The sequence below is a fragment of the Mauremys reevesii genome, linkage group 21 (genome assembly GCF_016161935.1).
Source record: "Mauremys reevesii isolate NIE-2019 linkage group 21, ASM1616193v1, whole genome shotgun sequence".
Classification (NCBI taxonomy): Eukaryota; Metazoa; Chordata; order Testudines; family Geoemydidae; genus Mauremys; species Mauremys reevesii.
In genome coordinates, this window is record NC_052643.1 from 537,569 (window position 1) to 598,516 (window position 60,948).

Sequence of the window (60,948 nt, forward strand, 5' to 3'; positions counted from 1 at the left end):
GGACCGAGACTCCAGTCCCCGGACACAGCTTGAGGATTGGCTATGGAAGGAGGGATGCACTGTTGTTGCTGTGGCCAATACCACTAATTCATGTAACAGCAAGGTGGGCTCTGGCTGGTGCCTGTGTTGTTGTCTCTCCCCCAAGCTCTGCAAGCATTCGCTCCTTGTTGGCTATGAGTGGGTCCTGTTCAGCGGATGTCTCCTGGACCCCTAGCCTGGCCACATTCATATCCCAGACTTGGACAAACCCACGCAGCTCCCCTGTGGTTGTGCTGCATGGCTTTCCTTTGCTGGCCGGCAGGGGCACTGGAACAATTGTTATAGTGGGGGTGCTGAGAGCCATTGAACCAAACTGTAAACCCTGGATATAATGGAAACCACTTCCAGCCAGGGGGTGCGGCAGCATCCCCAGCACCCCGAGTTCCAGCCCCTGTGCCAGCCGTTCCCAAGGGCGGGGAATGAGCACAGCACCTCCTGCTGCTGAGTCCTCCAGCGAGATCAATCCCGGGCAGAGGAATTGAACCCAGGTGAGCTCAGTGGCTGTGGTTGCTTTGTGGGGCTCGGAGACTGACAGCTGGGAGTGGGAAGGGGGAGGGACATGAGCATACTGGGCTTAGGGAAGGGTCTGGCCATGGCTGCAACTTCCCACTGCTGGGAAACAGGGACGTCAGTGTCACATCTGGTACATCCCCTCCTGCCGCTCTATCCCTGCCCCCTGGAGAGTGCCAGGTCCCCGCTCAGCCCCAGGGGAGGCAGACACCTGAGGGGGGGCAGGCCCCACAGGCTGAGGGATCTGTGGAATAAAGACACAACAGACAGTGACCCTGGGCCACACTGACCATGGGAGGCAGCCGCTCAGGAAGCAGCACTGGAGGGCTTTGGGGGTCAAACCCTGCAGAACCCAGCTCAGGCCCAAAGGAGAAGCCCGTGTCTGAGGGCCTGATTTGTCAGCCAGGCTGACAGAGGAGCCATCGGGCAGGAGTTAACATTCCCCCAGGCTCTGTATGGGCATAGACAGCTGAGAGGTTGGGGGGGGGTTAGCCCCCCCAAAGTGTAGGAATTGCATTGATATATAAGGAAACAGCGTTTGGAGCAGAAGCTTGTTTTTCTCATTTTAATAAAAATGGACACATTTAATCGTGGTGCAAAACTCCTGATTGAAGTGACACCACCAACTGTTTGTTTATTATTTCACTCTCGTCCCCCGAACACGCTGTCTACACCCCTGTTGTGGGGAATGCCTCAGTGCAGGGGGCCTCTGCACCGCCTCCACAACAGCTCGTGGCACAGAAGACACCTCAGAACAAAGGTGGGGGGGCAGGGCCTGGGTCCTTCCCCAGTACTTACACAACTAGGTTAAACTGGGAAGGAACCAGCATGGAGACCCTGGGGATTAGAAGGTTCCTGCCAACACAGATGCCCCTCCATGGCCTTCCTCACAAAACCACCTAGGCACTTGGGAGCCATCTCTGCTGGGTGCTTCCTCAGCAGCTGGAACAGGCGTCCTCCCAGCAGGCCACGCCGGGAAGGGGTCTTGTACCAGGGCTGTATTTCAAGGCCATCTGGGAAACAGCCAGTGAAAGATCAACCATGTTCCCCACGACAGCGACTGCAGTGAGCTGGAGAAGTCATCAGGTGACGGGTTCCGTCCAGCACCAGGCTCCTGCTGGCCTTTCAGCCAGACACAGGTCATTTGACTTGCAGTTCAGGCAATGTTTCCCGGCAGAATCTGTTTGTCCCTGGGAATGGCTGTTCTGTGCCGCAGGGAAGGAGCGGAAGCAATTGTGCCGCTGAGGGGCAGACACAGCAAAAGAGGCGGCAGGAAAAGAGGAGCTTCCAGAAGAAAACCAAATAGCCTGGTGGGCTTTGGGCCGACTTGATCCCTGAGCAAGGAGGGGAGAGCCCATCCATGCAGCACCTCCCCCATGGCCCGCATGCCCCCCCCCCCCACCGCTGTTGGGTGTGAGGTCTCCCTGCATGGCTCCTGGGGCTGGAAATGTTTAACTCTCCTGCGAACTCTCATTAGCAATCTGCTCACACCTGCATTCCTGAGCACGCCAGAGGGCATTGCGCTCACCTGCACTTCTCCCGGGAGGCCACCGCCCGAGGGGGTAAAACGTTCAATGGACTGAAAAGCAGAGCTCCAGCCCCTCACCTTGAGATCTCCCTGCTCCAAGAGCCCAACCGTCTCCTCACACATCTCCCCGGCAGTGACCCTCAGCTCCCCTGGCTCATTGTCTCAGCTTCACACCATCCCGAATGGCCAGGGTCCTCTGCAGCTCGCTCTGCTCCCCACCCACAGCCTCTCAGCTCGGAGCAGGGGGTGGGACTAGACACAGCCTGAGGTCCCTTCCAACCCTGAGATTCTATGATTCATCTGTAATTCCCCAACCCCAGCCTCAGCCCCATCTTGAGGTCTGCTCTGCATCTTGGTTCTGCTGTCCCCCTTCCCCTTCCCCCAGCACCTCTGCAGGGATGGTTTTTGCTGGGGAAAGTGATTTGATTTCATGCCCAGGAAGTGATCTCTGACCTGAGGCCTTTGCAACAGAAAAGTAAGAGAGCGAGCCAGAGGCTGACAGCCCGGTGGCCAGGGCACTTGGCTGGGATGCAGGAGGCCTGTTGTCAGATCCCCACTGTCTGATCTGGAGTAGGGACTTGAAACGCCTGGCAAGTGCTCTAAGCGCCAGGCTTAGCCGGGGGCAGGACTTTCTCAATCTCGCCTGCCAAAGCTGCTCCACTTTGTATAAATAATTACATCTATTTGGGGAAAAGGAGGAATTGACTCTCTAGGGGGGTGGCTAGTGCACTCAGTGGAGGGGTCAGAGACTCCAGTTCCTGCTCCCATGACTATTTCTAGCAGGAGAGATTGAGACACCCCAGAATGCCTCAGCGCCTGGTGGCCAGGGTGTGCACCTGAGAGGGGGAGACCATGGTTCAAATCCCTTCTCTACATCAAGCAGGGGGCTGCACTGAGCTAAGGGAGATTGGCTCCACCTGCCCACAGCTGTTTTGTGTGGAGTTAGGCATGTGCCGCTGCCCTGCAAGGAAGAGCTGATGCCCGAGTCCAGGAGAGAATTCCCAGCTGGCTGTGAATCCCAGACAGAGGTGGACAGTGAACCCTCTCCTCAGCAGCCCGTTGGCTGGCTTAGGCGGCTCCCTGCCCAGCATGCTGGCACCTGTGGATCTCATTCACAGTGCCCACCTTCCCCTGCATTGTATAGGAAGCCCAGGCTCCTGACTCAGGGTTTGTGAATTCCACCAGGTGGCTGCAGGACGCCTAGAAGTTAGGCACTGCAATGCTGAATCTAGCCCCCGGGGTCGGGAATCCTGCACCCTCTGACACCAGTCTTGTGACCAAAGGGTGTTTCCGTGACACTCCAGCTTCTCCCCTAACAGCCCAATCCTAAAGCCAGCAAAGGAGGAGAAAACCTCAGAGCCCCGCCCCTTCATCAACTCCTATCTGCCTGAAGCCCCCAGCCGCTGGAGCCAGGGAAGGGTGAAGCTTTGCCCCGGCCCTACTCTGCCTCCTTGTTAGGATATAGATATTCAGGCCTGTGTGCAAAGGCTTATACTTTAAGAATGTAGGTGTATTCTTATCACTTAGCTAGTTATAGAGGTATAAAAGAAAGAATCAAAATCACTGTTTGTGTAATGGCCTTTTCTCACTGTGACAGACTGAGGCCCTGTTCTTAGGCTGAGGACTTCAGCTAAGCAGCAGGAGCAGCCATAAGCTGGGAAGTGAATGGTCACATCCTCACGTCCCAAACCAGTCACATTGAAATAAGGTGCTACTGGGCTGTTAGGAATACAACCCTGTCCTGATATTCCTGTCACCTCCAGAGAAAGGGAAGAGCCTAGAAGATGTGAAAGGAAACTTAGTTTGATAGCAAGAACTCACTTAGCAATAGCTGGGATGTGAAATCCTGTGATTGTTTCTGTCTGCTGTATAATTAATTTTGTTGGGTGTAAACCAATTAAGGTGGTGGGATATAATTGGTTAAATAACCATGTTACAATATGTTAGGATTGGTTAGTTAAATTTCAGTAAAATGATTGGTTAAGGTATAGCTAAGCAAAACTCAAGTTTTACTATATAGTCTGCAGTCAATCAGGAAGTAAGGGGTGGGGCGGAATGGGAACAGGGACTGGGGGTGGGGGAATGGGAACAGGAACAGGGACACAGGCGAGGCTCTGTGGTGTCAGAGCTGGGAAGGGGGACACTGAGGAAGGAAACTAGAATCATTGCATGCTGAAAGTTCACCCCAATAAACATCAAATTGTTTGCACCTTTGGACTTTAGATATTGTTGCTCTATGTTCATGCAAAAAGGATCAGGGAAGTAAGAGGGTGAAGGAATAAGCCCCCTAACACTCCTGATCCACCTTGCCCAAACTCCCATCATCTCCTGCCCACCATGGCCTTTTGCTCAAACCTGCCCTGGGCCTGGGATGGCTGTAACACCCTGGGAGCACACCAGGGCATTCAGCCCAAGCAAGGAGTGACCATTCTCATTTCAATGAAGAATGTACTGAATAGCCAGTAGGGGCCATGAGATCATCTAGTCCCACCTCCTGCATGACGCAGGTCAGAGACCCTCCCCCGGTGACTCCCGCAGGGAGGGAATCAGTCCCTATTATGTGAGGCCATTGAGCCCAGGAACTTGTGGTTGCATGAGAGTGCATCTCCCAGAAACAGCCAGTGTCAATGCAAAGATTGTGTGTGGCGAAGAATCCAGCACTCCCCCACCCTGTCCCGTCAGAGCTCAGGAACACACCTCAGGTGCGGTGCTCATGGATGGGAGGCTGGAGGCTAAATCCTTCCCTTGCCTTTCTCCATCCAAGAGCTCTTGCTTTCATTTTATCCTCTGTTAAAGGGCTGGATCCACCCTCCATCTCCCAGCAGCATCTCTGGCCCTTGGAGCACCTGACCTATCAGCCAGTCCAGTGCTCAGTGCCCCACCCAGAGGTGACCAGGCAGTCGCGTGGGTGTCAGAGAGACAGCACCAGCACTCAGCCACAGAAACACGGGCACGCTGGGGCCTGCTGTCAGGAAATGGTCATGAGAAGCTGAACTAATCATGACGTCCTGCTCTCGGGCTCTGGGTGTCTGGGTTCAGGTTCTCCCCCAGCTCTCCCAGTTGGGGTGATTTGTGACAAGCAGGGTTGTTTATTAAACTATTTCTTCTGTCTTTCTAAATATTATTTATCTGCCCAGTTGGGCATTTTTATGCAGATCTGTCTGTACTCACATTCTCCGGATGGTTATGCTAATGGCCGGAGCTGCCGGACTCCAGCAGGGAACAATCCTTGCCCCTGTTCAGGCGCATGGCTGAGAATGTTCCTCTTGTTCCTGCGGGGTGGCAGTGCCCAGCTCAGAGCTGTGGGTGCAGAGGTGGCAGAGCATAGGCCTGGGCTGCCCTCACCCTGCTAACACACACATGCTGAGCACTCCTCACAACAAGCATCTCCAGCGACTGTCCATCCCACTCAGACTGCAGCACCCAGGGCCAGCCTGAGGGAACTTTGGGTCCCTTTCAGCCTCCTGCTAGAGCAGTGGGGCCCGGCCTTGGGGACTTTTCAGCAAAAGGGGTTGATTTGGACTGGTTACGTTTTCAAGTCTCTGAGCATGGAAAAGGGCTGGACATTTCGGGTACATCTACAGAAACACCCTGCACCAGCCAGTGTCAGCACCAGGGCTCCAGACCTGGGCTCACACTGTGGCACTAATAGAGCCACTTAGAGGTTCCCGCTTGGGCCGATATACCACCCTCCTCTCTGGCTTTCAGAGCCCGGGCTCCAGCCAGAGCAGAAATGTCTACACAGGTATTTTTAGTGCCATAGCACGAGCCCAGGTTGGTAGCTCCGGGCTCTGAGACTCGCTCCCGTGGGGTTGGGTTTGTTCTGCAGTGCGAACATATCCTTTAGCCTAGTTCCTCAAAGGTATTTAGGCAGCTAACTCCCATGGTGTTCAATGGCCTTGCTCTTTTCCCAGGCATGTTTAGACTCTTGATCCATTTCAAGCCGCCTCAAGCCAGGGGACTTTGCAGGGCCCAGAGCGGCTCTGCTCACTGGGGAGCTGCTTGCTAGGGAACCAACACGCTAAGCAGTGAGAACAGCCTGCCCTCCATGCAGCAAGCCTGGGAAGTTTTACTGATGAGCAGGACTAGACCAAGCACTGGTTTCTGCTCAGCAAACCAGAAGTGTGTCTAATGCAAATCCATACACCCCCTCGGTCCAACGAGATTCGGGCAGATGTTTGAGGTGACCTAATCAAAAGCCAAGAGCTTATTGCAGGTCACTGGCTTTGAAATGATACCAACCACCTCAGAGGAATGTTAGAGTCTTTTGCTGGAGATTCATTCATTTGACAAACTTGGGAACTGCATAACAACATACAGGATATTCCCCTTTATCCCAGACCCTATTATCTGAACCTCCACAGTATCCAGATCCCTTCCTTGTCCCTGTCCCCAGCACAACTGCCGGCCAGTTAGCCACCCCGCCCAGCTGCTGGCATACACATCCCTGCCCCATCCCATGCCTCTGGGTGGAGTTGCTCTTCCTCTGGTCTGTGTCATAGCTCTAGCCCCGGCTGCTGCAGCACTGCGGCACTCACTCTTCAGTGCAGCCTCCATGCTGCTCCCTGGCTGGCCCACAGGAGCTGTGCTGCTGGGGATCACGTGCACCCCAAGCTGAGCAGCTGCAGGAATCTGGCTGCTAGGGAATCTGCTGCACATGTGTAGTGACAGCAGCAAAGTCTAACCATTGTTCACCATTCTCTGGCTGCAAGGGAGAGCGCTGGGGTGAGAGGCTACCCTCTCAATTATCCAAAGTGTTGGTTATCTGAACAAAATCCACATCCCCCATGCAATCTGCTCCACATTTATACAGGGCCCAGTTCCGCTCCCCTGAGCAAGTCCCTTGTTTCACTAGTAGTCCCACTGAAATCAGATTTGATGGTGAGCTAAGGGTGGCAGAAGTGGACACTATTATACTGTGATCATAACCAGGGCTGACATTAGGGAAAATGGTGCCCTGGGAAAATTTGTACTTTGGTGCCCCTGGCCCCCGCTGCCTCCCTGGGCTCTTCCCTGAACCCCACATCTCCACTGCCTCTCCCCCTCACACACACATTGTTGCGGAAGTTTGGGACTGTGGAAGGAATCTCCTCATCCTACCTCAGCATCCAGCCTTCCTCAGCTCCCGTCCCCCTCAGCCAGTGTCCCTTGTTCTCCTGCACCCTCCCCCTTCAGGAACCCCAGGGAATGTGCAGGGAGGAAGGGTGGGAAGGAGGGGAGAGGGGGAGGTGGTTGGATGATGGGAGGAGGCAGGAGAGCCGAGAAAGAGAGCGCTCTGCCAGTGGCGCCTGGCCTTTTATGGCTTTCCCTTGTGGGAGCGGGACTCTGAGGAGAGCGTAAAGGCATCATTCCCATGCATGCCGTGCAGTTGGCTAGTGGAGGTCGTGCTGTGAAGGGGCCGGGCTTGGGGAAAGTCGTGCCCCACCCCATGGTGGTCCTGCTTGGCATCCCGGCCTGGCCTGTGTTGTGGGGCCTCTGGTGTCGTCCAGCTGAAGCACAGTAAGGGGTGGGGCTGGGTCTGCATCCTGCTCCTTGCCCCCTGACCACGGCGCCCTGGGCGGTCACCCACATCCCCCACCCCTAAGGTCAGCCCCGATGAGAACAATCTGCCAGAACCTGTCTGTAGAGCTCATCCCTGTGGAAGGCAAAGAGGCCTGAGGTTTTCAGTGAGAAATACCTTGGCTTTGCTCACAGGGGGCGAGGACCCTTGCACACTCATGGCCACCTTGTGCAAGTGAGTGTCTCTTTCCCGAAGGTTATTTGCCAAGGACCCCCCACTGGCTGGCAGAGGAGTGGAGTGAGCAGGGATACATCAAGCAGCTCTCCACACCTATCTGTCAGGGTAGCGCTTGAGTGAAGTACCAAGATTTTTCTGGGGGAGGGAGATGCTTCCCAATGTCACAGCAGCCTCCTCCCACAGAGACGGACTGGATTACCTGCCATTTTAGGGACAATTGTTATTTGCACTGTGGAAGTACTTTTGGGTTCAGGGCTCCAGCATGCCAGGCTGTCTCAAACCCCAGAAAGACTCTCTCTGCCCCATACGGTCTAATCTGCCTTTTGCTCCAGCTGGATGGGGAAAGGAAGCTCTTTGTTGGCCTAACCCATCGGTTAGGTTAGTATATACACCACATTATATGAAGGCCTGGCAGTTATAAGAGCTAAATTGATCTATGTTTTTCCCAGAGTTCTGTTCACTCACACTAAGCTACGTCCCACAATTAGTCCCACCCAGCATTTGGAATAAACAAATGGGAACTTGTCAAAATCAAGACACACTCGTTATATGTTTTATTACAAGCTAGGGAGGTGCCTTCATAGACCAGTACCTGAACTGCTAGTATTCAAAACAAAGATAAAAGAAAGGTACAGAACAAATTAAGGAACTAGGGCAAACTGGTTGATTGGATTTTAGTGACGTGTAAAAGGGTTTGGTAACTTGTACGTTCAGCCTGTAAGTACTCCTAGCTGAAATGTGTCACTTGGGGAGCACACCTACCGTGGAAGGTAAAATTAACAACTTTGCCTGGAGACTGGTATTGTATTGAATCTTTCTTCCTGTATTACACGATTACTGACATTTAGCAACGAACCTGACCAACCCTGGTTGTTTGGTCTCTTGTATATATTTCACACTGAACCAAAGTGTGATCAAGCAATTGACTGTGCAATTTATCAGCATCCTAAAACACCTCTGCATACCCTTCCCCCAGAGATGGCTGGAGTCCTAGAAGGGCACTGCTGGGCACCAGGTTACAGCAGCATGCTGGAGTTTGCTCTGCAGTGTCCACCCAGGTTCTGCATCCTTCCACACAGGCCCTGGGCAATCATGAAACTAGGAAACAAAACCATGTAGCAGAGCACAGGCCTAAAACTGAGTCACATACTGCCCACTGCTAAAGCCCCCGCCTCTCCTTGCTGTTGGTTACTCACATCCTCTCTCAGGTCCTCCTTAGATTGGAGCTTCCTTGGGGCAGGGACTGTGTGGGGCACACGGCCCCCTGTAAACGGGTCAACTCACCCCTGCGGCGCCTCCTACTGGTTACTCTCCGAAGTTAGCTCAGTCCAGCCCTGGAGCACCCTCTGCAGGCTGGTGATCCACCTGTTCTTAGGCCCCCCGTGTCCCTCCCTGGACCCAGTGCCCTGTTACATGGGGTGCTGCCCCCTAGCAGTAACCCCTTTCTCTCTGGGTCTCCCCTTCTGTCTCAGGGAACCCCCACCTTCTATCCCCACCTTGCCTCAGTGTATGGCTACTGCCAGTCATTGTCTAGCCCCACACTCTGGGGCAGACTGCAGTCTCAGCCAACTCATCCCTGGCAAGGAGGGTTTGGACCTGCTGCTTTGTCCTACCCCTGGGCTACCCTCTGCAACCCACAGTACCTTTGGCCTATAGCTAGGCTGCAGCCTGGGGCTTTCTAGGCTGGAGCTCCCCAGCTCCTCAGCCTTCCCCAGCCCTGCTTCACTCAGGTACCTTCTCTCTAGTTTCTAGCAGCCAGGCCCATCTCCCTCTGGAGGCAGAGAGAGACTGTCTGGGCCTCTGGCCTCCCTGGCCTTTTATAGGGGCCAGCTGTGGCTCAGTTTGGGGCGTGGCCTCTAGCTGTGGCCACTTCCCTAATCAGCCCAGCCTAGAGCAGCAGCCCTCAAGCCCTGCCAGGCCACTTTTTAAACCCCTTCCAGCAGGAGCAGGGGCCACCCTGCTACACCCCCCCCCCATTGTTGGTGCTATACAAATAAAACAGAAGCTGGGTTGCTCACAGCCTGGGAAGCAGGGAACAGCTGACTGCAACAAGGCCCACTTCTCTCACCTCTACATCAAAGCAGCTCTCTGGAGTCTCCCGCTCCCGACCCCTGGACCGTGGCATGACCTTGGATTTCAGAGCATGCACAAATAGCCTCAGGCAGCTGGAGGCTTCACAGGGGCTGCCAGTGTGCTCTCTAGGAGCACCCCTGCTAGCTATCAGGGTAAGTGCCAGCAGGCAGCTGGGTTCCCTTGAGGGGCTATGAAGCCAGGAGGAAGGGGATGGGGCTGATGCTGCTAGAAGCTGACACCAACTTTTAGTTTCAGTTGGAATCTGGATCCAAACCTTCTTCACCAGCAGCAGATTGTTACTGTGAGGGTCGGGCAGCTGCCCCCACAACTCATCACGGGGGGCTGGACCAGTCCCTCCAGCAGGTGAAACCAGAGGAACCCAGCCCTTCACTCTGCCTGCAGAGACCTGGCTGACAGATGAACTACCTGAAGGGACTCAATCACTGCAAGCTGCCAGTATTTTTGCATGCCTCCAGCTCCTACATACAAACATGCCCCTTCCAGAGCCCAGCCCTTGGAGCTCGGGTGCTAATTGCCAGCTGTGCATTTCATTCCCACCGAGGTCAGAGAGAGGTGCAGAGACTCACCAGGGCTACTGCAGGCCACTTTACCTTTGAGTATTACATGCGTCTGACGAAGTGGGTATTCATGCTCCAATACATCTGTTAATCTTAAAGGTGCCACAGGACTCTGTTGCTTTTTACAGATCCAGACTAACACGGCTACCCCTCTATTACATGAGAACAAATGGTTGTCTGTGCCCCCAGTTGAACCCTCCCCACCAGAGCAGGTGAGCTGCTGGCTCTCAGCAAAGAGCTGCATTAATGCTAATTGCAGGGGATTCCACTGATTGGTTCAAGTTAACAAAAGCCTCTTGCTGAACATTATGTACAGCACATTAGCATCAAAACAAGCACAGTCCCCTCCCTTCAACCCACTGCCTGTGGGCAAAGGCAGGCCTCCATGGTACAGCCTGCAGGCTGTTGAATTGAGAGGGGCCGGGTCGGTGGCAGAGTCAAGGAACCCTCCCTGAAAACATTCTGCTGCAGCCCCTCCCAGTGAAGCTAAGAGCCTGCTCTGCTGTAGCATCTCCACTGATTTGTTCACCTGCTGCACTGTCACTTCTCAGGTAACCAGGACTCAAACCACTGCAGACTGTCAGCTGGGCAGCTGCTCCCTGGGAATTCTGTGCCAGGATTCCATCAGATGCTGCTGCTCTCCTACAAACCCCACTCCCTGGCTGGCAGGATCCCATTCTGCCTGGTTAAATCTGTTACACATTCCCAGATAACATCCAGCCAAGGGGATACTGGGACATGAATCAGTTCCACCCCCCCAAAGTACAAATACAGCAGGAAACAAAGGCTTGATGAGAGCAGGTCCAATAATGAACAAGGGGAATAAAATCAGAGATAACTCTACCCTGGCTGACCCGCTGGCTGGCTTTGGAAACAACAGCAGGTGACCCACTGTGCTCTCTAGCCGGGGGGCAGTTTCTTTCCCTGCCCCTTAGTTCTTCTTTCACAGGCACCACAAGTCAATATCATGACTGATGCAGCAGTTAGAGGCTGAACATCGAGGGCAGAAAGGTTTTGCACTTCACCCTCCAACCATCTAAGTGCAGACGCCTCCCACCTGTTTGACCATCTGCCCCGCAGTCACACTGTGATGACTGGGGTTAAGCCAAATTTCTGCACTGTGGCAGCCACTCTCACTGTTCCAGTCAGCAGCCTGTTAAGCCCAGTCCAGGATCCATGTCCCAGGGTGCAAACAAGTGGACGTGAATTCTAAAATTAATCAGCAGGTCTGTCTCTCTATCCCACAGTAGCTGCCACTATGCGAGGACACAGCTGTTGGCCCAGATAGCATTGTTCATCTGAGATCAGCACTAGACCGGCAGCACTGGACATGAACGCACAAATGGCCACTGCAAAAGGATGTCACGGTGTCAATCATAGCAAGTCAGCAGGAACTGCAGGTGGAGGTTTTCTTCTGGAGGTGGGCTGGTCTTCTGACAGGAAGCATGTTGCTTATTTGCATCTATTGGAACCATCATTAGCCTTGCATGCAGAAGGTTGTTTTCATCCACCACAGCCCTCCAGGCAGTTTTGAGGGTAATGGCACTGGGTCAAAGTTTAGAGGGAGTTGTATGAGCCAACACACAGATGTTAACCTGTGGCTAAGGCAACCACTAACGATATGGGTGGCTGTGGTCAGCTCTGCATCAACGAGATGTGTACGCTGACTTCTGCCCCAAACCGCAGCACAATGTTCTACTGAAGCAAATACCAGCACCAGGACTGAAGTTCATAAAACATCTGCCTCGGCTCCTCAGAAGGTTCCTGCTAGCTTCTGGATCAAGATAGTGCGAGAGGTGAACTTTTTTCTTAAGTGTTCTAGATGGGACCTGTAGGGTCGACTATGGTCCAGTCTGACTCCTAAATAAGTGGCAACTGGCTGTAAAGGGAGTGGACAACTCTCAACACCGACTGTAACGGGCTGATCGGCCAGGTGATTGTTTAGAAGGAAGGTTGCAGCCACCGTCTTAGACTCACTTAATGTACGACTCCACTGATGAAGGTAACTGGCCAGAGCATTCACATCCTGGCTGAGTGACCCTTCAATATTGCTTAGAGTGTTACCCACATCAGCGCGACAGATGTGTCCCCGGCCCTCTTATGGCGTGAGTCACATAAAGGAAAATGTAAGTGGACAAAATGCAGGCTGCACCCACATATTCTAAGCAAATCCTAAATTCAGTCCCTTTCACAGAGGGAAACAGTCCCTGTGCCCTGAGCCGCTCAGCTTGCTCTTCGTTGGCCTGGTTAGGAACTGCTGCCCTCAAGTGGGCAAACTACATCCAGAAGGCTCTTCAGCCAACAAAACTGGAAGGGACCATCTATCCCAGTGCAGTTTCTATCCTACTTGCTGGATGCAGAGGCACCAGTGCTTGCTGAGAGGCCTTTAGCATGGAAGGGCTTTGATTCCCAAAGGATGCTCCAGCTGGTCCAGTGATCCTCACTAGCTGTGAGCATGGAAGAATGTGGCAGGGAAAATCAGGGAGCCGGCCAGAATGGCAGCTTTTGGGCAGACACAGGCAGGTCACACGACACTGGGATTCTGAACCCTTCGACATGTGCCACCTACCAGCTTCAAGAACTGCAGTGACAACCGCACATGCTGAGAGCACAGGCGATCCCAAGGGAATGGATATGGAGTATGGCAGGACAGCACAGCCCAGGGAGCTAATATTTAATAACGGGCTGCTCAGACTAGCAGACAAAGGTCTGACACGATCCAATGGCTGGATGCTGAATCTGGACAAGTTCAGACTGGAAATCAGATGTACATTTTTAGCAGTGAGAGTAATTAAGCACTGGAAGAAGTTGCCAAGGGTTGCGGTGGATTCTCCATCATTGGCCATTTTCAAATCAAGATGGGAGTTTTTTTCTCCCAGACCTGCTCTAGGAATGATTGTGGGGCAGGTCTCTGGCCTGTGAGACACAGGGGGGTCAGACTAGGTGACCCCAGGAATCCAGGACTTGCCTTGCAGCACTCACAGCAAGTGCTTCAGAGAATAAGCAGAGAAGCAGGGATGAGGGTTACAGGCATGAAACCTGGAAGGTGCAGAGATGAGAGAAGGGCCAGAAAGGACGCAGCAAGACAAGTGGGAGACAAGCAAGGGAAGGATTAAGCGAGGGACAGAGCAGGGGACAAGGGCATCGCCGCCATAAGAGGATACTACAAGCATGGACAGTACACAAGGCAGCTAACAGAGTGGGATCCAGATGGTCCATTGCCAGAGGAAGACATTTATTAAAGGGCTGTTGTGTGGCAAAGGAGGACAAGGACTGCAGTGGATACCAGACACCTCCCAAACGAGGTCCTCAGTGGGGAGTACGGTGCAGAATCCACAGCTTTGTAGCAAATAGACTTGCAGCAGGAACCCTGGGCATTCAGACCCCCCCACACCCCACACATCTTCGCAGCATCCCATGGCACAGGGAGCCAACGGGTGCCTGGACTGCTGCCTATCTATCCACTCAGGGGATTGACTCTACTTTTCCACACAGACACCAGGCTGTGACCCAGAAAGGGGCTGATCAAAGGAGACACCAACAGATTAGAAAAGAAACCTTTATTCCCTGGTGGTCATTGGAAGGTACTTAAACAGCCGTGATGTGTAGTGTGTTCGAACCAACGGGCCCTTTGGAGGTTCACTGGCTGCAGCTCCAACCCTGACCAGCATCCCCTTAACTCCAGGCACCGGAAGTCCTCCCAGCAGCCCAGAACTTTGATCCCTCCCAGAATGTGTATGTCTCACACAGTCTCACCTTGGGTTAGCCATGTCCTCGCTGCGGGAGATGGGGGAGGCAGGATGTGACTAGCGACACCAGGCACTTCTGAGGCGTCTGGCCCAGAGCAAATCCAGCAAAGTTTCCTCTCCAGCCCCAGCTACGCCTTGGCCTCTGGGCAGGCCAAGGAAAACTCTGCTCCTGCCAAGGGCTTTAAGTGAATTAGTTGCCTTCAGTCCCAGGTCCAGTGTCCTGAATCCACGAGCTGCAATCAAGGGGGTTTGAGTCCTGAAACGCGATAGCGGGGCCAAGCTGGCGCCTAACGGGGCCCTGCCTGGAGGTCCATCACAACTCATCCTTTCTCTCTACACTCTGCCCGGGAGCGTCCGTCGTGGCTGGCAGCTCTGCTTCCGGCCCCTTCACCTGAGACAAATCCACCTCCTCTGTGTTGAAGAGCATCTTCACCAGGTCATCGGCCTGCACGCGCTCCTGCGGGGGAAGGGCAGATTAGAGCACGCTGCAAGAGCCAGCCCCCTACTTTGCCCTTGTAGCACTGGGGAGGGGATCCCCAGGACATAATGGGATCACACCCCAAATGCAAGGGCATAGGACTCAGAGGGACCTCCTGGGTCAGTGAGTCCAGTCCCTGCTGTCATAGCCACCCGTTCAGAAGCTTGGGGGCCTGCTCCAGAATCTCATTGCTCGGATGAATAGAAACCTCCTAATGTGCAAGTTTACTCCTGGCCAGCCCATTTATTCTTGTGATGTTGTTCTTTAGCCTAAATGGCTCTTCACCCGACCTGGTGTAGTTATAGACACCAATCAGCTCCCCCTCAGCCTGTGTTTCAGGCTACCCAAGCCCTGCTCTTTCAGTCTGCTCTGTAAGATCGGCTCTCCATCCCCTTGAGCATCCCAGCAGCCCTTCTCTGCCTCACTCCAGCATGGATTCATCTTTCTAGAACATGGGCGACCAGAGCGCACACTGCTCCAGATGGGGTCTCACCAGTGCTTGGTCCAATGACATTAGAACTTCTCAACCTCTACCTAAAATACACTCCCTGCCACAGCCCAGGCTTGCCTTTGCTATTTTCACAGTCTGACACTTGCACAGCAGCTGCAGGGGGAAAGGCACGTCCCCGGGGATCTCACCCAGCTGTTTCCCATGCCCCAGAGCCCATTCCTCGAGGAAGGCAGGGGAGAGGAGGAGTGGGCAGACTGAGCATGTGCACAGCTGGGGGACAGGCGTGCGTGTGAGTGGAGAGGTGCCGAGACAGGATGCCAATGCGGGGCAGTACTTACTCGTTCGCTGTGTCGCGGGTCCAGAGTGAACCACAGGGCAATGGCGCACCGCTGGCCCTTGGTCACGGCCTTTACCCCGTGAGGGTTCTCTGAGCCAGAGGAGAAGCCGACTGCACGCCCGCACTGCGGCTGCACCTCTGCCTGCAGGGGGCAGATGCACGGATTAGGAGCTCCTAGCCATCCAGGCAGCAGCGGGTAATGAGGGATGGGTGAGGTAAGAGCCAGCAGACAGGCCAGGCAATGGAGGAGCATGCTGTTCACTGGGATGGATGTGCAAAAGGGGAGACAGGGCCCTGGGGGCCAGCTGGAGAGGGGATATTGGGGGGATTAGAGTCCCCAGTGCAGGGCAGAAGCAGGGGCATCCCACTGCAGAGGGGTAGCGGCAGGGAACTGTGCTCTTAGACCCTGCTGTGCAGTGGAAACTCCAGGCAATGCTGGGGAGTGGGGGCATCTGCCCAGGAAGTGGCTGGGACAGCCCAGGCCATATGCACTCGGCTCCCCAGCTCTCCTGGAGGTTCCATCTGCAGCCAGCCTGAGCGATGCAGCACATGCTCTGCCACTGGTGGCTTCCCCTGTGGGGGGAGCTCCCCAGGCTCCTGGAGGCCATGGAGGCTAGCCTGGCAGTCAGATGCCAGGGGTTTAACTTCGGGCATCGTGACCAGATGCAGCTCCCCCTCCTCCACAGGGATCACTCCTGCCCTGTACTGCAGCACAGCCCCCATTCTGCCCTTTGTGACATTGTCTAATTAAAATATAACCATGCAAGTCATTAATGCACAATTGCACAAATCTTATACAAAATATAACCCGTGGCCAGAAAGGGTTAAACAGCTTGCAGGCTAATTAGCCCAAAGCCGACTTTTAAAGACATGTTAGACATGGTAAGTAGGGCCATTCAATGGCTAGATAGGCTGGAACTTTGCAATGCAAACCTGTATCGTTAGAAGAGATTCTAATTGTGTGTATCTGAGATACTACCCATGTAAACAGACAGCTCCTATCTGTCACTATAGCTACTAATTCCGAGATCAAAAGGGAATATTAACATTTAGATGAATCTTGGGTGAAATAATGTCATTGTCTATGGGTCTCTGAAGTTTGTGATAGACCGCCTAATGGATAAATTGCCCTATGTTAATTTGTGTAACTAATTACTGGTGTTTAGAAAACAGAAGGTTACATCCAAAGCCTACTGTTTACACAGGACTGTACGGTCAGGCGGATGCTAGAACACTGTATATAAAGACCCTTGGGTTCTGATCCTGTTTGATCTGCTTAAGGTTTCCTGTAGGGGAAGCCTAAGCCACAAGGACTGAGATCCCACTGCTGACTGAAATATAAACATTGGACTATAACCTATGGACCATTTCTGAAAGAACTCCTTGCAACTGCAAAGCTCACTATCTCTGCTACGAATCCGAACCTCAAGAATTGAACTCATGTCTGTATGTATATTGATCTTTTAACCATACTCTCTCTCTCTTTTGTTTTTTAATACATTTTAGTTTAGTTAATAAGAATTGGCTGTAGCACGTATTTGGGTAAGATCTGGAATATTCAGTAACCTGGGAGGTAATGTGTCCAATCGTTTGGGATTAGTAGACCCTTTCCTTTTATATGATGAAATACAATTTTCAGAAATCTTCATCCTATTGACTTGGGTACCTGGATGGAGGCCTGAGGCAGGGTTACTTTAAGGCAGTGGTCCCCAACCTTTTCGTCTGGCGGGTGCCAGATGAAGGACCATGGCAGCGGTCGAGCATCTGCCGAAATGCCGCCGAATTTCGGCGGCATTTCGGCAGATGCTCAACCGCCGGCCAGGACACAGGCGCATTTAGATGCCCCTGCAGGCGCCATCTGCAGACACTGCGTTGGGGACCCCTGCTTTAAGGGACCTGTGTTGTTGGTATCTGGATAACCAGTGAGGTACAAAAGAAGCTGTTTAGTGCTGGCTGGGTAAATCTAAGTACTGAATTATTCACCAGCTTTGGGGTTTGTCTGCCCCATTCTTTGCAGTTCACCCTAATTGAGTGACCTTGGCTGGCTCCCCACTGGGACCCCGGTCACACCCCTCTGTAGAGGAGGCCCCATTCCACATCAGAGCATAGCCATCTCCATTTTCCAGCCAGGGTAACAGCGGGAACGCTGCCTCCCAGCCCAGCCAGCTACACATGCTGTGTACGGCTCAGCAGGCCGGTCCCTGTGATCAGCCCGGGGAGCTAGGGTGCCCTCTTGGCAGTGTAACAGTGGGGAGTTATTTCTGACCAGCTCCATGCACAGATGCTCATAGTTCAGCGGATTGAGCTAATTCAGAATAAAGCATTCTGGAATCAAAGCATCCACACAGGGAGTTAATTAGGAGTAGTTAATCCACTTTAAAGTCACACTCTACCTCATTCTGAATTAATTTTCACGTGTAGACAAGCTCTCAGGGTGAACCCCGAGTGTCAGCCACAGGCAGAGCGAGACAGGAACTGGGGAGAGCAGAAATGAGTCGCCAACCTCTCCAGAGCTGCCCAAACTGTGTGCTTGGGGCAGACAAGCTACTTACAGTCACAGTAGTGGCGTCCAGTTCGGTGAAGTAGAAGGCTCCTCCTTCGAAGTCCCCGTTGAGATACAGGATGGCACTAGAGCCAGACACAGAGCAGAGAAGGCATTCACTACCCAGCAGCCTAGGGCCTCAGCATGCCTCGCTCCACCCCCAGGCTCCCAGCCTTGCGAGGACTAGCCAGAGAAGAGACACCCACTGATCCTTCTCCCCATTTCCCAAGCAGGCAGTGAGCACAGCAGGGCGCCTTTCTGCAGCCCTGCTGCTAGGGCCTCTGAACGCCAGAGAGCTCTGGATCTTCCTTCACACACAACAGTGTCTGGGAGCAGTTGTGGCCACACTTCTGATACTTAGTTACATGGACCTTGCTGAAGGGGGTGTGTTAGTCCCTTTAAGTATGGGTGCTCCTAGCCTGTCTGTCACTGGGGCTCGGTGCAGAATTCTGGGAAATGTAGTTCCCCAGTAGGGACTGAAAGGCCAGAGATCAGGTGACCAAGCAGAACCAGGCAGTTGTGGGATGAGGATGGGGACTCCTGTGAGTGTAGGCAGGCTGTGCCTTCAGCCAAGCACTGCTCGCATGGCTGTTACCTGTAGTCCCGGAAGGTGTACGCCGGCGGCTCCTTGACGCACACCATGGCCTCTGCGTTGAGGATGCAGTTATCCACGTGCACGGCGTGGCTGGAGTCTGTCCGGTCCGCTTGCTTATCTGAGATGGAACGAAGCGTGGTTGGTTACAGAACCTGTCCTGAAACGGCAGGACGTCCGTTTATGGTCACCAACCCCTGCACCCCAGGGCGCTCACAGCAAGGATGCCCTCACCCTATGAGCCTCTCCCCTCACAATGCTCTGACCTGCAATTTCGGGGAGGCCAGAATTCAGTGGCAGCTGGCAAAGCTCTGTTCCCTTGTTCCCTAGGCCTATAGGGAGTGTTTTAGGGCTGTAACACCCCAACACCTACCCCATCATCTCAATGGGAGCTCATGATGCCAGTTCAAACAATGACATGTAATAACTATCCCACTGCTCACCCTAGCAAACGCATCCAGCCAGTGCACTTTCCAGTGAGGTAGGATGCACTGGGGGATACTGGGAATGGCTGGCCAAGTTCCTGGGGTGGGGAACTAGGAGTTCAAGCAACCCCCAGAATTCCAGTCACATCTGCCCCTGCCCATGAGACTCAGCACCTCCCTCCCACATTTTTAAAGGTACATACATGTTGTTGGGCTCAGCACTGCAACAGCAAACCGATTTCGGAACCGAAGTCTCATGTTCCTTAGGAGCCTAAACCCACTGATAGGATTTTGGCTCAGTTCCTAAATCACTTTGGAAAGTGAGAGTCTCCTAAGTCAGCTAGGCTCTGCAACACTGCGTGCAGCAACACCGCAATACATTTCACAATCTGGGCTAAGAGTGCTAAGTGTCTCTGAATGCTGGAAACCTGAACCACTTCCCCTGGCATCTCTGGTGTCAAGAGCTCCAGCGCCCCCCATCCAGCTGCCAACCCCCGGCCGCTGTTCTATGTGATGCTGTTATTTGCTGCCAGCAAACGGAGGCATTTTTTAATCAAAGTGGCTGTAAAATCAAGGGCTGAGCTCTGCAGAAGTGACGGGGTTCAGCTTGCCGCAGAACCTTGGTGCCTGTCTAGGACACGTGGCTGAAGCTCTGAGCAGTGACTGTAACACGTCATCTCCCTTTCCCACTGCATAGTTCACTCCCCACGTTCTCTGGCTTTAGCAATCAAGTTTGCACAGCTTCTTCCTCCTGTTAGCCCTGCAAAGCCAGCCCAGCCAATAGGGAGGAAGCTGGATTCTGTCCCCTCCTGCACAGCAGCAGAATAGTTCACTCAGTGCCAGTCACTTACACTTGGGCCAACCCACTGACACTCCCTGGGCTGCACAGGTGGCACTGAGGGCAAAATCCATATTACGAGGCAGGTGTGAGACAGAGAGCCCACTGGAGAAGTGTTTGATGGCTGTGAAGGGAGTCCCCCTGGCAGCAGCTGCCCACAGGGCCGTGGGAGGAGAAGGAGGGGTCCTGCCACTAGCAGCAGCCTGACTCATGACCACCGGGAAGGGGGAAGCCCAAGGCCAGCAGCCCACTGAACAGGGGCAGGTGGAGCACGCCAGCTACTCACCTTCGATGGCCGTGCGGCACACCAGGTGAGAGTAGGAAAAATAGAGCGGGGTGTCCAGGCGGAAGTAGGACTCCATCACGCGCCGCACCTTCTCTGTCACATTGTAGTAGAGCCGGGCGCTGTGCATGGACACCTTGCCCTCCTGCCCCAGCTACAGGGGGAGACAGAGAGCAGGAGCAGCGGTCAGGCGGCCTGGTTTCTTCCCCAGTGATCTCACCGAGCTTTGTCCCCAGAGCCAGCAGTTTGGACTGGAGGGAAGGGCAGCAATGATAGAGACAGCTCTTCCTCTCTGCAATATGGGGGGGCACAAAGGGCGCCCCCCCTCCCCCTCCGGCTGATATGGGGGCAGTTCTGTAAACTCACCAATCGTTACTCTGGGGGCCTGAATGGGCTGGACACACCCTGGTGACTCCGCCATTCTCCGAACTGGGCTTCCTCAGGGGGCTCCCCAAATTTGTTTATGTCTCCAGGTGAGAGAACAGCTTAGGCGCAAAGCATCCTTCCTCCGACCTGCCCCATCCCTTCCAGCCGATCTCCCCCACGCTCCTCCCAGCCTTTCCCCAGTGCTAGCCACACTCTTCTCCCAACCCACGTCCAGAGCCTCCCCCCTCAGTCAAATGAGCAATCCTACCTTGAGGGCCTTATAGACCGTCACGCCATAGAAAGTCTCGCTGGGAGTGTGGGGGGAGGTTTTCCCACGATAGCCATCCCCAGCAGACGCGGCTGCCTGCAAAACCCAGGGTCAGATGTGAGACCCCCACGCTGCCGCCTGCTCCTGAGAGAAGGGCAGGGAGACAGGCCAAGCCCTCAGGGATCCTGAGCAGGCACGACGGGGCCAGAACCACCCCTCCCCAGTCTTTTCTGGGAGGCTTTTCCCTGGAAAGGGGCAGATGTGACGCCGAAGAGCACTGGGGCCTGGCCAGGCTAGAACCCATAACATGGTCCCAGTGAAATAGTTTAGGGTCCCAGGCAAGGAGTTCAGATCCCGTCCCCCTGACACGCTGGTACATGCTGCAGATCCTCATTACCCCAAATCCAGCCTCCCAACCCAAGCTCTCCCACACCCTGTCCTGGTGTCACTATCGCACCCCCTTTCTGCTCTGGTCAGAGGCCCCACCCTGCAGACACAGACCCTCCCCATACCGGCCTGAGACCCGTGGTAGCCAACGCCATGGGGGTGCAGTTATGCCCTGAGCTCGGTAACAGGACAATCCTGGCATGCAGGAGCCAATGGGGCAGAGGGACGGGACATTCCCCCCAGTCAGGTGGATAGGAGGGCTGCACTGGGGAACTAAAGTCCTGGCTTCAGGATTGCAGAACAAGATTGAATTTAATTCCTCTCTAGTAGTTCACTGTGGATTGTACTTTTAAATAGGTGACAGCCCCCCTCCCCAATGCTCTCCACACTCCAGCCCCATCCTCCCCTCCCAGGGTGACTCAAAGCAACCCCTTCCCTGCCCCTGCTCAACCTCAGCCCGCTCTCCCGCATCGCTTAGAGCTGTCCTTCTCCAGCTGCCATGCCAGCCTCTCCCCCTCGCCTCCCCAGCCTCCGGGTGCTGGAACCTGCGATGAGCTACTCACGTTGGTGAGTTTCTGCAGTTCCACACACTCCTCCTCAGAGATGACTCCGTCCACCACCACTCGCTGAGAGCCATTCAGCAGCCTGGAGTTCATGGTGACGCTGAGCCCATCGTACAGCAGGGGCCCACCTACAGGGCCAAGGAGCAACAGTGGAGTCGGGGAGCCCTCAGCCCGGGAGGTTGGAGGGGGGTCAGAGGGCACTGCCAGCACTGGCTGTGTGACACGTACAGAGGGTGGCAGGCACAAGAAGGGGAGATGCCATTTTGCCTCAGCCATAGGCCACCCCTTTGGTGGCACTGAACATCCTGCTCCTTGCTCAGAGCCCCCAGCTATGGAGCACACAGGAGTGACGGCCTGGCCGTCTGCTGGGGTCACATTTCACAACTCCCTCTCTTACCTTCCCGCACGAACTTGCTCATGTCCACAGAGTCTTTGGTTTTCTCCTCCACCAGAGTCTCTATCTCTTTCATCAGGTTGCCGATCTCCTCGGAGATTCGAGCCGCCGTCTCACGCTCCACCCTGGACACAAAGAAGCTGTTGTGAGCTGCTCTCCAGCCTCTGGGGCGGACGTTTAAGTGATCAGCCAATTGGGAGATAGGCAGGGGGCTGAGGGCAGCAATCCTGAGGCCTCCACAGAGGGGGCAGAGACCAAGAGGTGCAGGGGAAGGAGATGAAGCTGTGGGATGGGTTCAACAGTCAGGCGGACAGGGCAGGCAGTGCCCCTGGCTGGGGGTTCAGCAGCCTGATGACATGCCCGTAACACCTTCCTGACGTGATTCGTTCCAGCCCTAGCTCCCATGTTACACAGCATCCCCCAGAAACCCTCGCAGCCACTCCTGGAACCACCAGGCTCCCCTCCCCACCCCCCAGCTGCAGCAGATGGGTTTGGAGGATTCCAGCTGCAACCCGCACTAACAGAAACCCCCACAACAGCGATTCCACATGCCAGCAGTGGGAGCAAAGAGACGATGCTCCAGCCAGTGTCACTGAATGAGTTCTCACTTCTGCTTCTCACGCAGCCTCTTTGGGATCACCTCCTCTGGGGTCCACGTGTCCTAAAGACAGGAAAGAAACCAGAGATAAGGAACCTCATCCTTGCCCGAGACACCCCAGCCATGGCTCAGACACAAGGGTGCAGCCCTGGGCAGGGACAGACAGCAGTGCCATTGAAGAGCAATCAGCCCATCACAGCTTCCTCTCTTCCTACACAAATCCACCCCCCCCAGCACAGCTCCTCCCCTTGGTGCCCCACAAAACCCACCCCCGAGCATTCAGTCTAAATCTGCCCACTTTGAGTTCCTGCAGGTGTGTCCAGTACCAGGCCAAGGGAGTTTCCACTCACCGGGTCCACAAATGGGATCCCAAAGGCATCGTAGCTGAAAAAGAGCAGCTCCTTCTCCAGCAGACTGCGCTGGCGATACACCCGGATGTTCTGAAAGTGTGGGAGAGATGGATGGGTCAGAGCAGCCTACATGGGCTTTCCAACAGACAAGCTGGTCGGGCCAGTGCGGGAACCAGCAGCCATGAGACGAGCATTACAGAGAGCAACAGAATTCCAAAACTGGAGGTGTGGTGGGGATGAGAGTGCATGATTCTGCTATTCTATGCCACGTTTCAATCCCTCTCAATACACCTCAATCCAGCCCTGTAGCCTCCTGCTCTTCTAGTCCCGGGTCCCTACATAGCTCTGTCCATGGAGAACATTTCCAGTCTGAAAAACTTAGGGATGAGCGTTAATGCCAGGTTCAAAATGGAAAGCTGCTCTCACCCCTACCCACAACCTCGCCATAAAACATCCCCCCTTTCCATTAACTCCTACTTTGTAATGGTAGCAAATAAAGTCAACAAATTGATTTGGCGAGATGTTTTTATGACAGGTGGGGCTGGCTGCACCATCACCACATAAGCTGCCCAACATTCCCCATTATAAAATCCTGTTTTCATTTGCTTATCACTTTGCCGAACTTTAACCATCTGGGCCGAAACATCCCACACTGAATGTCTGCTTCAGGCTGGGTATTTTCCATTTCGGTCAGTTTGGCAGTTTCTGCAAATGAAACGCCTACACCACCAGCCAGGCCCTGATGTTTCAGAGGAAGGTGCAGACCCCACACTGGATCAGCTCACACCAACATGCCGACGGGATAGGCTTCTCCCTAGCCCTGCCAGTCAGTGATTGGCTGGTGCCCTGAGGCAGGAGGCTATCTTATGCTTATTCCTGGCTCACATAAGCACAGAAATCTGCAAAACCCTCCAGCCATTTTTACTGTGTTGCTGAGGCTGAGCTTTGACCAGGGGCTCTGTGTCCAGTCCCTTCAGTACCAACTGGAACGTACAAGCGGTGAATGAAGACGGCCAATTCTAATGCTAACCAGACTGCAGCCCGCCTGCCCTACAAATACCAATCCCAGGTCTGCAGATGCTGCTTCAACAGGCCTGGGAATCACGAGATGAGCCCAGCAAACTGGCAGAACTTGAGGAGTGGTTTTGCAGGGACAGACTGAAGATCACTCACTTCTCGGGGACCAATAGGTGCAGCCAGCCTTTCCCCAAGGACAGCTGTGTAGTAGGCCAAGTTCTGATTCATCACTTCATCATTAGGGAAGAAAAGCAAGTAGGTCTTGGCGCATTCAATGGCTTTCTCGTAATTCTCACCTGCAAAGAGAAATCAGCTCATTAAGAGAAGCTGTTCCTCTGTGCTCTGCAGGATGCCGGCAAGGAGGGGTACAGAACAGGAACAACGCTAGGGCACATTTCCAGCACAAGGACAGTCAGACTCAGATTTAGCACAGAGTCAGATTCAGACATAAGAACAGGCATGCTGGGTCAGACCAATGGTCCATCTCGCCCAGTCTCCTGTCTTCCGACAGTGTCAGTGCCAGATATTTCAGAGGGGATAAACAGAACAATTATCAAGAGATCCAAACCCTGTCATCCACTCCCAGCTTCTGGCAGTCAGAGGCTAGGGAAACCCTGAGCATTGGGTTGCATCCCTGACCATTTTGGCTAATAGTCACTGATGGACCCATCCTCCATGAACTTACCTAGTTCCAATTCCCTGCAGTGAGAAACTTTGGTGTTCAAACCCTTTTCTCTCTGAAGACTAGGACTGGTTACTCACTCATGTTCAGTCTTATCATAAGAACATAAGAATGGCCGTACTGGGTCAGACCAAGGGTCCATCTAGCCCAGTATCCTGTCTACTGACAGTGGCCAATACCAGGTGCCCCAGAGGGAGGGAACCTAACAGGTAATGACCAAGTGATCTCTCTCCCGCCATCCATGTCCACCCTCTGACAAACAGAGGCTAGGGACACCCTTCTCTACCCATCCTGGCTAATATCCATTAACAGACTTAACCTCCATGAATGTATCCAGTTCTCTTTTAAATGCTGTTATAGTCCTACCCTTCACAACCTCCTCAGGCAAGGAGTTCCACAGGTTGACTGTGTGCTGCATGAAGAAGAACTTCCTTTTATTTGTTTTAAACCTGCTGCCCATTAATTTCATTTGGTGGCCCCTAGTTCTTGTATTATGGGAACAAGTAAATAACTTTTCCTTATTTACTTTCTCTACATCACTCATGATTTTATAGACCTCTATCATATCCCCCCCCTTAGTCTCCTCTTTTCCAAGCTGAAAAGTCCTAGCCTCTTTAATCTCTCCTCATATGGGACCTATTTGATTTCCAACATTTATCTTTTGTTTCACGGTTTCACAATCATGGGGAGCAATTTTTCCCTGCACTGCAGAAGAACAGCCATGAGAAATGGCTCTGAAGCACAGCTGTAATAGTAACTGCAACACCTGCTATAACCCAGCCAGTAGGTGAAACAAGGGGGGTTTCCCTTACACCTTTTAATGGATATCACTTATTCTCAGAAATACAAGGGCCATGGTGTCAGACCTGGCCAGTGCTGTAAATAAATAAAAAATAAATTAATGGAGATATACCAATCTCCTAGAACTGGAAGGGACCCCAAAGGGTCATTGAGTCCAGCCCCCTGCCTTCACTAGCAGGACCAAAAACTGATTTTGCCCCAGATCCCTAAGTGGCCCCCTCAAGGATTGAACTCACAACCCTGGGTTTAGCAGGCCAAAGCTCAAATCCCTCCCCCGCAAGTGATGAGAAACTGGCTCTGCAGTAGGAACTGTCCTGGATGCTCTGGAAACAGGGAGATCTCTCCTCTCAGCTCGTCATTCCGCTCTGACTACTTCTACATCAGGCAAAGTCTCTCTTCCAAGTAGCCAGAGGCAGGATCTCCCTGCACAGAGCTGGTTGACTCACAATCCTTCGCTGATGTACTTCATAACTCCAGTAAAGCACAAACTGGGAAGATGGATCAAGAGCACAAACCAGTTTGGAAATCACAAAAGGGAGCAGAGGGAGCTCGGAATAATAGAAGAACTCCGAGAAATGAGATCCGGTCTGTGCTGCAACCAGCTAGCGTGAAATCATGCACCTCTTGTATAGGTGAAGAGAGAAGAGCGAGTCTGGCATCTTTCCTACTCCTCCCGGGCCTGGCCAATCTGCTTCGGACACAGCAGAGTTCACCTGATTTCAGAGGAATGAGCCCTGGAAACAACACCTCCCTCAGGCCTGGAAGGAGCTTTCAGAGAATTGTAGCATGAGTCCACAGCACGATGGGAAAGGCTCAAAAGCATGTTGGCATTTGGTAAGAGCCTTTGCAACAGGGCAGGGCCCCTCTTGGTCCTGCCTCTGCTCTGCTCCAAAAACCACTCAGAGGCCTTCCGACTCAGCAATCACCGGTGCAGTTTATTTACAGGGTGCAATCCACCACCTTCGTACCAGTTACAGCTTGGGGGGTTCAGCCTTAGGGACTTCTCGGTCTCTGCAGGCAGGCAATCTCCCTTCACTCCCTGGCTTCCCGCCCTGCTTCCTTCCTCTGGGCCTGATATAGCCCCAGGCTAATCAGACTGTCTGCTGTTTCCCCTTTGCCAATCAGGCACAGGTTTTTCTAGCCAGCTCCACTTTATCTCCTGAAATTGGAGCCGGGGTGACAGAGGGCCGGCTCAGCAGTTCCCGTTCAGGCCACTGTCACAGCCATAGGCGGCAAGTGTGGAAGTAGGGAAAGAATTAACAAGGATTTGAAGGGGATTTTAATGCATGTCAGTCAGTTAGCAAGAGTCAAGCTAATAGTTAGCAAGAGTTAGGCCAGCTGTAACCCTAATGACGTGAGACCTGTAGAAACGAGGATGGTGTGAGGCAGAGGGAAAGAACTGTGTAAAAAGTTATTACGACCTTGCAACTGATAACCAAATATGTAGACTGGTGTCTTCTAGGAGTGAGAAAAATAAGATAGCAGGATGGCTTATGTATAAACAAAATGCAGTTGTTGCTCATTATTGTCTGTATTATTGCTAGTTATTGTCTGTAACAAAGGTATAAATGCTTGCTGTAATTGTTTACTAGTTGAGAGACCTGTCCGGGACCGGGGCAACCCTGTGTCCTAGGGCACTCCCTCCCTCTAGTGTAATAACTAGAGAAAGAATAAAGTATTTGATTTTGCTGCACCCAAACGAAAAGCGAGAACTGAGTTTTTCTCCGACACAGGTTATATACACCTGCGGTGCCCGGGCTCCAGGAATATTCAGGGCTGGGGGCCCTCCTCCAGCAATATTTGGAGCTGGGTCTCTCCCCCGGCCCTGCCTGGATCGGGCCCCGGCCCCCGCGGGCCTCCTCGCCCCGCCGCGTCCCTGCCTGGAGCAGGTCCCAGCCCCCGCCTGCCACACCACCCCCGTGTGCCCTCCCCGCCACGCCGCGTCCCTGCCTGACAAAAAGCAGCTGCGCCTCTCCCCTGCCTGCTCTGTGCTGCCGGAGATCGGCTCCCGGCAGAACTGCTGTCTGCTGCTGCAGGGTCCTAGCACCTGCCCTCTACTAATGGCAAGGCAGGCTGCCCTTACCCTGAGCCTCTCCAATGCCCCAAACCCTCAGCCCCAGCCAGAGCCCTCATCCCCCCGCACCCTAATCCTCAGCCCCAGCCCTGAGCACCCCTGCATCATGAACCCCTCATCCCCCTGCACCCTAATCCTCAGCCCCAGTCCTGAGCACCCCTGCATCATGAACCCCTCATCCCCCTGCACCCTAATCCTCAGCCCCAGCCCTGAGCCCTCCCACAGCATGAACCCCTCATCCTCAGCCAGAACCCTCATCCCCTCGCACCCTAATCCTCTGCCCCAGCCCTGGGCCCCCCACATCATGAACCCCTCATCCCCAGCCAGAACCCTCATCCCTCTGCACCCTAATCCTCTGCCCCAGTCCTGAGCCTCCCCCCGCAGCATGAACCCCTCATCCCCAGCCAGAACCCTCATCCCCTCGCACCCTAATCCTCTGCCCCAGCCCTGAGCCCCCCACATCATGAACCCCTCATCCTCAGCCCCACAGCCCTCACCCCACACCCCAACCCTCTGCCCTGAGCCCCCTCCTGCATCATGAACACCTCAGCACCAGCCAGAGCCTTCATCCCCCCACACCCTAATCCTCTGCCCCAGCCCTGAGCCCCCTCCTGCATCATGAATCCCTCATCCTCAGCCCCACAGCCCTCACTCCTGTACTCCCTCCTATCCCCAAACTCCCTCCCCAGAAGGTGCACCCCCTCCCCTTTCCCACACAGCCATTCCCAACCCCAAACTCCATCCCAAAGCCTGCACCCTTCACCCCCTCCTGCACACCCATCCCCTGCCCCAGCCCAGAGCCTGCACCCAGCACCCAAACTCCATCCCAAAGCCTGCACCCTGCACCTCTCCTGCACCCTAATCCCCAGCCTAGGATCTGCACCCCAGACCTCCCACACCGAGCCCCCTCCCAGAGCCTTAGGCAGGTGGGGGAGGAGTTTGGGGGGGCAGAGTTGGGGGGCGGGTTCTGGGCACCACCAAAATTTCTACAAACATGCCACCCATGGTCACAGCCTTGTTTTGGGTCTGCAAGGGGTGACCATACCCTGTGCAACTCGGGTTTGTGACGGTCCCACTGCCCATGTGTGAGGAGGGGGCATGGGGTGATGGGAGGGAGACCCTAGAAGCAGCCCCAGTTAAGCAGGAGAATGTAGCATTGCTCCCATAGCCAAGAAAAGGAGCCAGACACACAGACTTACTGCAGCTTCTCACTGCGTGTGGAAGGCTTTGGAGAGCACCCTTACCAGATGCCCGGCTCTTCCACTCCCACCTGACTGTTTTGCTCAAAGTTCAACAGGAACAAAATATTGACAAGTGTCTGTTTTGTGATGGGAACATCCCTGGGCCTTTGCTACTCCCGTGTCTATCGTGCTGCAACAGCCACTGAGTCGCTGGAGCCTGCACCTGGGGAGGGGAGCCCCCTGCTCAGAGCTGCCTGAACTTCACCACTCTGAAAACAGCTGCAGCTTCCTTCTTAGGATGGCAGCCAGACACCTACCAGCCTAGCGGAAAAGAAACCACACCACCTGCTGGAGACAAAGAACTATGTGCCAGGAAGCAATGAAATCACTCAGTTCTCATCTGCTGACAGGGAGGAACTAAATGAAAGCACCTGGTTGGAGGCTGCAAGCAGGAAATAAATCAGATACTGGGAAGAGAGAAATGGGAAGACATGAAGGTCCCAATACCCTGGGATGGGAGCATACCAGGAACATGGACAGTTATCACAGAGCTAGGAGACAGGTAAAGGATGTTACCAAAGCAAGGAGAAGGATACTGGACTCAGAGGCTCACCCCATCTCCACATCATCAGGCATCACTGCTGCAGGCCTACTAGTTTTCACACTTGGAATATGCGTCTAAGTACTATTTCTAAGCAGTGCACAGAGAGACCTAACGCGTTCCATTATGATCTTCCATTTTCAGTCCCTTACAACTCTGACAAACTAATAATTTGAGCCGAAGTTTTCCAGGTTTCATTTCTTCCTCGGGTTGACTTTGTTCTGGAAAGTTTATGCAGAAGCTGAGAGGCAGTTCAGCTGTTTCCTAGGAGGAGGATAGTGAAAAATAGGCAGTTTTGCCAATGTTAAAAAAAAAAAAATTCGGAATGTTTTCTGAATAGTGGTAATGCCTCTTTGGTTCGGAGCAGGTGCTTAAATGCTGACAGGGACCAGGTAGGTGCCTTTCACTATCCCCACAAAACCTATCCAGATTTGGCCAATGTATAAGCCTCAGAAAATCATTTGCATGTACACAGCAGAACTTGTTCGACATTTGGCCCTTAATTTTTGGAATGTTCCAGTTGTGCTGGGCCTGACACCAGGCCTGCCTAAGCCTCCTGCAACCAGCAAACACAATGAGCTAGTGCACCAAGTGGGATATGTATGAGAGAGGATGATCCTCCTCCAGCTGCTACTGCTACTTTCCTTCCCGAAAATACCCTTTGGCCAAGTGAGGTTTGCTGGGTTAGGAGACCATGAGTTCTAGTCTGACCTTTCCCACTGACTGACGTTAATAACTTGGAACTTCACAGCTTTTCAGAAGTGTAGGGGTAAGTATAATTTCTACCAATTTACGGATGAGATAACCCAGTATCAGACACTGCACCAGGAACAGAACCCGAGTTTTAAATATGGCAGAGCTGGGTCTGCCAAACGTAGAAATGCCACCTCAGGCCGAATTTACCAAACCTGTGACTCTAGGTCAGTATCGTGGAGCGGGTTGGCTGGGACACCACCACAGAGGCGAGGCCGCCAGGGCAATGTTTGGGGAGGGTTAGGAAACAAAACCAAACAAATACTAACCTAACTCGCAAGTGCTGTGTATGTCTCTGTATATTGTGCTAGTCTCAGCCTGTCCGTTTGCTGGGACTGGAAGGGCCCATCTCACACCCTTGCTTTGTCCAGCACCCTGCATGAGGGATCATCGCAATCCCGATCGGGCCCTCTAGGTGCTACCGTAATCCAGATCCGGAACATTGATCTCATGGTTAGGGCGCTGCACTGGAAGCCAGGAGAACTACGTTGTATTCCTGGTTCTGTATGAAGTTGGGCAAGTCACTTAGACCAACGTTTTCTGGCTGCGCAGCTGGAGACGCCTAGGGTGCCATTTCTCAGAGGGGCTCAGTGCGCTCTAGGTCTCCAGTTGCACATCCAGAATCAGTGGACACTTGGCCTTAGTCTCTCTGAGCCTCGGTTCGCCAACTGTAACGCTCCTCTTCTATTCTCACCCGGGTACTGAAGATAAACGTGTGAATGTCTGTGAGCTGTTCAGATACCACAGTTACAAGTGCAATAGAAAAGCCCGGGAAGGAATAAAAGATTCCGTAGTCAGTGCAGCATCTGGATAATGAGTAGAAAATAAGTACTGGGGCTGCACAGTACAGGCCAAGCAACAGAAAAAAATACTGAACAGCTGCCTCGTTCCCTTGCACCATCCCTCTGGGCACTGAATGATGCGAGGGCACTGTGGGAAAACATATGAACTAGTGTAATTTACGGTTCTATCATAACATATGTACATAAAGGGGCAGAGCACATTGCCTGGACAACAGTAACTCTGGTGTTTCCTAACTTCTCAGTGCCTGACTCTGCAACACTGATAATCTTCTTCTAAGGTAGTTCTTTTGTGTGGACTCTTGTACCCTCTGCTATCTGTGCAAAAGAAAGAGGGACGAAGACAGCTAAATTGTGTGCCAGTGACCCCAAGAACCCTAATGTCCGGGCTTCCCAAGTATCACAGAAATAAGAGAAATGCTTCTTACTGTTGTAATAGGCAAACTGCAGGTAGTTGAAGTGGGATGGAAGGAAATCCTCAATGGGCTTGTCCCGGCCCGGCTGGGAGGCTAGTTCTGTAACACAGCTCTGCTTACAGCTTAGCAGCTGCACGTAATGATCTGGGAGAGAAAGACAGCACATTTTATGGGTCAGGAGAGATGTGTACCAGAGCAGCATTCTTCAGCCAGGAGGGGGCTTCACTCAGGCATTACCTTCATTAGAACCAAGAAAATAGGCTTGGGAATTTAAATCCCCATTATCTCAACCTTAGCACAGTCTCTCGAGCCATCAACCCCACATCTCGCTGGTGGAAAGTGCCCCAGAAATCTGACCTGATAGCCAAAAACATTCAAAGAGAAAGCTACAGCAGTAAGTACAGTATGCAGGGGCTCGAGGCAGGCAGTCCCTGTGCTACACACCAGCTGGTTTACCCCGGTGCACACACCCGTAATGGCCTGGACCAGGTCAGCATTGTATTCCAGGTAGTTGTAGCCTTCGTAATCGTAGGGCCCCTCGCAGAGAGCTCGACATTCAGTGTCAGCTACAAAATATTCCTCCAGGGCCTTCTCCAGATGCAGAATGGCTGGTTGTGGCTGCTCCTCTGTGTAGAACTTCACACCCAGGCGGAACTCGTGCTGCAAAGAGCCAGGAGGAAAGTGAACCCAGGCCCCAGCCAGACACATTCCACTGTGGGTGCAGTTCAGCACTGCCCCCCCAGTATCTCGCCCACCCTCTAATCACTGGGGCCCAGGGGCAGTAGATTGTGGCTGCCCAACTTCAGAGGGTCCCTCAATAAAAGAGATCTCCAAGCAGATGGCAGGCTGAATACATACCACACAGACCATGGGGCCAGAGGACAGATGCTCTTTCAACAACAGATTAATACAGCCTTCAAAAGCAACTGCTCTGTCAGAGAGGGGGTTAGTCTACTGTGGCCAATAATGCTACCCAGGGCTCTCATCTTTCATGCATTTGTTTGGGCCAAGGTCAATACATGGCCCGTTAGGCATGTAACATTTTGGGTCTTTCCCATGATGTGTCTGAGTGTTTGAGGAGGGAATAGAGGGAGAGAAATCCCCCCACCCCAATATTTGCTGCTGGAAATTTCACAGTTAAAATCAATCCATCCATCCAGTTCCACATTTCAGGTATTCCCAAAGATGAAGAGCTCTCTGGCTCTGTGCACTGGGATGGGCTCTCAATTCAGCACAGTGTCACAGGAATGGTGCACTTCCACGCTGCTCCACGTGGGAGAATTCTGCTCTCCCCAAAGGCCCCTTTACTGGTGCCCCCGGCACGTGGCCACTTCACTGCACATACAGCACAGCTCTTTTAGCCAGCCAGCCAGGCCATTGAGCTCTTGTCCCATATGCCCTTCCCCTGTCCAGTCGCACCCCTGAATCTCATGCGTCGGTGACAATGCAGGCTGGATGGTTTAGGATCCCTGGTTCCAGGGCTTCTCCATTATTTTAAATTAATTACCATCCATTTTTAAATTCTACCAGTTAGAAAAACACCTAGAGTTTTATTATCTGTGAGGATGCACCAGAAGTGCCCAGTCCCCTCCATATTCATTGGCTAGATGCAGAGTCTGACACAGCAGGGTAGTCAGGAGGGAATTGGGGGTAGGATACCAGGCTGTTGCCTCCTCCTGTCATGTGAGCCCCTTTGCTACAAACTCATAGCCAAGGCCAGAGCGAGACAATCACAGCCCCTGCTCTCGAACCTTAGGGGTGGCCTGCTAAGGAAGTGATTTTGACACATGGGCTTGGGTTCCTTACGACGTGGGCCCTTCCCTGAAAGGTTGCTTCCCCCATCTCCTCCCAAAACACTCACAAGTACTGATAAGATCAGGTTTGATCTTCCTTGGCTGTCCTGGAGGGCTTCACCTGAGCTGAAGGGCAGGGGAGTCGAATCTTTAACCGTGACATCCTTTTTCTACAGTGTTCACTGGGTGTTGGTAGTTAAATAGGTGTTTAAAAATAGCAAAAGACCTGAAAAGTTTTACAACACTGACAAAATCCTTTACTTCTCAATCACTCAGCTTTCACCTCCCTATCCCGTGCGATGTCACTGTTTCACTTGGTCTCCATCATCAGACAGGACCTGAACTTCTACCACAGAAGCAGAACTCTCCCCCCAGCCTCTTTACCTGTCATAAACCAGCGAATAGGACACCCTTTTTATTCCATCATTTGTAGCCATTGCAGGTCAGCTCCAGAGGCCACCCGTCCTGCAGGTGCTGAGGGAGACTTTGCTCATTCATACTCTCCAAACAGACTTTGAGTGCCCAAGGAAATGATGGTGCGGGGCTGGTGGGTGAGGGTGGAAGCCCTGACCCTGAGGGAACACTTGGGGGAGGAGGGTTCTTCTTACCATGTGGGGCTTGGCCTCCAGGTCTGTGAAGTCCGACTCTTTGACTCCTGCCATCATCTGGTAATACTCCAGGTTCTGCCTCATCTCCACGTGGTCAGGGTTCCCCATAAAGAAGGTATGAGCAGCAGCCACAGCCTTATCGATCTTGTGGATCTAAGCAAAAAAACACGAGGAAAAGTGAGACTGAAGCCTGGACTCCCTGCCACACAGGGATGGTGTACTCGGCATCCTGGGAACATGTTACTATATCAGCACGGTGCAGGTCTCAACCACTTCTCTCTTGTTGACAGAACAACGAGTAATGGTCTCAAGTTGCTGTGGGGGAGGTTTAGGTTAGATATTAGGAAAAACTTTTTCACTAGGAGGGTGGTGAAGCACTGGAATGGGTTCCCTAGGGAGGTGGTGGAATCTTCTTCCTTAGAGGTTTTTAAGGTCAGGCTTGACAAAGCCCTGGCTGGCAGGGGCGGCTCTAGGCATTTTGCCGCCCCAAGCACGGCAGGCAGGCTGCCTTTGGCGGCTTGCCTGCAGGAGGTTCCCGGTCCCGCGGATTTGGCGGCAGCCTGCGAGAGGTCTGCCAAAGCCACGGGACCAGCGGACCCTCCGCAGGCATGCCGCCGAAGGCAGCCTGCCTGCTGCCCTCGCGGCGACCGGCAGAGCGCCCCCCGCGGCTTGCTGCCCCAACAACGCGCTTGGCGTGCTGGTGCCTGGAGCCGCCCCTGCTGGCTGGGATGATTTAGTTGGGGATTGGTCCTGCTTTGAGCAGGGGTTTGGACTAGACACCTCCTGAGGTCCCTTCCAATCCTGATATTCTACGATTCTATGGATTTGCCTAACTCCACCCAGCCATAGTCCCTGTCCCCCCAGCACACCCCAATTCAGCCACTCTCCACAGGCCCTGTGCATGCCCACACCAGGTTAACAACAGGACTAGTAACCTCATAGCACCTGACCCCTCCCTAATAAAAAAAATGCCATTTCACTGTACCCACCAGAACTCCAATTCAGGTCTCTTATTCCCACCATCCTAGGGGGCCCTCGGTGTGGTCTGTGTGGCAGCACTGAATTGGGGCAGGAATAATCACTGCTGGTTGATAGAGATCACGCTGGATAAACTGAGCGCTGCCTCGTATCCGTGCTTCATGCTGCAGTCGCAATTAAAGAGGCAGTGGGAATCTCTTACCATTAGTTTCCCTGAGGTTAGAGAAACATTCCCCACTCGCAAATAACAATATAGCCCGGGACAGCCACACGGTTGTGGGAAGCAGCACTTCAATGGAGCAGTTCCTGGTTTTAATGGGTCTGTGGTTTGTTTTGCTTTGTCTCACTGACTCTTTGGGGCAAGGGAACACAACCCTACGGAGGATTTCCTGGTTTTCAAATGTTTGAGTTGGGGCAACAACCCGAACTGCACCATAACTAAGTTGCTTAGAAATGAATCCATCACAAAACAGCAAAAAAGAGCAAAAGCACGTTTTTGTAAAGGTCACAGGTCAACTTTACAAGGAGTCCCACAGCTTGAGAGCACAAATAAACCACCCAGTGAATTCGGGATGATGCGTAATGCTGGAGAGTGAAAATCCCACACTGCTCTGGGGGAATGCTAGGACCAGACAAGCTTAATCTACTGGGGAAAGCAGCTGGCTTCTTCAACTGCTTGCGTAGTAAAACCATAGGAGAACATCCCCTCAAGACAATTTGTGTGGAAAACTGTACCATCCCAGCCAGTCCCTGCCGACTCACCAGGAAGACTCACCAGGAACGTCTCCCAGACCCAGACTGAATGAAACATCACAAACTGCCTGTGTCACAGCTGGATGTCATTACTCACTAACCAAAACACTAAGCCTCTCTCCTCCCCAGCTCTCCATACACACCTTATACCTTACATCAGTCTAAAAAATTATTTTCTTTTGTGTTCCACAGAGCCCTAGGCTGGGGGCTGCTACTGCATTAGCTAAACCCAGCTGTTTGAAAGTCTGGCTGTCTTGCAGGGACAGCACAAAATTTCAACTAAGATCTAAAGGTCACTGGTTCACTCCCAGGTTTTGGGAGGCTTTGTCCATGCTTCCTTATTTTGGAGTGGAAGGATGGTTTTGAGGTTAAAGCACTGAACTGGGACTCAGGAGATCTGAGTTCAGTTCCTGGCTCTGCCACAGACTCCCTGTATAACCTCAGGCAAATCTCTGGGCCTCATCTCCCCCATCTGTACAAGGGGAATAATAATCTTTCCTGTCTCTCACCCATTATGTCTCTTTAGATTGCAAGATCTTTAAGGCAGGGACTGTCTCTTATTATGTATAGTATGTACAGCACCTAGCATAATGGGGCTCTGATCTTGAATGGGGCCTCTAGGAGTGATGGTTAAGGCTGCGTCTGGGCTGCCTGAGCAGATCAAGCAGCCCCTGCACCAACTGCACTGGCTGCTGCTGGGGCAGTGTGTGTGTGGGAGGGGTGGTGCTTACCTGGGGCTCCCCAGAAGCGGCAGGCATGTCCCTGCAGCCCCAAGGTGGTGGAGCCAGGAGGGGCTCTGTGCACTTCCCCCGGCCAAAAGCACCGCCCCCACAGCTCCCATTGGCTGCGGTTCCCAGCCAATGGGAGCTGTGGAGCTGGAACTCACGGCGGGGGCAGCACACCAGAGCCCCCCGGCCTTTCATCCCCCTAGGAGCTGCAGGGACACGCGGAGCTGGGTAGGGAGCCTGCTAGCTCCGCCGCCCAGCCCCCATTCCCCCAGCAGGGGTCCCGGGCCGCGCGCTGCCACCCCCTCAGCACCAGCAGGGGTCCCGGGACATGTGCTGCTGCCCACCTCCCCCCCCCCAGCACCTGGAGAGGGTCCTGGGCCATCCCCTCAGCACCTCTGGCCCACCCCCCCAGAGCACCCTCAGCCCCAGTTTTAGGTAGGGGTATATAGTACAAATCATGGACAGGTCAAGGGTTGTGAATTTTTGTTTACCGCCCATGACCTGTCCATGACTTTTACTAAAAATACCCATGACTAAAACGTAGCCTTAGCAATGGTCATTCAAATGATAATTAACAAGAGTTTCCCAAGGGAAAACATCCCCCTTTTCCCTTCCCCTGGGGCAGGGGGAGAAAGAAATAGAGAAGACATCATGTGTGACAGATGTCAGGCATGTTGTTTAATGCAGGTCTGGAAGACACTCAGACACTGCCCTGATGGGTTCAGTATAAAAACCTGAACAAGGATATACAGGGCAGTAGTGGAAGCCCAGACTCTTAAGTTATTGAAAATTGGACTAGACGAAGTCCAGAATGCACCATACAGACTGATCCTATGCTGGCAGGGGCTGGCAGGGGTTAGGGTTTTTCATTTCTGCCTTCTGAGATTCTATGAATTGCACCTTATCCCAATAGTTTAATTTTCATGAGAACTTAGAGGGCCCATCCAGGTGAAATCTAATCAATAAAAAAAAAAAAAAAAACACTGTGGAATAGTTTCAGGTTCTGCATCTACCGAAGCTGCTCTGCCAAACTTGTAGTTTTTTAATCTACATTTTTCCATTTAAAAATATTTTCTCTTCTCTCTTGCTCTGTGAAAAACAAGTAAAGAGAGACACCAACGAAGTATAGAGCGGAGAGTGAAACTGTTAAATGCACAAAGTAAACAAACTGAAAAACAAATATGTTTTCCTCTCACTGCCTTCAGTATTTGATTTTAGCTGTTACTTGTAATGCCAATAGGTAAAAACTATTCAAACAGTAGTGTGATTACATTGACATTTAAATCAACCTGACCCAGTATTTTTTTAAAGCCTCCTCGGGGGGCAAAGCAGAGATAAAAGTGTCTGAAGCCCACTATTCTTGGGCTACAGGAGAGTCTCTGTGTCACAGAGTTAATGTGATCATTGATGCAATACAAAGCTTCCCGAGGGGATTGAGACCCCAAGAATATTCTTTGCAGGTATTTCCTTTAAGTGCCCAGTGGGGCACATTGTTAGCGCTAATGTCATCATTACCACTAAAATACAGATCTAATGGGTGTAAACACTTACACGTCTCAGTAAGGTCACTGAATGGGACAAAGACACACCAGCGGCAAGGAAGAGTGTACAAAGGGGCCAGTTTTTTCACTTTTCTGACTACAACTGTACTTGACATCAGCTCTGAAACACGAGACCCTTGTGGATAGCTTTACACTGGGCATGAAGGATGATACAGACCCCAGCTCACTACGTGGCATTCCAGCTTCTGAAGAAGGGAGGAGGAGAATAGAGGGGGCTGGACTTTCTGCTGCAGGAAAAGGAGGGGAGACATCTGGAAGCAACTGGGACTGCACATGTGGCATAAACTCCATTGCCCTGCCCTAGGATGGGAGGAGCAGCGAGAGGGGAGGATGGAAAGCTCCTAGATTGGATTCTGTTACATGTGCTGAACTGGGGAAAAGGAAATGTGTAAATACAAAGCAAGGCACAAAAGGAGTTAGGGGGAATGTCCATTTCACTAGCATGTGGCACCCAGGTGACGCTGGGGCCAGAGACCTGGCACTGCCCCCATCATCTACCCTACCAGTCACAGCACAATACTTGCCTGTAGCTAACTCCCAGAGAGCGCCCTTCTGCCCATCTCTAGTGTTATCTCATGCTCTCACTGATCCCTCATGCACTTCCTTGAGTCACAGCCTGCACCTTCCCCAGCACCCTTCCCACAGCCTCTCTTCTTGCACCATCCTGTTCCCCCTCCAGATGCAGCTGCCTCCCTTCCTAGCACCATCCAGCACCCCCGCCTAATACAACTGCTGGCAAGCCCTCCCCAAGGAGGAATGTGCCTACATTAAGAGCAGCACATGGCTCCTCTGGATTGGTACCCAGGGAAAGGACGAATGGATCTGCATGCCATCCATTTTGACCCTCATTAAGAGGGCCAAGGTGGGTGAGGTAATACCTTTTATTGGACCAAATTCTGTTGGTGAGAGAGCCAAGCTTACACAGAGCTCTTCCTCAGGTCTGGGAAACGCACACAGCCACAGCTAGATACAAGGGCAACAGATTGTTTAGAATAATTAGTGAACACATATTTCAAGGGACCATTCTTCCCAGATTCAGCCCAGCCCAGTAGGGACAGTTCTGCGTGTGCACCATCAGCGTGGAATAGGCATTGGCTTTCAGCTGGGCCATGGCTTAGCAAAACGCTCAGCACCACTGCCACATAGGAGTGACTGTACTGGACGGTGTCCGATGTGGACAGCCTCCCTTCCTTATTAGGGGGCAGCAGACAGACCAGATATGGTCCTGTAACTTTTCAGTCTCACACTGAAATGAGCTCCTGCAGTTGGTAACAGGTCTGATCTGCAGACGAGGTCATTTCTCAACCCCAAGCGTCCTAGTGGCTGCAAACGGCCCCCACGCTGCCTGCTGTAGCTGGTGAGTGAAGTGTGAGTGTCCAGCTTTTGGAGCCCATGTGCACCACAATGCAGAGAGCATGGAGACCCTGCCTCCCAGGGGATGCTGCACTTTGATTTCCCCTGCGATTTATCTAACTAGAGCAGAGCACTGGACACCTGAGGCAGAGCTACACCCATGGTCTTCCATTTCACCTGCTGTCAACCTCACCTGGGGTCCCAGCCCCACCACTGGGCCCCAGCCAGCCCCGCCCTACATCCTCTGAATCTGCCTGGATCCACTTGGAAACAGCCCCCCTGTAGAGACACGGGGACCTAGGGCTCTCCCTTGCTCCCTGGGGGCTCCTCCATCCCCAGCCAGGCCTGCTCGGTCTCCCTCCCCGGGCCCAGGCTCGCCCCCGGGCCCGGGCCCCTCACCTTGAAGTAGGCCACCTGCAGGTAGTTGTAGGGGCTGCGCTTGCGGAACTCGAGCTCCAGCTCCTCGCTGAGCAGGTAGCGGGACGGGGCGCTGGGGGCGCAGGCCCGCAGGCAGGCTGCGCGGCGCAGCAGCTGTCGGAAGAAGAGGAGGTCGCGCAGGGCGGGCGGCGGGCCCGGCTCCCCCGCGGGCCAGGCGGTGCTGTTGGCGCAGCGCAGACGGCAGCGCACGAGCTGGGAGCGCAGCGCCCCCCGGGCCCGCAGCGCCCGCTCCATGTGCAGGATCACGGCGGGCCAGTCCCCGCGCGCGTACGCCTCGGAGCCGGCGGCGAACAGCGCGTCGGGCGGCTCGGCCGGCTCCGGGGGCTCCGCCGCGCACGGCGCCAGCAGCAGCAGGAGCAGTGCGGCCAGCGCCATGGCCGAGAGCGGAGAGACAGACAGGACCGGCGGCAGAGCCCCGCCCACTCCCATCGGAGCCCCGCCCACAGAGCGCTCAGCCCCGCCCGCGCTGCCGGGCCCACGGAACGTATCGGCTCTTGGGCGGGAGGCAGCGGCGATGGCGGAGGCGGGCGCTACCGGGGCGGGTGAGTGCGGGCTGTATCCCCCCCCCCCGGGCCCGCGCCCGCGCCCGCGCCCGCGCCGCGCCGCTTCGCTTTCTAACGGGCGCTCTCTCCGCAGGAGCCGCTGTGGCGCTGGTGGAGCGCGGCGCCGGCCGGGGCGCGGACCCCGGCGAGCTCGTGGCTCTGGCGCAGCAGGTGCAGAAGGTGAGAAGCCTCGGCGAGCCTGGCGCCCCGGGGTTTGGAGGCCGGGGCCACTCGGGACTTTCTCTGCGGCGCGGCCGGGCATTGCTGTGGGGCGGCAGGGGCGAGCCGGGCTGCCCCGTTCCCGGAGGCGCTCGGGGTGGCCCCAGGGGCTGCACCGGCCCGGGGAGCTGGCGCGGCGCTGCCCCTCCCCACCCCGGCTGCAGCAGCTGGCTGCGAACCAGCCCGGACGGGCCTAGCTGGGGCAAGGGGCGGGCAGAGCTCCAGACATGATGGGCGTGAAGGGCTCTCCGGCTCGGCTAGCCCAGCTCCTGCGCCTGGGCAGGACTACGGTTAGCTAGGCCAGAGCTTCTCAAACGCCTTGGTGGGCCCCCTCTGAAAGAGTTCAGGCTGTGATGACCCCACCCATACCCAGCCCCCTTATTTCTGCGCTGCTGGTAGAGGCAGAGCTGGGCACCTGGCTGGCAGCTGCTGCTCTCCTGTAGTCTTACAACCCCCATTTTTGGGTCTGCCCCCAGTTTGAGAAACACTGAGCTAGACAATCCTGTTCTGAAAATCTCCAGTGATGGAGATCCCTCAGTCTCCATAGGTAATCTGCTCCAGTGTTTAACTACCTGCTAAGAAGTTTTTCCTAGTGCCTAACCTAAATCTCCTGTGCTGCAAGTTAAGCCCATTACTTCCTGGCTTGTCCTCTGTAGGTAAGAAGAAGAATATCACCCTCCTCTTTATAACAGCCTTTTATGTATTTGAAGATTGACACCATGTTCCCTCTGTCTTCTCTTCTCCAAACCAAATAAACGTATCTGATGAATAGTGTTTCCAGATGTCCAGATTTTATAGGGACAGTCCTGATTTTTGGGTCTCTTTCTTATATAGGCTCCTATTACCCCCCACCTCCGTCCTGATTTTTCACATTTGCTGTCTGGTCACCCTACTGACGAAGTCCCACGAAAGCTTATGCTCCAATACTTCTGTTAGTCTATAAGGTGCCACAGGATTCTGTCACTTTTTACAGAGACCGACTAACACAGCTACCCCTTTTTAAACCTTTAATCATGTTATTGCTCTTCTCTGGACTTTCTCCAATTTGTCTACATCTTTCCTGAAGTATCGTGCCCAGAACTGGACACAGTACTCCAGTTGAGGCCTTAACAGTCCTGAGTAGAGTGGAAGAATTACTACTTTTGTCTTCCTTACAATGCTCCTGCTAATACTGTACAGCCCAGAATCATGTTTTCTTTTGTTGCAACATTGCTGATTCGTACTTAGTTTGTGATTTTTTTTTTATAACCCTCAAATCCTGTTCTGCAGTATTCCTTTCTCAGCAATCGTTGCCCATTTTGTATTTTTGCAATTGATTATTCCTTCCTAAGTGTAATACTTTGCATTTGTCTTCACTGAAATTCATCCTGTTTATTTCAGATCATTTCTCCAGTTTGCCAGTATCATTTTGAATTCTAATCCTGTTATCCAAAGTGCTTGCAACCTCTTCCTGCTCGGTATTGTCTGCGAACTTTATAAGTGTACTCTCTATGCCATTATCAAAATCATTTATGAAGATATTGAATAGAACTAGACCCAGGACAAATTCCTGCAGGTCCTCACTTGATATGTCCTTCTAGCTTGACTGTCAACCATTGATAACTACTCTGAGTACACTTTTCCAACCAGTTGTGCACCTACCTTATTCATCTAGGCTATATTTCGGTTGTTTGTTTATAAGACAGTCATATGAAACAGTATCAAAAGCCGTACTAAAGTTTGAGTTATCTCACATCTACTGCTTCAACCTTATCCACAAGGCTTGTTACCCTGTCAAAGAAGAATATTAGGTTGGTTTGACATGATTTGTTCTTGACAAATCCATGTTGACTGTTACTTATCACCTTATTATCTTCTATGTGGTTATAAATTGATTTGCTCCATTATCTTTCCAGGTATTGAAGTTAAGCTAATAGGTCTATAATTCCCTGGGTTGTCCTTATTCCCTCTGTTTGCTCTTCTTCTTGCTTCTAATGTGGGCATCTTTAGAAGCATCTGACCAACTGGGGTGGGATTGGTCATTGCTGACCAACTGGGGTGGGATATCACCAGCTGGTCAGCAATGATCTCTACACAGTGATGTCTGACTATCTGAAGAACTCCCACTGGACCTAGATGGGTAAGCAGTGGAGGCCAGCAGAACCCTTTGGTACCCTGCTCAGACTTGGTCTACACCTAAAACTTAGGTGCATCACTCAGGGGTGTGAATTTTTCACACATGCCGAGAGTCATACTTAGCCCAACTAAGCCTTGGTATAGGCACCATTAGGTTAATGGATTATTTAGTTATTGCCTTGCAAGGGGGTGGTGGCTTTACTGCAGTGACAGAAAAACCCCTTCCATCATTGTAGCAAGTGTCTCCACACTACAACAGCTGTGTTGCTGTAGCACTTGTAGTGTAGACACACCCTCAGTCAGGATAAGAACATGGGTTCACATTTGGTTCATGTGACTACTGCTGCAATGATAAGGACTAGAAACAATTTAAAAACCCTTGAAAGCTCAGATTCTGGAGCTCAATTCAGCAAGGGATGAATTCCACTGTAAATTCTGCTGCTGCAGAATCTTGGAATACACTGAGTCCTGGTTAAAACCAATAAGAGACCCATTTGTAGGAACTGAATAAGGGGATATTACTGCATATACAAATAGATGGTACAGCCTCCTGTAGAATGCAGCATTCAGACAGGAAGGCGGACTTGTTTTCAGGTTAAAGTACTGGACTGGGAAAGCATATACTGTATGTACTCATTCATAAGCTGAATATTTTTGGTAAAAAAGTGACGCTTCAAAGAGCGGGGGTCAGCCTATAAACGGGTCTACACCAAAATTTGATATTTTAAACTCTATGGAATCATTGAATTGAATATCGAATACATTGGCGTTTTGTTTACCAGAAGCGTTCACAGGCATGGAGCCCCTCAGCTCCATGTGGCCGTAGTTCGCTGTTCCCAGCCAATGGGAGCTGCGGGAAGTGGTGCCACTTCCCGCAGCTCCCATTGGCTGGGAACGGCAAACCACGTGCCTATGAACGCTCCAGGTAAACAAAATGTCCCAACCCACCAGTGGCTTCCCCTGACAGGCCAGGAGCCAAAGTTTTCCAACCCCTGAAATATAGGGTCGGCTTATGAAAGGGTCATACAGTTTTTGCTATTTTTACCTATCCATTTTTGGGGGATCGGCTTATAAACGAATGAGCTAATGAACACGTATATATGGTATATATGTCACCTGACATTGGGGCCCCGATCTTGCTTGAGGCCTCTATGTACTACTGTAATACAAATAATTCACTTTAGGTCCCTTCTTTCAAGGTTGAACTTGAAATAGAAAAAAATCAAGGGAAAGGGCATCACTTGTTTAGTCAATCAGAATGAGGAAGAAGACGCAGTTGCTTCCATAGCAGCAGACTAAGGGCTATTCTATACTGGAAAACTAGATTGACCCAGCTACTTTGCTCAGGGATGTGAATAATCCACACCCCCTGAGCCATATAGTTAAGATGACCTAAATCCCCATGTAGACAGCACTAGGTGGATGGAAGAGTTCTGCCTTGCAGGGCGGTGGATTTTACTGCGGTTATGGGAGAACATTGCTGTAGTAAATGTTTACATTGAAGCGCTACAGTGGCGCAGCTGCAGTAGTGTTTTAAGTTTAGTCATAGGCTTATACTTCATATTGCAGCGATCGAGGTGGTTCAGAGAAGAGTGAGAAGAATGATTGATTGAGGAAAGGATTGGACTTGTTTGCCTTTGAAAGGAGAACAAGAAGACAGGACATGATCAAAAATACATTAAACAATGAATGGCTTAGAGAAGGTAGATCAGGAACTTCTGTTCTCCCTGTCTCAAAATGCAAGAAGGGAATGTTTAATGGAATTAAAAGGTGGGAAATCAAAAGAAATACTTTTTCACACAATGTGTGATTGAAGAGTGGAACTTATTGCTACAGGAAGTGTGGCTAAACTTTTATACTATACCATCGAAGCACTCCTAGTGGACACAACTTATACTGGCAAAACTGAGCTTCTACTGGTATAGCCTATTACAGTTTCTCGAATTAAACAAGCTTTACCAGCAAAAGCGAGGTTATGCTGTCTAGCTGTATTTACACTAGGAGTTTTTGCCTGGCTAAATGACAAATCTCATGTTTCAGAGCATAAACCTTATCAGACAGGTTCAGGAAGAACTTACTTTATGACCATACCAAAACTCAGGCTGCTTATGGCAAGTTTTCATGCCAGTCTTCGTGTAACAATGCACACTGTGCAATTTCCATAACATTACCTGAAATAACCAGCCTGAGTTTTGGCGAGGTCAGAAAGGCTAACATGGTGGGAGTGGAGCTGGCAGGCATTAAACCCATACAGTCTAATCTTTACAAGGAGTGAGAAGGCCAGTAAGTTTTCTCTGATGCCTGCTTATTAAAATTTCCCTCTTTCTTACAGGCAGATGAATTCATCCGAGCTAATGCCTGCAACAGATTGACTGTCATAGCTGAGCAAATCCGGTATCTGCAGGAGCAGGCCCGAAAGGTAAGGAAGATTTAGCATTATCAGTGCTTATCTTTCAATCCTGCAGGTTGAACTGATTTCTAGTACCTGTCAAAATGGTACATGGTTTGTAGTTGTGTATCCATTATATGGTACAGAGAACAGGAAAAAACAGGCAGCAGTCCAACACTTCTTTCAGAAACCATTCTGTTTCTGGCAGAGAAATCCCTTTTTTCCAGGAATGAGTAGTGTGTGGAAGGAGGAGAGCAAAAGTCTTGATACAGAATATGCGACCAGAAACTGTCAGACCTTTGAGCTGGCTCCCAACTTTATGGAGTAAAGAAGATTGCTCCTTTCCCAAACAGTATGAAGTGTACAATCTCTAAAGCGAAAGCCGCTGTCTCACTGGAATGATAGGATTTGTGACATAAACCTCCCACACCACAGAATTGTGCTCTGGTATCTAACCTAACATCTTAGGTGTTACAGAGGAAGAAACAACAAGGTTTGGATGCAGCCTGAATGTGTGGGGTAGGGGAGAGAGAGTACTCAAAGATGGCTTACTCCCAGGTTTGGGAAGGAAGGTGGTTTGTGAAGCTTGGTTTTAGCTATGTTAAGTTAATCTTGATTGCAAAACATCCAGGAGGAGATCTGGGATTCCGTAGAGTGGAGAGCTAGATCTGTCCTCTTCATAAAAAGCTAAATGAAGCCATGTGAGTAGTTAGATTTTCAGAGAGGATGGATGTAAAAGGAGAAGAGGATTGGGTTTAGGATATAAATCTGGGGGCTCTATGGAGAATAGGAGGAGGGTCCACCAAAGGAGATACTGACTGAATGACCAGGGAGATGGAAGGCGAGCTCAGAGCTGACACTTACAAAAGCCAAGGGTGGACAAGATTTTGAAGTCTGTATGACTGTTTTGAAAGTAGCAGAGGTGTCAAGGATGGGTGTGTAACATGATTTTCACAGGGAATTTCTGTCCTTGCTTGTTAAGGTCATAGTTCCCTATAGACAGGGCCGGCTCCAGGCACCAGCCTACCAAGCACGTGCTTGGGGCGGCACCTTGGGAGGGGGCGGCACTCGGGGTTTGTTTTTGTTTGGCCAGGCGTCGCTGGGGGGAGGCGGGGCTTAGGAGGCGTGGTGCCATGTTGGGGGGCGGGGACTTGGGCGGTGCTCGGCTGGGGCGGGGACTTGGGCGGCACGACGCAACACTTGGGGGGGGCAGGGACTTGGGTGACGGGACGCTCGGGGGGTGGGGCTTGGGTGGCGTGACACTCAGGGGGCGGGGACTTGGGCTGGGCAATGCTCAGGGTGGGGACTGGGCGGGGCAGCGCTCAGGGGCGGGGCTTGGGTGACGCTCGGGGCGGGGCCTTGGGCGGCGTGATGCTCAGAGGGGGGCGGCGCTCCTTGTTTTTGCTTGGGGCGCCAAAAATGTTAGAGCCGGCCCTGCCTACAGATACCCACCATAATAGATTTGATCTCAGCTACTTGACTGATTTGTAATCCTGAGACAGATTTGAACCCATGTGTGAAAGGCAAGTGCTTTATCTAGGACAGGATCTGTGTTGCTTCCCTGAACTCAGCAGCCCAGAGTCTTTGGCGGTGATCCATCATTAGCAGGTCTTAGCCCTGACACTCCATTGGGTTGTAGTTGGCCATTGTAGACACCTAGGGAAGCCTCAGAGAGTTAAGAGATAACTATAAAAGTCCCCCCCCCCCCAACTTCTAAGAAGCAAGTCCTGGAATTTGAAATTTGGAGCCATGAAGCCCCATGCTCACTAATAAACCTGTGGTCTGTTAGATGGAACAGCCAAGCTAGATTCCAAGGGAGGAGTCTACGTAGTGCTGATAGTTATGAAACATTGGCACAAATTAGCCCACATTGTTTAGTTGACTTTACTGAGGGAGGCTCTTCTCTTCCTTTCCAGAACTACAGCATAGTGTTCCTGGTGGAGAATTGCTGCTGTGTTTCAGTGCTGGAGGGCATGATGTATAGTCTGAGGTGTTAGTGTTGCATTTTTCTTTTCAGCTGTGGATTTCAGAGGGGGTAGGAGTCTTACAATTCTGTTGTGTGTAGGTCTTGGACGAAGCTAACAGAGATGCTGATCTTCATCATGTAGCCTGCAATATTGTGAAGAAACCAGGAAACATCTACTACCTGTACAGGCGGGAAAGTGGCCAGAGATACTTTTCCATCCTTTCTCCTAAGGTAGGTGGTGATCTACTCTCTTGTAAGAGTGGAAATCAAGAGTGAGCATGAAGGGGATGTCACCAGCACACATTGGGGGCTGGCTTATTCTGTTGGCTCTCTCAGCAAAGGGTCCATTGACTCAATGGGGATGAACTTACCAAAGCTGCCCTTAAGAGGGTATGGTTTTTGTTGGTGACTTGGTTTATGCTCACAGGTTGGCTTGGGAGCTGTATGGTGAAATAGTCTTTGAGGAAAGCTGAAAAGATTTTGGCTGTTTAGAAAGAATCCCCCCCCCCCCCCCAAAAAAAAAAAAAAAATCTAGGTTGACCTGAGAACTGAATGGGAGATTTCAAGGAGTCCCCTCCTGGTGGAATTAACATGCATGCTTGCAGATTCATCTCCTCTGAACCCCGTGTCAGTGAATCTTCTCAGGACAATCTTTTCCAGTGTGTGAGCCCAAAAGTTGATTCATTGACTCCTCACAGTTCAGCATTTCATGTGTTTAGTCATGGAAACCAGGGGCTACTGAACTGTTAGTGGGGAGGTCTCAGAGAAGCTCCCCTGCTCCAGGCAGCCACAGCTGTCCTTTCCTTGGGTGTGAGCTAAAGAACCTTTAGAGTTTTCATTAAATATAAAATTGAGGATTCTTGTTACATATCAAGATGGTTACATATGACACGCCCCAAAGGGCTGGAATGCTATGTTATGTGATATCACCTCCTCCCGCCTCCGTGTACCCCAGCAGCAGCTTTCTAAGTAGGCCCCCTTCTGGTGACCATGCTCACTCTATACCAGTACTGTGATTGTTCAGGAATAGAGATCACAACCTCCTAGGGCTTTGCTCATGATGTTACCCCACTCCGAGGAATCTCCTCTGAGGTAAAAGTTGTATTTTCTCTCTGAAGTGTCCAGTATCCAATTCACATTCTTTAATAAAAGCAGATTTTGTAATGGCATAGTACAGAAAAGAGCAAACCACAAATCGAGGCCCATGGCAATGAATGCCTCTAGTTGGCTAAGCCACTGCCCTGTCCCTGTCAGCTCTGTCACTGCACAGAGCTTGTATTAGAAAGTATGGTAATAGGCCTTAAAATATGCCCGAGTCATCAGCAGGGTTGCTTAATCTCGCATGTCTAGGGAGGTCACAGGCTCTGAATAGCCTGGTACATATGTTAAGTTTTTTTAAACCAGCATTTGGGTATTTCATCAAACCAAACTAATATGAGTGAGTTTGCTTGAATCCTCCAATTCATATGACTGTCCTCTTCCCCACCCCCCGCTTTCTCCTCCCCCCCCAAACAGATGTTTAGCCAAGATCCTCTGAGTCCCATCTCCCTCCACTCCCCATATCACACGCATAGCTATTATATGCTTTACTATTCTTAACATACACCTTCTATTCTTATTTTCCTGTTAGTGAATGCACACTCAAATACACCATGTACCTAGACACAAACAACTTTTTCCTTGGGGGGGCTAACAAATCATTAATACCACAAGAAGGGAAGCAAGCCTTCAAAACTGGGGAAAGTCCTTTGTTAGGAAGTGTGACAGCACTCTGAATATTAAAATCTATCAATGTTGGTAGAGCAGTTCAGTTCTAGTAGACAGACCTGTGTGTATTTTCCTGTTAGAGCTGAACTTCCCGTGAGTGAGACCAAACCCTGACATGAACTTGTCATCTGTTTTCTACAGGAATGGGGGACCAATTGCCCACATGAGTTCCTTGGTGCCTATAAGCTTCAGCACGATATGTCCTGGACTTCATCTGAGAACACTGAGAAACGAGATGCTGAAATTAGCATCCTTGACAAGCTGCTGAGCCAGCAGGCAGTGTTGCCTCAGTGTACGGAGCCCAACTTCCAAGGCCTCACCAAGTGAAGCAGGCTGACAATAACTGCACAGGCATTCTGAACAGCTTCTAGAAGAGGATGGATTTTCCTTACCTGATTACTGCAAAAGGAGTTCTAAGAATAGAGACCAACAAATTAAAACAGACTTTAGCAGCTCAGTTCAGCTACCCCTGGTTCCAGATTTTTCATTTAAAACTCTAACACAAACCCTTTCTGCCTTGCCCCACAACATCTAACGACTTGTAGTTTGGTTAATTACTTTACCAGCTCTAAGAACAGACATCTCTCGAGTTCCTCTAGTATCTTCTCCCATGATTTACTAGGGCCTGGTCTACACTACAGAGTTAGGTGGATGTAAGGCAGCCTACATCGACCTAATTATGTCAGTGTACACACTACAGCCTTGCTCCTGCTGATGTAAGTGACCTATTACTCAGATATAACAACTCCACCTCCATGAGAGGCGTAGGGCTTATGTCGGTGTAGTTAGGGCAACGCTCTGTGTGTGTGTGTGTGTGTGTGTGTGGGGACACTGCAGGATATTTACATCGGCTGTTGGCTGTCATTCAGTGAGGACTCCGGGTTCAGAAGTGCATTTGTGTGAAGTGTTACTCAGAGAAGAAGACACCAGGCTTGATCCACCATCTGAGCACTTGCTCTGCCTGGCCACCTTGCCAGCTTCTGTTCCTTGCTGCCTGGCTGCCCTGCCAGCCGCTTCTTTTCGCTGCCTGTCAGTCACCTGCATGTCTCCTGTGACCTCTGTAGGTCAGTCTCTTTGGGCTTGTCCACACAAGCACTGTAAAGTGCTCTAACTTGCTGGCTCATGGGGGTGAAAAATCACCTCCCTGAGCACAGCAAGTTTGAGCACTTTAAAGTGCTAGTGTGGATAGCCCCATGTGACCACACACACTTCAAAGCACTGCTTTTAGAGCTCTTTGACGTTTCTAGTGCAGACATAACCTTAATGAGTTTTAGCTCTCAGCAGGTTGGGCAGACACACTTCCCACTGCAAGTGATTTCAGCTCTCATTGAGTACTTAGCAAAGGCTCCTAATGAAGCCTATTTAACTCTGTCTTTGAACAGTGGGAAGGAACAGGTTAAACCAGACTAGGGCTACATTAGCGGCTACGCGCGCGCAGCGCCGCCGCGGCGCGCTTGAGCGCGCGCGCTAGCCTAAGTGTAGTCAAAGCCCCAAGCCTCCCAGCAGCTCTCGTACTCTCCAGCCTCTCCAGCTCCTGTGGGACAGACAGCGAGCGCTGGGCGCCGCTGGGGGCTGGGGGACTGGGGCTGGCGTGGCGCGCGCGGCGCGCGCAAGCGCTGCAGAGGGTGTGTTTTCACACCCTGCTGCAGCGCTGCAAATTTGCAAGTGTAGCCATAGCCTAGGGGAACCTTGGAAGAGTCTACACCTAGCTGGGACACCCTCTCACTTTCACAGGGCTGGCATTTGAGCCATTGGCTTAACGAGGTCCTTTTAGCTGAGGGTGACCCCCTCATTTGGGATAGATTAAGCACAGTTCTGCTCCCCTTTAGTCATACAATAAAAACAACACTGATAATGGCATTTCACTACCCCAATATTCAGTACTAAAGTGATTTGTAACCCAACTCCAGCCAAAGCTGATCACTTTGAGCAATACTGCTCGATCTACTGGATATTATGGCAGAGTAGGTGTGTTCATGTAAATACAATTTGCTCCTGAAGTCTCTCCCCCTCCCAGCTAGCTGTCAAGGGAGAGTTCAATCAGACCATGCTTACAGCAGTTTGACTTGTGCCAAATGGTAGTGAGGTCAGTACTATCCAGTGGAGTAAATAGAAGTACCTTATTCTTGGAGAGCTTCCCAGCACTTCCCAGGGTGCTGAGCAGGTTCCCCTTGGTCTGATAATGCATAAGCCAGACTCAGTGCAGGGAAGCCTGTCATAGAAGATTCAAGAAACTAGGCTCTCTAGGGCACCTTTCATCTGCTGCCTCCTTCAGGGGAGTAAGGCCTAGGGGAGTCCAACAGGTGCCATTCTTTGGTTTGTTTTTCTGATAAGGAAAAAAAACATTTGATTTTTTTGTTAAAACTAATGTTAAAATGATCAACTACACAGGTTAAGGAAAGAGCATTTATACATCTGGCTATAATGCTTACATTATCCAAAAGTACAAAGTTTGGTTTAAAAGTCAGAAAATACATATAGTACATAATCTAGAACTTTGCTAAAACACAATGCCATTTCCTGTACATATACCTGGGGCATGCAAAGTGTCTAGTGTGACTGAACATAGGGCTCCTAGGTGCTCATCTTAAATATTGTAGCGTTGTGTTATCAGGTTTTCCTCAAATACTCCACCACAAAATGTCAGAAGCAGCTGTGCTGCCAGAATAGGAAAGAGATCTGTTCTCCTTCTTTATTATGAGGACTCTGGTGGCACCTTAAAGATTAACAGATTTATTTGGGCATAATCTTTCGTGGGTAAAAACCCCCACTTCGAAAGCTCAAAGAAGTGGGGTTTTTTAACCCACAAAAGCTTATGCCCAAATAAATCTGTTAGTCTTTAAGGTGCCACCGGAGTCCTCATTTTTGTGGATACAGACTAACAAGGCTACGCCTTGATACCTCTTTATTATGCAATTCCCATTGCTTGTTGGGTTTACTTTCACATGAATCATAACTTCTAAGCACAGCGAGTCAAAGCACTGGTTTTAAATCACAAAGCCTCTGGGATTTCCAGGAGGGGCAGGAGGTGACTTAGTGAAGGTATTTTCTCTTATTCTCAGCTGCTCACTTATATTTCAGTACCAAAGAATAGAAATTGAGAACTGAATTAAAATCTTAATTTGTTAATGCCACCTTCAGAGCCCTAGGACTAAAATGCAAACTATTCCCTGTCTCCAACTTTATTATGGGTGATGCTATATTATTTATATAGCAATGAAGTGCACATGACATTCAGTACACACAGGGAAACTAGGTCTATGCCCTGGTGATTTAACCATCTTTTAAAAAAAACAAAACAAAAAACTTCCAGCCAAAGGTTTAATCATTGTAAAAAGAGCCTCAGTTATTTAAAGTAGGCAGTTATGTAACAGAGTATTGATCTCTCTGCCTATTGCACAGGAATCACCTTTAGCATCCTTTCTGTTGACTGGAATGTCATATGGACAGGGACATCCAGCCCAGTTGGAGAGTCAGCTGGCCAGCTCTGGTTATTAATTGTAGTCATCTATAGCAGTTAATATTAATATTGAAATAATTCCAGTGTTTTCAGCCCTGGGGAAACATTTAAATAGGTGGGAGGCCCCTATGACTTGAGCTTTGAAATCTCAAAGAGTATTTGAAATCTCATGCACTGGCTCTGCAGGAAGCAAAGAAAAGGTTCTGGGTTTCTGTCACAGCCTGTGCACAATTTCCAGCCGTAGTGGCCAGTTTGGTGAATCTTCACTGCTTCCATTTGGTGGCAGCGTAGAGCATTTCTTGCTGTGAGGAGTTTGCTCTAATTCACAGGGAGCTTTGAAGTGGCTCTTAAAAGGAATACATTACCTTTGTGCTCGTATAGATACTGGCTGCCCCTTTAAAGTGTAGGTTTTAACCTAGAAAGCCTTAAATGGATTCTGTCCTGAACACCTGCAAGATGTGCCTATCCCCCGTTATAGCCCAGTGGCCCAGATCATTGGAGACATCCAACCTTAATCCTCCCCACCCAGGAGTGCTGAAACAATTGTTATAGGGGGGTACTGTAAACTCTCTCTCTCTCTCTTCCTTTCCATATAGGAAACCATGTCAAACCCCTAGTTCCTGCACATGTGTCCCCAACCCATTTAATTGGAAGGGAGATGGAGGGATGTTCAGAGTTGGGGCTGCAATGGTGGAATCTGCTCCCTGCTCCAGTTTACCAAAATTGAATCTGTTGCCCTTCAGATCATATTCCATTTGTTCTCCTGGTGGCTAAGGGCTGAGCTTCTAAGAGAACTATCACCTTTCCTAGAGAGCTGGGGTTTGGGTGAGAAGTATGTTGGGGACCCTAGTCCTCCACTACATGTGGATTGAATGGATGTGTACCTAGAGCACCTAACTGGGCACTGCAGAAAGTGAAATAAATCAGTTGTGGTCTTAAATAACTAAATATGTAAGTACCTTATTCTTGGCATGGCCCCTCTTCCTGTCAGCTGAGCAGGTTCCACCTTGCCTGATGATCAAGGATCCTAGAAATCTGTTTGCCATGGAACAATGTGGAATTTGCATTTTTACAGAGAATCTTTCATTTTTACATTTTCTGAAAAAAATAAAAACACAGTGGAACCCTGATTATCTGATCTAATTGGGACTGAGGTCAGATCAGATCAGATCAAAAATTTGGATAAATGGGAGAACTGGCAGGGCTTGGGCTGTCAGCTTATATTTACAATTTTTAACTATAAAACATTGTGTTTGACAGATACCTATATAGTGGCTAGGGAAACCAAAGTTCAGCGTTTTATTTTAATTGTTTAAAAACATTTTTTTTATTGGAGAATTTATCTCGGAAAACTAGAATCCATGATGATGATGTATGAGTGGGGGGAAGCCTGTCATAGGTTCAAGAAACTAGGACCTGCAGGGCACCTTTCATCTTCTGCCTCCTTCAGGGGCGTGAGGCCTGGGGGAGTCCAGTAGGTGCTATTCTTGGGTTACTAATCTAGAAGTCTGCCAAAACACTTAGAATGCCATTTTCCATGCACATGCCTGGGGCTTGCAAAGTGTCTAGTGCCTGAGTGCAAGGCTCCTCTGGACCCATGTGTCATTTAGTCCGTATCTGACAAGTGCTGAGTTGTGAATGTGCTTCTAAGCAGGATGTGCACGTGTAGCCTGTCTTTGCTTCAGGAGGTGCTCTAAAGTGGTAAAAGTTACAGACTGTTTAGTGTCTGACCCATCAGTAAAACTAAAATCTGGGTTTCGCAGAGCACAATACTTCCCTCCTAACTCATTCAGTCTCTCTCCCTAGTTGAGAAAGGAGGCTAATACCACTTAGATAACTAAGAGCATTGTGCACAGGGCTGGCTTTAGGAACTGCGGGGCCCAATTCGAATACCCGGCGGCGGTCCGGGTCTTTGGCGGCACTTTGGCGGCGGGGAGTCCTTCCCTCGCTCCAGGTCTTCTGTGGACACCCTGTCACCGAAATGCCGCCAAAGACCCGGACCGCCGCCGGGTGAGTAAAAAAAATTAAAAAGGCGCCTAAGGCATGAGGCCCTCTTAGGCGCGGGTGTGGGGCCCGATTCTGGGGAATCAGGGGAATCGGCCTAAAGCCAGCCACAATTTGTGCACACAAGTGTATTGGCATTATTAACCCCAATAGCTGTCACCTACTGGCTAAGCCATTCTACTACCAGATAAGAACCTGCTGGAGATCAGCTTTGTTTCTATTCATATGCCACAAACTTTGTGTTATCATTGGTAAATCACTTAAACTCAGACTCAGACCCTCAAAAGTAATTAGACTCCTAACTTCCAAGGGAGTTCAGTGTCAAACTGCAGGCTCTGAGCATCTCACAATATTTACTATATTTATTCTTCACCACCTTTGTGAGGCTGGGCAGGACTCATATTTCCTGTGGCACAGAGAGACTAAGTGACATGCCCAAGGCCACAAAGGAAAGCTGTAGCAAAGCAGAAATTTTAACTATGCTCTCTTAAGTCCCAATTTAGTGCCCTTACCACTAGACCACCCACTGCACTATCACTGGTAAAGGTAGGGTGGGAGCATATCCCAGCCACCAGTGATTAACCTGTGTGTCATCTAACCATATTCAAGCAAGGCCGAGGTGACATGGTGATTAAACATCTGGCAGATGACAGTGGCCTGTCCACTCCCCTCTGTTTGTCACCTCACTCTTCATGTCACTTTTACAGCTTGGATGAGATGCTCCATTGCACATGGGTGGTGCTGTAAAATAATTAACAGTAAATAATGCCCCCTCTTTTGCCCTCCAGTGTCCAAACTGGCTTCGCTGCTGCAGGAGAGACAAGAGAAATAGCAAGGAATAGGCAACAGCACAGAGGGTGATGGAGAGGCCACAGGCTAGCAACAGGCACAAAGCGATGCTCAGAGAAATGGGGCAGGGTGCTCTGGCAATGGGGAGCCCAGGGCGCTGTGGTGATGGGTGCGCCCAAAGGGATGGAGTAGGGCTCTATAGCAATGGGCGCAATGGGGCGTCCTGGGGGATGGGGCAGGGTGAGGCAGCAATGGGGCACCCCGGGGGATGGGGCAGGGTGAGGCGGCAATGGGCGCAATGGGGCACCCCGGGGGATGGGGCAGGGCGCTGGGGTGATGAGTGTGCCCAAAGGGATGGAGTAGGGCTCTACAGTGATGGGCGCAATGGGGCACCCCAGGGGATGGGGCAGGGCACTGGGGTGATGGGTGTGCTCAAAGGGATGGAGTAGGGCTCTATAGCAATGGGTGCAATGGGGCATCCCAGGGGATGGGGCAGGGTGAGGTGGCAATGGGCGCAATGGGGCACCCTGGGGGATGGGGCAGGGCGCTGGGGTGATGGGTGTGCCCAAAGGGATGGAGTAGGGCTCTATAGCGATGGGGCATCCCGGGAGATGGGGCCAGTGGTTTCCCCAGGAATTGAAATTAGGGGGGGTGTTCGAATTTACAGGGAGGGTGTCAGGACCAATGAGATATATAAAAGAGATATGAATAAAGTAAATGTTTTGTTAGGATTATGCAAATTTAACATAAGGAAAATGCAAGTTACACCAAAACACATAACAGATGTAGATTTCTAAAAAAAAAAACAAATTAAAAAAAATGTATTTAATTTAAATTGACTTTTGAAAAGTAAGCCATCATGGGATAAGGGGGCAGTCCTCTCATGCATCAGTAACTGGTTAAAAGATGGGAAACAAAGGGTAGGAATAAATTATCAGTTTTCAGAATGGAGAGAGATAAATAGTGGTTCCTTGAGGGGTCAGTACTGGGACCAGTACTGTTCAACATATTCATCTGGAAAAATGGGTAAACAGTGAGGTGGCAAAATTTGCAGATGATACAAAACTATTCAAGATAGTTAAGTCCCAGGCCAACTGCGAAGAGCTACAAAGGGATCTCACAAAACTGGGTGACTGGGCAACAAAATGGCAAATTAAATTCAATGTTGATAAATGCAAAGTAATGCATATTGGAAAGCAATCTCAACTATACATACAAAATGATGGCATCTGAATTAGCTGTTAACACTCATGAAAGAGATCTTGGAGTCATTGTGGATAGTTCTCTGAAAACATCCACTCAATGTGCAGCAGCAGTCACAAAAGCAAACAATGTTGGGAATCATTAAGAAAGGGATAGATAATAAGACAGAAAATATCATATTGCCTCTATATAAATCCATGGTACGTGCACACCTTTAATAGTGTGTGCAGATCTGGTCACCCATCCTAAAAATATATATATTGGAATTGGAAAAGGTATAGAGATGGGCAACTAAAATGATCAGGGGTATGAAACAGGAGGAGAGATTAAAATGACTGGGAATTTTCAGCTTAGAAAAGAGATGACTAATGGGGATATGATAGAGGTCTACAAAATCTTGACTGGTGTGAAGAAAGTGAATAAGGAAATTTTATTTAATCCTTCACATAACACAAGAACGAGCAGTCACCCAATGAAATTAATAGGCAGCAGGTTTTAAAAATAGAAAAGGAAGTACTTCTTCACACAATATAAAGTCAACCCAGGGACCTCTTTGCCAGGGGATGCTGTGAAGACCAAAACTATAACAGGATTATAAAAAGAACTAGATAAATTCCTGGAGAACAGGTCCATCTGTGGCTATTAGCCAGGATGGGGAGGGATGCAATACCATGCTCTGAGTGTTCCTAGCCTGTTTGCCAGAAGCTGGGAATGGGCAACAGGGGATGGATCACTTGATGATTCCCTGTTCTGTTCATTCCCTCTGAAGCACCTGGCCTTGACCACTGTTGTAAGACAGGGTACTGGGCTATATGGACCATTGGTCTGACCCAGTATGACCATTCTTATGTAAAAATTAATTATAATAATAAAAATGTTTAGTACAGAAACTCCCCAACATAATGACCTCCCAAGAGAGCAACAATGTGAGATAACAACCTTGGCAAATAATACATTTTAAAAATCTTGGCCTACTAGGAAACATATTTATATAAGTTTCCATGCCCAGTCACAAATCTAGCATTCTGGAGCAAAGTGACTAAAATATAGTCCAACAAACAAATGTTTATTTAACATGCCCCTCACTTTTCCCTCCAGCGCACTCCACTCACCGATGTTGTCCTTGGTCAGTGGAGACTCAGAGTTCAGAGGTGCTTTCATGTGAGTACACCTTCCAGGTGGGGGACAAGAAGGCACCTTGCTTGTTCCTCCAGCTGCTCACTGTTCGCTCTGGCCACGTCTGTTCGTTGTGCCACCGTTCACTTCACCACTCTGTTGCCAATGGCCCTGCGCAGTCACCTTCTGCTGCCACCTGCCACTGTGACCTCTGCAAATTGGTCTCTTGAGGTTCCACCAGCTCTCAGTGATTTCAGCTGAGCTCTCAGTGCGGGAACCTCGCTCGCTGCTAGTGCAGTCTGGGCTGTCTCTTACGCAAAAACACTGTACCCACAGGAACACTGTCCCCACAACAGGACTAAGCACTTAGACCTGATTGTCAGTGATTTCAGCTGCAGTGGTCACTTAGAATCATAGAATTCAAGATCAGAAGGGACCATTATGATCATCTAGTCTGACCTCCTGCTAGATGCAGGCCACATAAGCCGATCCACCCACTCCTTTAGCAAGCGACCCCTGCCCCATGCTTCGGAGGAAGGCGAAAAACCTCCAGGGCCACTGCCAATCTTCCCTGGAGGAAAATTCCTTCCCAACCCCAAATATGGCGGTCAGCTGAACCCCGAGCATGCGGGCAAGACTCTCCAGCCATACCCTCTGGAAAAAGGTTATATCATATCATTGACCCATTGTACTATTTACCAGTGTGGCACTTAATTGACCTATTGACTAAGCCCGTTATCCTATCATACCATCTCCTCCATAAACTTATCTAGCTTAATCTTTAAGTCATGGAGGTCCTTCGCCCCCACTGTTTCCCTCGGTAGGCTGTTCCAGTATTGCACTCCCCTGATGGTTAGAAACCTTCGTCTAATTTCAAGCCTGAATTTCCTGACTGACAATTTATATCCGTTTGTCCTCGTGTCCACATTAGCACTGAGCTGAAATAATTCCTCTCCTTCCCTGGTATTTATCCCTCTGATATATTTAAAGAGTGCAATCATATCTCCTCTTATCCTTCTTTTGGTTAAGGAAAACAAACCGAGCTCCTCAAGTCTCCTTTCATACGACAGGCCTTCCATTCCTCGGATCATTCTAGTGGCCCTTCTTTGTACCCGTTCCAGTTTGAATTCATCCTTCATAAACATGGGAGACCAAAACTGCACACAATACTCCAAATGAGGTCTCACCAACGCCTTATATAACGGGACTAGCACCTCCTTATCCCTACTAGAAATACCTCGCCTAATGCATCCCAAGACCGCATTAGCTTTTTTAACGGCCACATCACATTGTTTACTCATAGTCATCCTACGATCAACCAGGACTCCTAGGTCCTTCTCCTCCTCCGTTACTTCCAACTGGTGCGTCCCCAGCTTATAACTAAAATTCTTGTTAGTCATCCCTAAATGCATAACCTTACACTTCTCACTATTGAATTTCATCCTGTTACTAATACTCCAGTTTACAAGGTCATCCAAATCTCCCTGGAGGATATCCCGATCCTTTTCCGAATTGGCAATACCTCCCAACTTGGTGTCATCCGCAAACTTTATCAGCCCACTCCTACTCTTGGTTCCCAGGTCAGCAATAAATAGATTGAATAAAATCGGACCCAAAACCGAACCTTGAGGAACTCCACTGGTAACCCCCCTCCAACCTGACAGTTCCCCCTTCAATACTACCCTCTGAAGTCTCCCCTTTAACCAGCTCCTTATCCACCTCTGGATTTTCATTTCGATCCCCATCTTTTCCAATTTAACCAGTAATTCTTCATGCGGTACCGTATCAAACGCCTTACTGAAATCCAGATATATTAGATCCACCGCATTTCCCTTGTCTAAAAAATCTGTTACTTTCTCAAAGAAGGAGATCAGGTTGGTTTGGCACGATCTACCTTTCGTAAATCCATGCTGTAATCTATCCCAGTTGCCATCGGCCTCATGCTCCGAACCACTCTCTCTTTTAAGATTTTTTCCATGACTTTGCATACTACAGATGTTAAACTAACAGGCCTGTAGTTACCCGGGTCACTTTTTTTCCCCTTCTTGAATATAGGAACTACATTAGCTAATCTCCAGTCAAACGGTACAACCCCCGAATTTAGAGACTTATTAAAAATTATCGCTAATGGGCTAGCAATATCACTCGCCAATTCCCTTAATATTCTAGGATGAAGATTATCCGGGCCCCCCGATTTACTTCCGTTAAATTGTTCAAGTTTGGCTTCTACCTCAGATACCGTAATGTCTACCGCCATATCTTCATTCCCATCGGTCCCTCTATCACTATTCCTTAGCCCTTCATTAGCCTCATTAAAGACAGAGGCAAAATATTCGTTCAGATATTGTGCCATTCCAAGATTATCCCTAATCTCCACTCCGTTTAAAGTTTTAAGCAGTCCCACTTCTTCTTTCTTGGTTTTCTTCCTATTTATATGGCTAAAAAACCGTTTGCTATTGGTTTTAATCCCCTTCGCTAGGTCCATCACCACCCGTCGCTTTGCCTTTCTCACTGCTTCCCTACACCCTCTGACCTCAATAAGGTAGGTTTCTTTGCTGATCCCTCCTATTTTCCACTCCTGGTACGCTTTCTGTTTTTTCTTAATGACCCCTCTAAGACGCTTGCTCATCCAGCTCGGTCTAAAACTGCTACCTACGAGCCGTTTTCCCCTTCTCGGGATACATGCCTCTGACAACTCCTGCAACTTCAACCTGAAGTAACCCCAGGCGTCATCTGCCTTTAGATCCCTAAATATGTTAGTCCAGTCCACTTCCCTAACTAGTTGCCTTAATTTAGTAAAGTTAGCCCTTTTGAAATCGTAAACCCTAGTCTCAGATGCACTATTGATTATCCTCCCATTTATTTTGAAACGAATTAGCTCATGATCACTCGAGCCAAGGTTGTCCCCTACAACAATTTCCTCAACAAGGTCCTCGTTACTCACCAAAATCAAATCTAAAATGGCATCCCCCCTCGTCGGTTCAGCAACCACTTGATGAAGGAATTCATTAGCTATCACGTCTAGGAAAAGCTGAGCTTTCCTTAACAGGACAAAAGACTATCTATGGAGCCTAATCAGCTCTGTCTTTAAACAATGGAGAGGGACAGGTCTGTTGGTGTCACTAGGCATAACCCTAGGTAACTCAGGAGGGTGGAAAGCCATAAGTGTCAATAAAGCCTTCTGTAGTAGGCCTGAATGAACTAAAGTCACTCCATGTCTGACCAAAGCGCTTCCATGTTTATGTTTGAACTTTAATCAACCTAGCAGGCCAGTAACCGAGAATGGAATGTACAACAGCTAGCTCAACCGTGGTACTGCCAGGAGATAATGATGAGGCCTGCTTACAGAATAACGGATCCAGGAAAGTAAAACAAGATAACTGTTCACAGAAGAGTTACTAACGAGCTAAAGTGTTTTTTGCCAAGTATGACTTAACTGCTTAATGTAATTGCTATTGCAAAGTGTATTTGCTGCATGGGAATCAGGGGCGGCGGGCCAGCGGGCGGCAGCGGGGGACGGCGGGGCGGGCGGGGGGGCCCCGGGAGGCCCGCCCGGGGCCTCGCGCACGCAGCCCGGCCGGCCGGGGACGCGCGGACCTGCGAGCTGCCTGGCGCGGTCCCGCCGCCGTCTCCCCGCTCCCCTCCCCCGCAGGCGCGGCTGCGCGCAGGTCCGCGCTCCGGGCGGGCCGACCTGCCAGGCATGCCCGGCGCATGCGCGGGGGAGGCAAATGCCCGCCCCCCCCCCAGGAAGCCC

The 60,948-nt window shown here is 50.9% G+C and overlaps 2 protein-coding genes across 3 annotated transcripts; one reads left to right on the forward strand and one right to left on the reverse strand.

Annotated features, from left to right (window-relative positions):
* Nucleotides 1-14,010: 14,010 nt before the first annotated feature.
* On the reverse strand, nt 14,011-40,034 carry P3H1 (prolyl 3-hydroxylase 1). 2 transcript variants are annotated; one of them, XM_039509464.1, is made up of 15 exons: nt 39,586-40,034; nt 33,813-33,965; nt 31,882-32,071; nt 31,424-31,555; nt 24,260-24,399; nt 23,087-23,176; nt 22,747-22,799; nt 22,142-22,263; nt 21,745-21,872; nt 20,795-20,890; nt 20,164-20,314; nt 18,618-18,735; nt 18,033-18,108; nt 15,482-15,622; nt 14,011-14,671 (listed from the first exon to the last, which is right to left on the reverse strand). In XM_039509464.1, the coding sequence occupies exons 1-15, from the start codon at nt 39,997-39,999 to the stop codon at nt 14,528-14,530; spliced, it is 2,148 nt and encodes a 715-aa protein (XP_039365398.1). In that variant the 5' UTR covers nt 40,000-40,034; the 3' UTR covers nt 14,011-14,527. The 2 variants fall into 2 exon arrangements, with proteins under 2 accessions (XP_039365398.1, XP_039365399.1); XM_039509465.1 differs by lacking the exon at nt 39,586-40,034 and adding an exon at nt 38,712-38,775.
* Nucleotides 39,998-48,949, forward strand: C21H1orf50 (chromosome 21 C1orf50 homolog). Its single transcript, XM_039509554.1, has 5 exons — nt 39,998-40,166; nt 40,261-40,346; nt 44,833-44,919; nt 46,955-47,086; nt 48,764-48,949. The coding sequence occupies exons 1-5, from the start codon at nt 39,998-40,000 to the stop codon at nt 48,947-48,949; spliced, it is 660 nt and encodes a 219-aa protein (XP_039365488.1).
* The last annotated feature ends 11,999 nt before the right edge of the window (nt 48,950-60,948 follow it).

What these genes read in the sequence shown, in the direction of transcription:
- C21H1orf50 (XM_039509554.1), top strand. Translation starts at nt 39,998, where the DNA reads ATGGCCGAGAGCGGAGAGACAGACAGGACCGGCGGCAGAGCCCCGCCC. An exon ending in GGCGGGCGCTACCGGGGCGG is followed by an intron (nt 40,167 to 40,260) that starts GTGAGTGCGGGC and finishes CTCTCTCCGCAG; the next exon opens with GAGCCGCTGTGGCGCTGGTG. An exon ending in TGGCGCAGCAGGTGCAGAAG is followed by an intron (nt 40,347 to 44,832) that starts GTGAGAAGCCTC and finishes TCTTTCTTACAG; the next exon opens with GCAGATGAATTCATCCGAGC.
- P3H1 (XM_039509464.1), bottom strand. Translation starts at nt 39,999, where the DNA reads ATGGCGCTGGCCGCACTGCTCCTGCTGCTGCTGGCGCCGTGCGCGGCG. An exon ending in CCTGGTCCAGGCCATTACGG is followed by an intron (nt 31,556 to 31,881) that starts GTGTGTGCACCG and finishes TTTCTCTCCCAG; the next exon opens with ATCATTACGTGCAGCTGCTA. An exon ending in GAGCAAGTTCGTGCGGGAAG is followed by an intron (nt 21,873 to 22,141) that starts GTAAGAGAGGGA and finishes TTGGCCCTGTAG; the next exon opens with GTGGGCCCCTGCTGTACGAT.